Source organism: Rutidosis leptorrhynchoides, chromosome 6 (genome assembly GCF_046630445.1).
Source record: "Rutidosis leptorrhynchoides isolate AG116_Rl617_1_P2 chromosome 6, CSIRO_AGI_Rlap_v1, whole genome shotgun sequence".
In the NCBI taxonomy this organism is placed as follows: Eukaryota; Viridiplantae; Streptophyta; class Magnoliopsida; order Asterales; family Asteraceae; genus Rutidosis; species Rutidosis leptorrhynchoides.
This window is the reverse complement of record NC_092338.1, coordinates 170,688,271-170,760,359: the sequence shown is the minus strand read 5'-3', so window position 1 is coordinate 170,760,359 and position 72,089 is coordinate 170,688,271. Positions and strand designations below refer to the sequence as shown.

The 72,089-nt window shown below is 32.4% G+C and overlaps 4 protein-coding genes and 3 long non-coding RNA genes across 10 annotated transcripts; 4 read left to right on the top strand and 3 right to left on the bottom strand.

Annotated features, from left to right (window-relative positions):
- Positions 1-27,151: 27,151 nt before the first annotated feature.
- Positions 27,152-28,515, top strand: LOC139852504 (eukaryotic translation initiation factor 1A-like). Its single transcript, XM_071841806.1, has 2 exons — positions 27,152-27,678; positions 28,235-28,515. Exon 1 carries the CDS (start codon positions 27,235-27,237, stop codon positions 27,670-27,672), a length of 438 nt encoding a protein of 145 aa, XP_071697907.1. The 5' UTR covers positions 27,152-27,234; the 3' UTR covers positions 27,673-27,678; positions 28,235-28,515.
- Positions 28,516-33,930: 5,415 nt separating this feature from the next.
- On the bottom strand, positions 33,931-35,271 carry LOC139851508 (uncharacterized). Its single transcript, XR_011760637.1, has 3 exons — positions 35,050-35,271; positions 34,668-34,945; positions 33,931-34,100 (listed from the first exon to the last, which is right to left on the bottom strand). It is a non-coding gene; the product is annotated as an uncharacterized lncRNA (long non-coding RNA).
- A 699-nt stretch (positions 35,272-35,970) lies between these two features.
- Positions 35,971-38,847, bottom strand: LOC139853034 (uncharacterized). The gene is made up of 2 exons (XM_071842401.1): positions 37,999-38,847; positions 35,971-36,211 (listed from the first exon to the last, which is right to left on the bottom strand). Exon 1 carries the CDS (start codon positions 38,758-38,760, stop codon positions 38,002-38,004), a length of 759 nt encoding a protein of 252 aa, XP_071698502.1. The 5' UTR covers positions 38,761-38,847; the 3' UTR covers positions 35,971-36,211; positions 37,999-38,001.
- A 2,215-nt stretch (positions 38,848-41,062) lies between these two features.
- On the top strand, positions 41,063-43,250 carry LOC139852978 (uncharacterized). The gene is made up of 3 exons (XR_011761240.1): positions 41,063-41,273; positions 42,050-42,111; positions 42,973-43,250. It is a non-coding gene; the product is annotated as an uncharacterized lncRNA (long non-coding RNA).
- A 188-nt stretch (positions 43,251-43,438) lies between these two features.
- Positions 43,439-45,768, top strand: LOC139852977 (uncharacterized). Of its 4 annotated transcripts, none has more exons than XR_011761238.1 (5): positions 43,439-43,490; positions 43,584-44,502; positions 44,705-44,832; positions 45,200-45,245; positions 45,424-45,768. It is a non-coding gene; the product is annotated as an uncharacterized lncRNA (long non-coding RNA). The 4 variants fall into 4 exon arrangements; XR_011761239.1 differs by having other exon boundaries at positions 43,445-43,658; positions 44,204-44,502; XR_011761237.1 differs by having other exon boundaries at positions 43,445-44,302; positions 44,389-44,502.
- A 9,888-nt stretch (positions 45,769-55,656) lies between these two features.
- On the bottom strand, positions 55,657-58,012 carry LOC139852269 (protein CURVATURE THYLAKOID 1A, chloroplastic-like). The gene is made up of 5 exons (XM_071841520.1): positions 57,823-58,012; positions 56,886-56,977; positions 56,687-56,794; positions 55,960-56,031; positions 55,657-55,854 (listed from the first exon to the last, which is right to left on the bottom strand). The coding sequence occupies exons 1-5, from the start codon at positions 57,956-57,958 to the stop codon at positions 55,789-55,791; spliced, it is 474 nt and encodes a 157-aa protein (XP_071697621.1). The 5' UTR covers positions 57,959-58,012; the 3' UTR covers positions 55,657-55,788.
- A 970-nt stretch (positions 58,013-58,982) lies between these two features.
- LOC139854252 (uncharacterized) lies at positions 58,983-59,864 on the top strand. Its single transcript, XM_071843568.1, has one exon. It carries the CDS (start codon positions 58,983-58,985, stop codon positions 59,862-59,864), a length of 882 nt encoding a protein of 293 aa, XP_071699669.1.
- Positions 59,865-72,089: the final 12,225 nt, after the last annotated feature.

Here is a 72,089-nt window from a genome sequence, read left to right as displayed (position 1 = left end):
AATGTAAGTTAATTTTGTTACAAATTAATCGCGATAAAAAAAACCCTAAAAATTACGATTATGTTTTAATACGATTCATTTTTTCCAGTTATTTTGTCATATAACATGATTACATCTACTGATACTCTTTTAGCCTCTGATTAAATCTATTGATTTTTAGAATTGATATGCATAATTGATTTTTTTATGTCTGTATAACTGCTAAGTTTGAATTAATACTAAGCGTTGTCAACAATTTACTGCTAACTTCATAAGTTAATATACTGATTACTTTATTTAAGTGCCTTTCTTTGGTACTACGGTATTAATTTTTCTCATTGATATGCATAATTGAATTTTTATGTCTGTTATGACGACCCGGAAATTTCCGACCAAATTTAAACTTAATCTTTAAATGATTTAATGTTTCCGACACGATAAGCAAAGTCTGTAATATTGAAGTCTCAGAAATTTTGAACTGTGTTCATGTATTCAATTACCCTTTGACTGTTCTCGACGATTCGCGAACAATTATGTGTAAATAGATATGTATGTATGTATATATTTATGTGTGTATATTAAATTGAGAAATGTTAATAAAACATTAAACTATTTGTTTGATATGAAAATAATTTATTTAGTAATAAATCTATTATAAGTATATGACTTGGAAACGTTAAGCGAATGATATTTATCTGTTTTGATATTCAAAATTAAGATAATTATCTTTGTAATAAAACGTGATAGTTTACACGTATATATATATATATATATATATATATATATATATATATATATATATATATATATATATATATATATATATATATATATATATATATATTGTTTCAAAAATATAAAACGTTTTAAAAATATAAAAGAAAACGATATTACTTTACTTGTAATTTATATATAAATAAGGATATATATATATATATATATATATATATATATATATATATATATATATATATATATATATATATATATATGTTTCAAAAATATAAAACATTTTAAAAATATAAAAGAAAACGATATTACTTTACTTGTAATTTATATATAAATAAGGATTTAAAATAAATAATACAAATGTCAAGAAGTAGAAATATATTATAAAAATTTAAGATTATTAGAGTTATTATCATTATCTTTTATAAATTTCAGAAATTATATAAAACGTTTGGAGTGTCACGTCTTCTTTAAAACAAATATAACTTTATAAATATCTAAAACCACTTTTGAAAAATTGTTAAAGAGCCATTTTGATAAGAATAAAGGTTTTAATGTTATCTTAAACTTTAGAATCTTTCTAGAAACCTTTTGACAAGTTATACCTAATAATGGTCTTTGATTCAATAAAAAATAAATAAATATAACAAGGAATAAAAACGTGTTTTAAAACTTATAAGATGTTAAAAATAAACGTTGGCGCATAGATGAATTATATCAAATTAAGTTTTAAAGTGTAAACATTAATTGATATAATATTTTCTAAACGATTTTAAAATGATCTTTGAAATATAATTAGTTTTGAAAATAAATATAATATTATTAAATAAATATTTCAAATTTATATTTCTAAAGGAAATTATATATATATATATATATATATATATATATATATATATATATATATATATATATATATTACAATATGATAAAATATAATATTAATTTAGATATAAAACGTTTCGATAACAATATATATATATTAATAAACAATGAGAAGTTGGTTTAAAGAAGCAAATGTCCATAACACTCGAACGTTTATGTTACAGTTAGAGTGATATAGTTTATTGTCAATTTAAGTCTAATTATTAATAAAGGTACACGTCACGAAACATAAAATGCAATTTATTAAAGCGTATGAAGTAACGTTCAAAAAACTGGAAACGAAACATAAGTCGGGAGTAAACGTACAAGTCATCGGAACTAATTTTACACTATGCACATGAATATTATATATTATATAAATAATTATATAGATTATTAATTATTAATATATATATATATATATATATATATATATATATATATATATATATATATATATATATATTATTTAAATGGTGTCGGCAGCCCTCAAATAAGTGGGAAGTGAGCTGGCAGAGGAGGTCATGCGATCGCATGGCCATATAGCCTAAATCCCATGCCATCGCATGGGAGGCTGGTGGCAAAAATGTCTATAAAGCTCGCTCGTTTTCTGATTCCAATTCATTCAATCTATCTCGCATTCTCTCTACTCTCTCTCTCTATATATTAAAATTATTATTGTTATTATTATTATTATTATTATTATTATTATTATTATTATTATTATTATTAAGATTAATATAATTATTATTAATCGTATTATTATTATTAGTATTATTAAGTATTTACATAAAATACTACGACGAGGTTATGGGCAAGTTATTTCAAACGAGTTTTTTGAGCGGGATAGAGCTAAGGAAATTATAGGTTATAGCTATGGAGGTTATGTGTATTGTTCGGGGGTATTGTTCGGGGGTATTGTTCGTGAGGTCAAACTAGTGTTTATCATCTCCGTTGCGTCTACGTACTTTTCCTACAATATTGAATCACAATATTCATACATGAGCATTCATATCCTATCTTTTATATATTAATAGTGTATCCCTGACCAGTGCTCGAGTATATATGATTTGTCATGCTTGTATGCTTAATTTCGTCGTTAGATAGTGTAACACCCCATTTTCCTCGTATATGATATATAGGTGTATCGAGTATGTGTATACATGTTACATGTATGTAAATAGGGTACGCGAGTGATCGAAGGATTTATTTAAGCGTTTTAATGGGCATTTTATACGGATGTTGGTAGCTTGGGTAAAAGGCACCAGGCCACGGCCAAGGTCGCGGCGCGACAAGGCTCGTCGCGGCGCTGCGTTCAACTGGTTTCAATTTCAGGAAGCTCGACAAACAGGCATTAAAACACGCGTATTCTCGCGGCGCGAGAATATGGGGCCGCGGCTCGGCGTTCTGGGCAAACTGGTACCAGATTTGCAATTTTAAAGGATATTCGAGGGCATTTTGGTCATTTCGCGTATGTGCCAGATTGGGATCTTAAATCCCATCCACCCATTTCATTTCCTTTATTTCTTTTTCCTTTTCTTTCTATTTTTCCTCTCAAACTTCAAAATCCCATTTGATTCAAAGTGAGATTTGGAAAGGAAGGAGCGGGATTCGATCTTAAGCGTAAGAGGCAACCTTGTTCTCCTCGTTCTTGGCTTCAAGGTGATACTAGCAGTAAGCTCTAACTTCGAATTTCGTTTTTGTGTTCATGTTCATATTTCAAGGGTTTTGATTGTGAGTTCATAAAGGAAACCCCATTAGTTATTAATTGAAGAAATTGTTTAAGAAATTTTTCAACTAAAACGTCCCATGTATCGATCGCCCCTTCAGGTAATGATTCCAACCAATCTTTGGCTTCTCCCTTTAAAGTCCAGGGAAATAACATGAGATATATCTGTTCATCCTCAACTTCTCTTATTTTAAATAGTGTGCAGATCCTATTAAAGGTACGAAGATGTTCATTTGGATCTTCCTTCGGCGCACCACTAAATTGGCATTGATTAGTCACCATATGTAGAATTTGTCCTTTGATTTTATAATCTGGCGCATTAATGTCTGGATGAGTAATTGCGTGACCTTGGCCAGTGCGTTTAGATCTCATTCGGTCTTCCATACTTAAAGGTTCCAGATTTTCCATGATTGAATTTGTTGAATCCGAATCACTAGAGGATTCTGATTTAATGGTTCGTTCCTCAACGATCTCTGTTTGAATGATTGGTGGTTCCGGAGGAAAATTTAATGGTTCAGGATCTATGAATTGTCCCTGAATATTATCCGGATTCTCAATTGTGAGGTCGGGTTCAAAAAATGGATTATCGGAAATTTGAATTGGAGTACTTGGTCGACTGGATGATGATTCTAAAGGAAAATCAACGGCGATAATATTTGCTAGATGTCTTGATCTAGTTACAGGTGGTGAACGTACAAAAGGTGGTGAACGTCTTGCTCGGTGCATTCACTGAATATCCTATTAGTTTTTAAAAGGAAAGAAAAAATTATATAAGTTATCCAATTAATAGACTTTTCTGATTTTGCCCACGTTTCGAATAGCCAAAAGATGCAGCAGAGGGGCAGGATTCGTTTGGTCTCAATATAATTGAGGATTGTTTGGCTCCAATAACCCGGTCCACGTACAAATCCAACTATTACTACGAACCATAAAATTTTGATGTCTATCAATTTAACCACTTAAAATAAATTTTCGTAATTTTAAGAAGTATAGATAAGAAGTAGAAAAAATTCTAAGTCCTAAAAACTAGAATGACGAGAAATAAGAAAGAAAAAGAGCGCGTCGAAAAAGGTCGAAAAAGAAAAGATCGAAAAATAAAAGGCGTCGAAAAATAAGAAAGAAAAAAATGACTATAAAACTTAAAAAAAACTCGACTAACCCAACCTTATTACTATCACTAACTTAAAATTATAATCGCAAATTGAGATTACTAATTGGAATGATAATTGATACATAGGTAAAAGGTGTCTAAAAATATTAAAGCTTACAGGAAAAACTATATCCCAAATGGCAATATCTCAAAAAGGTATTAAAACTTAAAAAAAAAAGGTCGCGGAATTCTAAAGCACTTAAATCTTAGTCTAAAGAAAAAGCACTTAAGGGATTTTACTGCAAAGCCTAAAAATCTAGAAATAAAAATAACTATGGCAAAAACTATGAATTAAAAATAAATACGAGCAAAAATTACAAAAGTTACGCTAAAACAATTAAAAAGGGATAAAATATAAAAATATACTAAAAGTTGTAAAAAGTACAATTTTTATAAAAATATTATTTTTATATTATTTATTTTATAAAACTATTAATTTTATATTTTATAAAACTAATTAAACTTAAAAATACAAATTAAATAAATAACTAAATTAAATATTTAACTAATCTAACCTAATTAGGGTTTAAATATAATAATAATAATTATAAACCGTAATTAATGCAGTACTCAGTCAACTGTGGCGTGTCAGACAGGCTCATGCGATCGCATGAGTCCTAAGTTATCCAGCCATGCGATCGCATGGGCTAGGGTTTCGGGCCACAGAGTGGGCTGCTACAGTACCGGACTCGAGTGTTTTTATTTATTTATTTTTTTTGCTGTGTTGAATTTTGTGTTTTATATATTTATGTAATATATTTATATAAATTAAATAAAACTTATATTTTTATAAAATAAAGATAAATAAACTTTTATAGAACTTAAATATTTAACAAACTCTTAAAAATATTTATATTTTTGTTTTCTTTTTATATTTTTGAATATATTAAAACGTATTTTTACAAAAGCGTAAATTTTTTTTTTTTTTATATTAGCGTTGCGCTTCCGGCTTTTAAGCTAGATCGATCCCCGGCAGCGGCGCCAAAAATACTTGATGTTCTTCGAGGTGTATATAAAATAGCTTATATTTTACAAGGAAATACTATTAAATACGATACAATTTTACTCAAGATATTTATTTATTTATTGAATGGATATACTTAAACCTTGCTACAACACTTATAGGCAGTGTACCTAATCGTACAGTAGTGTAGTTTTTAGTAAGTCCGGTTCGTTCCACAGGGAAAATCTTTTAATCGAAGCTTAACGCTATATTAGTTTTATTTTATAAAAATACAAATATATATATAAGTAATATTATTATTATAAAGGGGGTTTTTACCGTTTAATGACCGGTTTGTCGATTTTAAAACTTTAGTCCAGTTAAAACAAAATGTAAAATATTAAATAAATAAAAGACTTAATTTAAAGCGTAAAGTAAATAACGATAATGAAATTGCGATAAATAAAAGTGCGATAAAATAAACTTGCGATAATTAAAAAGTACGATAATTAAAAGTGCAATTAAATACAATAACAATAAATAAAAGTGCTATAATTAGAAGTACAATTAAATATAAAATAAAGGAAATTAAATATGAAATAAAAGAATTATGCTTATTTAAACTTCCGTAATCATGATGTTTGACGTGTTGATTTTAGTTTTATGCCCATGGGTTAATTGTCCTTTGTCCTGGATTATTTAATATGTCCGTCTGGTTTTTGTCCATAACAGTCCATCAGTCATAAATATAAAGTGCGAGTATCCTCGTCAAATTATTCTTATACCCGAAGTTAAATATTTCAACTAATTGGGGACTTAAACTATAACAAGATTTTAATACTTTGTTTAATAATTACACCAGGATGTCGACTGAATGTAACCCAAGGTTTTAATACTTTATTATCAATTATGCCAAGTGTCCTTGTACATAATTTCACCCCTGTTTTAATAATTCTAGTTGCTATTAATCCATTCCAGTGTCCGGTTAAATGAACGATTATTCGTACACATAAATACCCCGCCCATCGTGTCCGATCGAGTGTATATGGTTATTTATAGGGACGTTCAATTGTAAATCTTTATATTAACATTAACAAATTATCATTTAGTTAAACAAATATAAAGCCCATTAATAGCCCATAGTCTAATTTTCACAAGTGTCGTTTTTTTGTCCAAACCCTAATTATGGTACAAAGCCCAATTACCCAATTTTAATAATTAGCCCAACATCATGATTACTTCGGATTAAATAAGCATAATAATAACTTAGCTACGAGACATTAATGTAAAAAGGTTGAACATAACTTACAATGATTAAAAATAGCGTAGCGTTACACGGACAGAATTTCGACTTACACCCTTACAACATTCGCTAACATACCCTTATTATTAGAATTAAAATTAAAATTAAAATTAAAATATAAATATAAATATATACTACGTATATAAATAGAGAGATTGATATTATGGATGGAAAAATGGTGCACCAAAGCTCGATTTTTATAGGCCTGTGATCTGAAAAAGGGGCTCATGCGATCGCATGGATTTATGCCTTCCAGGCCATGCGATCGCATGGCCAGCTGGGGAGAGCCACTTTTGGTTGTTTTCTTCTGCCGACGTTTATTTAAATATAATATAATATATATATATTAATTTTAAGAATTAATTATATATTATATTATATTCATATGCATAGTTAACTTGTAATTTTTAGTCCGTTGCGTCGAGCGTTGAGAGTTGACTCTGGTCCCGGTTCCGGATTTTCAAACGTCCTTGCGTACAATTTAATATCTTGTACTTTTCGTTTTGAATGTTGTACTCTTGTAATTTTGAGATGTTTCTTATCAATAATTGGAACCTCATTGATTGTATTTTGTACTTTTGAGCTTTTTTGTCGTTTGCATCTTCAATTCGTCAAATCTGTCTTTTGTCTTCACCTTTTATTATTTAAACGAATATTACTTGTAAATAGGACAATTGCAACTAAAAGCTTGTCTTTTTTGAGGAATAATGCTATGAAATATATATTCGTTTTTAGCATTATCAAATATTCCCACACTTGAGCGTTGCTTGTCCTCAAGCAATATAGTCTTGAAATACTAGAATCACTTCTTTATTCTTCACACTTTGTACATCAGTGTTTTCTTTACGGCGGTATAAACAATGGTAGTAACGATGTGGTTTACAGTCCCACATGACTATAAAATTTAGATCCATTAAGGAAATTGGATCTTTATGAAAACATTTGATCTTTTGAAAATTAAATCTAGTTTTTACCCTAGATAAGTTTTCCGGAATAACCCTTCACCGGTATTTGCAAAATATTTTTGTGGGCTTGGTGGGTTTCAGATTTGAAAATTTTAGCTCAAAACTTGTGGTTTTGTGTCACCCACTTGCTAACCTTGTATTAGGAAAGCAACACATCCAGTATACTTGCTCCGTATATTACCTTTCGGTAAACTACCGTCCGGTTATAAAGGAAAGTGTTGAACAAGCAACTGTTAAGGCAATGTCCCCTGACATGCTTTTAATTATGGTCTATAACGTGTCGGACGCAATTACTATCCTTTGTAGGAGCAATAGTAAAGCTCACCCTTATGATTTTTCGGTCTGGCACAAGGTCCTATCTTCGACCATGCTATGCAACCACCGTTCTTACGGTTGACACCCGATTTGGTTCAGATGACCTAATGAATTCCAGGTGAATTCCTAGGATTTTACGTTCAATGGTAATGAACGCATTGAAAATGAGTTTTCAGAAAACAAATCGGTTTATAATTTGATCAAAATATTTTCTCGTTCAAGCTCGAGTTTAGATATCAATGAATTACATGAGTTTGAATTCTCAATCTTTAAGGTCAATCTCTAGGATTGAGTAATATCAGGCTTAAAAGCTGATTTTTGATCTTTTAAGGAGATTATCCTTTCTGGGGATCTGATTTATTAGTCTTATCAAGCTAATTTGCACGGTGTCCCCCATTGTACGAGATAAATCCTTCTCATGGTAAGGATAAATCTGACCACTTGGCGACCCTGTTTTATGCTGAGGTCCGTGGATTTCCTGCTGATTTTAGAGATGACTTTTCTAGATTTTTCATCAACCTACAGCTGGTCTGGACGACAACTTCATGACCTAAATCAAGAAGCGCGTGTCTTTTTAGAAAGACTTTACTTCCTTTTAACGATGGAATTGATTCATCGTGTAGATCCATCTCTTCTTTTCTTTCATCGGGTAAAACAGTTAATTATCGTCCAAAACAAAAGTATTTTCAATTATTTGTACAAAAATATGTGATATGTATTTTGAATAACTCGGTGAAAATTTCCCACACTTGGCTTTTATTTTCCTTTTTATTGTCCTCTATTCCATTTTAAATGAATTTTAACATTTTGGTTTGTTTCTCAATTTATGTCCTTTCCGAGGTAATAATAATTTCGGTGTTAACACCTAGTTTTATCGTTCATAAATATGTATAAACATGATTTTGAGTTCATTTAATTGAAAATTTTGAAAAATTTTACTAGAATTGGGTAGTCAGTATATAAGACTAGGGCTGTTCTTTATTATCAGAGAGCACTAGATTCTAATACAACTACTACTTTACTAGTATTTCTAATGGTAACCAAGTGTTTAAAGTAAAAAAATTTAAAAAATTCGAAAGAATTTAACCCCTTCCCACACTTAAGATCTTGCAATGCCCTCATTTGCAAGAAATCAGTAACAATTTAAATTATTGAGGGTGATTAGCGTAGAAATGATTAAATTTTACCAAAGTTTCCAAACATATTGGCGTTTGTTTGCTGAATGATAAATGGTACATATCATTTGTCCATTCCGTCTGTTGTTACAGCACATTTATCTTGTCGTCAAAATTAGTAGCTTTTGCTGAACTTAATGCCAGTCTTTGAAAATGCGCTGTTTTACCCTGTTTTGTACAATTTACCATATACATACATACAAATATAAACATGCATGGCAATTTGAAATGGGACTTAATATCCCACTTTCAAATTCTAAATGTGAAATATTAGTACACAATAATAATAAAAATGATAAAGATTACATAAGTATATTCAATAACATAAGTTTAAACATGAATAAGTAAAAAGATAAAAACATAAAAATCATATAAATAACCAAATGGAACTAAATCAGTCTGGATATGGGTTCCAGTTCATCTCATCAGGTGGGTTCCATTGTTGGTTATAGGTGTTCTGATAGGCTTGATTATAGTCATACCGGTTAAAGGGTGGTCGGATATCGGAGCTGTGTGGCGGAAAATGAGCAGGTCGAGTAGGTACGTAATTATTTGGTACCTGATATGATAGATGGCTCATGATTTGGTGCTGATGAACTAACCAGCTATCGTGTTGGCGTTTTCTATAATCCTTGTATACTCGCTCGAAGTTCCACTGCTCATACATACTATGTCTGGCCGCGTTCATCATTGCTTCCTCATCTATACGAACGTGGACGTCAAGAATAGCATCTCGAAAGACATCCCTAATGTCTTCCGCCTCCTCCATTTCCTCGTCTGAGCCTCTCTCTACCTGAGGATGAGATCCCTCATAGGGTACTGCCTGGTTACGTCTACTTTTCAATACCTTAGCACCCACATAAACTTTCAATCCTAAGGGCTCAACCTGTTCTCTACAAAGCTGTAATGGACCCCCTTGGTTCCTATCAACACCTAAATACTCTCCAATGAGAGTAACAAAAATACCTCCTCCTATTATACTCCCATCCTGCATTCCCTCTACCATTTTAGATAAATAAAAGCAACACAGTAAGGGATATTGATAAAGCTTCTAGGATCCCGAATACACTTTAGGTAGAATAAATCATGTAAGGTAATTTTTTCTTTATTATGACCTCTCTGTGTAATCGAGTTAGCCAAAAATCTATGAATAATATGAAGCTCGGCTCTGTCAATATGTGTATAGGAGTGTCCTCCTGCTCGTGTAAAAACATCAAAATGTGACATACGCCTCCAAATGGCGTCAGCGTCAAAGTTACTATCTACCCTTTCACCATAATGAATCAAATTTGTACAATCGGGTAATAGCAACTCACCAGGAGTATATATCTGTAAGGCCCTGGACATGTCCAGCATGGACATTCTGTACATCCTACCGCCAAGGATAAATCTAAGAAATCTTCTATCATCTATTCTAACTATATTTGTATCAAGTGATACAGTACTCATCAACTCAACACACCATTCCTTATATACAGGTCTACGAATGGTGAAAAGACGTTCCCAATCTGTAAAAGAAGAACTGTCATACCTTTGAACTAAAAGCTGTCTAACACGGTCAGCTAGATGGACCGTTTCCAAAGGGGCCCAATCGATTACCCTTGGCACCTCTACATTTTTTGTTACCAATTTGAATTTGTTCCTTTGATATGTCTCGTAATCTCTCCATCTCCTATCAAATCTCAGATTAGGATGCAGAGTGTGCTCAGGAATCGTTGGAAATTCTACTGGCAGCCTCATTGGGAATACTATGAATTCATCAACAAACTGTACCGGATCATAATAAGGTACGTGCTGATCAGGCTGTTGTTGTTGTTCCTGTTGTGGTTGTTGTTCGTGTTGCATTTCTGGTTCTGGTTCTGGTGATGGTGTTGGTCGTCTAGATGATGATGCTCCTGAACCTCCAGTATCGGCTTTCTGCAAAACACATTAAACACAAAATTTGTGCATCCAAATATGCATTAGTGTTAGCAAAATAACAATTTAAAACAATCACTATAACATGTTAAATCAAAATTAAACTTATACACATTTTCACAATTTTTTACAATTCTACACTTTTCAAATAAGCAAATATGAGAATGTATACAAAGTTCATAAGCTTTTAACTCAAATAACATGTCAAAATATTCATTACTAATAATTAAACAAGTCTCAAATGGCAAATATATCAAATTAATCAAGTTCATGAATTTTGGACTTAAAAAGTCCACTTTAATCTCTAAAAATCATGTTTAGGATTAATGTTTGGATCATTTAACTATCTAAACATGTTACACTACTCAATTTAGCAATAATTCATGACAAAAATTGGCCATAACCAGTTTATATCAAAAAGCCCCAAATTGCTCAAGAACACAAACCCTAGATTTCTAAAAATTTTGAAGTTTTTGGCTTCAAATCATGTTAAATAGCATCAATCTTGGTTATACATGCATAAAATACTAACAATTTAACACTAATTACACTAGAAATTAACAAAATTGCATTAGGTAAAAAATTGGAATTTATCACAAAAACTAGCAAATTTATGAGTTTAGGAGTGTAATTTTTACCATTTTGCTGAAGAATGAGAATCTAGGCATGATTAGAGCAAGAAAAATGACGAATTACGGTGGAAAATTGCGAATTTTAGAGGTGATTTTGGGGTTGGTTCGTGTTTGTGTGTGTGTTTTTTGTGCAGAACAGCGAGCTGTTCTTTTTATCAAACTGGCCTGGAATCCAGCCTCATGCGATCGCATGAGGTTGAAGAGTAAACCCCATGTGATCGCATGGGGTTCCGGGTACAGTACTTTTAGGGTTTTTTTTTTATATAAAACCTTATTCTTAATAAAACCTAAAATTAATAAAATTTTAAAAATTTGTTTCTTTTTAGGATGAGAGCGTTTCGGATCGATGTCCTAGTCTGTCCCTCGACAAAATTTTTAAAATTTGTCAAATCAAAGCACGGTTTTAAAAGTAAAGATTTTTGGATTTTTTTAATGTTTTTGGCATACTTTAATTCAATAAGATTAAAAATAATGATAATAAAAGTTCTCGTCCCTCCCTCGGGTAAAGCAATTTCGATTCAACGACCTAGTCTTCAACTCACGACGAATTTTAAAAATCATATTTTTAACTTAGCGAAATAAAGTAAATTTTTGTTTTTAAATTCACACAACTTAAATTTAAAATATGCATAAAATTAAAAATTCACATTTTTTAAAAATTAAAAATTCACACCAAACTTATATTATATTTTTGTTTTTATACATACAAACTTAAAAATATCAATTATTCAAATATTTACAATTTTAAATATATTAATTTAAAAAGTTTACAATATTAATTTAAGATTTATATATTAATTTTAAAAACATGGTAAAAATAAAATTAAAAATCTTTTTGGTCTTTTATCCCACTTTAATCAATCAAATATTATCAAAAATATGCGCCCCTCTTTTCGGTAAAGTAATTTCGGTTCCATGACCTAATTTAACTCATGACAAATTTTTGAAATATTTTGGGTTGATTGATTAAAGATATTTATACCTTAAGAATAAACGTTAAATTTCGCAGTGATGTAATAAATTTTTGTATGATATCAATAATTTCGGTCGCCAAATCTAATTTTATTCAATACCAATTTAATACTTTATAGCGAACAAATTAGCGTTTATTATCAAAAGGTTAAAAATAAAAAAATAAAAAAAATAAAAACTGTACAGACTTACCTGTGAGATAGTATTCTTAGTTATATGATCTATCCCATTCATAAGATAGTCGGTTTAATTGGTTTTCCATAGCTACATAGGCGTAACCTCGAACATTCAGTGTTTTTTCTTCTAAACATATGAACGGTCCGTCTCTGCATAAAGTAACAAATTCGGTATTTGAATAGGTTTGATTATTTGAACATTTACCTCCATGTGACCATTTTCCGCATTTGTGACATCTTTCAAGGTGTCGTGCTCTTCTTTTCGCTGCGGATTTTGATTTTCCTTTACCAAATTGTAACTTATTATCTTCGCATCTGGATTCTTTTCTTACTCCGTCCAATCTTTCTCTGATTACTGATACTATTTCACTCGGAAGTGTGTCATTATTACGTTTAGTGATCAAAGCGTGTAGCATTAGACCATGGTTTAGTTCACAAGCAGTCTTCATTTCCTAAAAAAAATAAAAATTCAGAATGGGGGGAGAAGACTAGTTCTTTAGGGTCTGCTAGGGAAAGACCATTCGGGTTCCATTTTCGAGAACTACACGAAAACAGACAATCTAACTCTAACAGAAATACATAAAATCCTTAAAAGACTTGATTCACCTCACACTTAGTTAGCTGTGGTATCGAAATTGTGATTAACTTCGTTGTCGACTTCCATCGGACTATCTATGTAATGTTTAACTCTGTGACCATTAACTTTAAATTCAATTCCATTTGAATTTATTAATTCTATCGTTCCGTATGGGAAAACTCTTTTGACTATGAATGGTCCAGACCATCTTGATTTCAATTTTCCAGGAAATAGCTTGAATCGTGAATTGAAAAGAAGAACTCTGTCTCCTTCTTTAAATTCTTTTGAACTTCTGATTCTTTTATCATTCCATTTCTTCGTTCTTTCTTTATAGATTAACGAATTTTCGTATGCTTCATGTCTTAATTCTTCTAATTCGTTTAGTTGACTTAATCGTAGACGTCCAGCTTCATGTAAATCAAGATTACATGTCTTCAAAGCCCAAAATGCTTTGTGTTCAATTTCTACTGGAAGATGACATGCTTTTCCGTAAACGAGTCTAAAAGGTGTGGTTCCAATTGGAGTTTTGTAGGCTGTTCTAAAAGCCCAGAGTGCATCCTCCAACTTAATGGACCATTCCTTCGGATTTGATCCTACGGTTTTCTCTAGAATACGTTTTAAAGCTCGGTTGGTATTTTCAACTTGTCCACTTGTTTGTGGATGATAAGAAGTGGAGATTTTATGAGTTACTCCATATCTTTTAAGAACTTTCTCAAGTTGATTATTACATAAATGAGTTCCCCGATCACTTATTAAAGCTTTCGGTGTTCCAAACCTTGCAAAAAGATGTTTTAAAAAGTTGACTACAACTCGTGCATCGTTAGTTGGGAGAGCTTGTGCTTCCGCCCATTTAGATACATAATCAATGGCTACGAGAATATAGAGATTATTATGAGATTTTGGAAATGGACCCATAAAGTCAATACCCCAAATGTCAAATACTTCACATACTTGGATGACATTTTGTGGCATTTCATCACGTTGACTTATTTTTCCGGCCCTTTGACAAGCATCACAGGATTTGCAAAGAAGGTGTGCGTCTTTGTAAATTGTAGGCTAATAGAATCCAGCATCATAAACTTTTCTTGCTGTTAGTTGAGGCCCATAGTGCCCTCCTATTGGTCCTGTGTGACAATGGTTTAAAATTTTACTAGCTTCATCTCCGAATACACATCGGCGTATTATTCCATCGGGACAGCTTTTAAACAGATGTGGATCTTCCCAAAAATAGTGTTTTATATCACTGAAGAATTTCTTTCGTTTTTGGTACGATAATCCTTTTTCAAGGAATCCACATACTAAGTAGTTTGCATAGTCTGCAAACCATGGTATTTCATTATAATCTATCTTCAATAGATATTCATCAGAAAAGTTGTCTTGTATGGCCGATTCATTTAGAACTTCTAATTCAGGATTTTCAAGACGAGAAAGATGATCAGCGGCGAGATTTTCTGCTCCTCTTTTATCTCGGATTTCAATATCGAATTCTTGTAAGAGTAAGATCCAACGGATTAATCTTGGTTTGGCATCTTGTTTCGAAAATAGGTATCTAAGAGCAGAATGGTCGGTATAGACCACCGTTTTTGCTAGAACGAGATATGAACGAAATTTGTCAAAAGCAAAGACAATAGCAAGGAGTTCTTTTTCAGTAGTTGTATAATTTGTTTGTGCTCCTTGTAACGTCTTATTAGCATAATATATAGGTTGAAATCGTTTTTCAATCCTTTGTCTTAAAACGGCTCCCATTGCAAAATCACTTGCATCGCACATTAGTTCAAACGGTAGATTCCAATTTGGTGTTATCATGATCGGCGCATTAGTGAGTTTCTCTTTAAGAATATTAAAAGATTTGATACATTCATCTGAAAAGATGAATGGAGCATCCTTTTCTAGGAGTTTATTCATAGGAGTGGCAATTTTAGAAAAGTCTTTTATGAAACGTCGGTAAAAACTGGCATGCCCTAGAAAACTCCTAACTCCTTTAACATTGGTGGGATGTGGAAGTTTAGCAATTACATCTACTTTAGCTCTATCCACTTCAATTCCTTCTTTTGAAATTTTATGTCCAAGAACGATGCCTTCTTTAACCATGAAATGGCATTTCTCCCAATTAAGTACTAGATTTGATTGTTCGTATCTAATAAGCATTCGTTCCAGATTAACTAGACATGATTCAAATGTATCACCGAAGACTGAAAAGTCATCCATGATAACTTCCATGCATTCTTCTATCATGTCGTGAAAAATCGCCATCATGCACCTTTGAAAGGTTGCAGGGGCGTTGCAAAGTCCAAATGGCATGCGTTTGTAAGCAAAAGTACCATAAGAGCACGTGAATGTGGTTTTCTCTTGATCTTCGGGTACTATTGGAATTTGAAAGTATCCGGAAAATCCATCAAGAAAACAATAATAACTATTTTCGGCTAATCTTTCCAACATTTGATCAATGAAAGGTAAGGGAAAGTGATCTTTTCTGGTGGCGTCATTTAATTTTCTATAATCAATACATACACGCCATCCTGTTACAGTCCTTGTAGGAATAAGCTCATTTTTTCATTTGTAATGACAGTCATGCCACCCTTCTTAGGCACGCATTGAACTGGGCTTACCCATGGACTATCAGAAATTGGATAAATTAGACCTGCGTCTAGCAGTTTAATAATTTCTTTTTTAACTACATCTTGCGTATTCGGATTTAGTCTTCGTTGGCGTTGCACATACGTTTTATGACCTTCTTCCATAAGGATTTTATGTGTAAAATACGAAGGACTTATTCTTTTAATATCATGAATCTTCCATGCAATGGCTGGTTTATGAGCTTTCAACACAGAAATGAGTTGAGATTTTTCATTTTCAGTAAGAGAAGACGATATTATTACAGGTAATTCAGATTCACCATGTAAATAAGCGTATTCCAAATGGTTTGGAAGTGGCTTTAACTCTAATTTCGGAGGTTCTTCTATCGATGATTTATATCGATATCTGTCTTCTTCTTTTAGCATTTGAATTTCTTCTGTTGTTGGTTCATATCCATTAGCTATAAGTGTAGCTAACATTTCAGCTTCATCAATTTGTTCAGTTCCTTCTCCTAAAGAACATTCTCCTGTTCCTTGTAATTCTGGAAATTCTTCTAACAATTCTGCATGTGAATCTATAATTTAAATATAATAACATGTATCATCTGCAGATTGCGGTTGTTGCATTGCTCTATCAACTGAAAAGGTAACACTCTCGTCCTCTATACTGAGGGTCAATTTCTTACCGAACACGTCTATCATTGCTTTAGCCGTGTTTGAGAATGATCTTCCTAATATGAGAGGAACTTGAGAATCTTCTTCCATGTCCAGAACAACAAAATCTACTGGAAATACTAAAGTACCAACTTTAACTAGCATATTCTCTATTATCCCACTAGGATATTTTATTGATCGATCGGCTAGTTGTATGTTTATTCTTGTTGGTTTCAATTCTCCAAGGTCTAGTTTAGTGTATAGTGAAAACGACATTAAATTTATACTAGCACCTAAGTCTGCCAATGCTTCTATTGAACTAAGACTACCCAGAAAATATGGAATTGTGAAACTTCCTGGATCAGATAGTTTTTCTGGTATCTTATTCAACATCACTGCTGAACAATTAGCATTCATAGTAACAGCCGAGAGTTCTTCCATTTTCTTTCTATTCGAGATTAGATCTTTCAGAAATTTAGCATATCTAGGCATTCCTGAAATCACATCAATGAAAGGAAGATTTACATTTATCTGTTTAAACATATCCAAGAATTTGGATTGCTCGGCTTCAAGTTTCTCTTTTTTCATTTTACTTGGGTAAGGAAGTGGTGGTTGGTATGGTTTAACATAAGGTTTATCCTTAGCTGTGTTATCTTCATTAACCTTTTCAACTACCGGTTCTTTTTCCTTATCTTGTTCAGGTTGTGGTTCTTGTGAAGTAGGAATAGCTTCATCAGAAGTTACAGGTATTTCAGGTAGTTTAAGTGTTGTACCACTTCTTGTGGTAATGGCTTTAGCTGTTTCATTTCGGGGGTTAGCATTTGTATCACTAGGTAAACTTCCCGGTTTTCTTTCACCTATTAACCTTGCTAGGTTACTTACTTCTTGTTCCAAATTTTGAATAGAAGCTTGTTGATTTCTAAATGCTTGAGCATTTTGTTCATTAGTTTGTTTCTGAGATGTGAAAAACTGCGTTTGAGTTTCAACTAGCTTCGTCATCATATCTTCTAAATTCGACTTTTTATCATCGGTTTGTGGTGGTTTGTTTTGAAAATTAGGTGTTTGCTGGTTGTAAGTATTATTGGATACTTGTTGATTGCTAGGACCTTGTTGGTTGTTGTATGGAATATTTCGGTTATAATTCTGATTTTGATTGTAAATCGGTCTTGGCGGTTGATAATTATTCTGATAATTATTTCCAGGCCTTTGGTTTATGTATGAAATATTCTCTCTTTGTTCCATTGTTAATTCAATACTAAGACAATCTTTTGTCAAATGTGGTCCTCCACGCTGCTCACAACTAATTCGTATTGAGTGGATATCTTTAGTCATCTTTTCCATTCGTCTCTCGACAGCATCTATCTTTGCAGAAATGGAATCTAAGTCATGGCTAGAATCGGATCTAGCTGCTTTAGATGATCTAACGATATCTTTTTCTTGGTGCCACTCATGTGAGTGGGAAGCAGTGTTATCAATAATTTTGTAAGCATCAGTTTCGGTTTTCTTCATAATGGAACCACCAGCTACAATATCTATGTCTTTCCTTGTAGTGATGTCGCATCCTTGGTAGAATATTTGTGCTATTTGACAGGTATCTAAACCATGTTGCGGACATCCTCTTAATCACTTTCCAAATCTTGTCTACGCCTCAAATAGAGTTTCATTTGGCTTCTGTGTGAACGTAACAATTTTTCCTTGAAGTCTTACGGCTTTAGATGCCGGAAAGAATTGTTTAAGAAAATTTTCAACTAAAACGTCCCATGTATCGATCGCCCTTTCAGGTAACGATTCCAACCAATCTTTGGCTTCTCCCTTTAAAGTCCAGGGAAATAACATGAGATATATCTGTTCATCCTCAACTTCTCTAATTTTAAATAGTGTGCAGATCCTATTAAAGGTACGAAGATGTTCATTTGGATCTTCCTTCGGCGCACCACTAAATTGGCATTGATTAGTCACCATATGTAGAATTTGTCCTTTGATTTCATAATCTGGCGCATTAATGTCTGGATGAGTAATTGCGTGACCTTGGCCAGTACGTTTAGCTCTCATTCGGTCTTCCGTACTTAAAGGTTCCAGATTTTCCATGATTGAATTTGCTGAATCCGAATCACTAGAGGATTCTGATTTAATGGTTCGTTCCTCAACGATCTCTGTTTGAATGATTGGTGGTTCCGGAGGAAAATTTAATGGTTCAGGATCTATGAATTGTCCCTGAATATTATCCGGATTCTCAATTGTGAGGTCGGGTTCAAAAAATGGATTATCGGAAATTTGAATTGGAGTACTTGGTCGACTGGATGATGATTCTAAAGGAAAATCAACGGCGATAATATTTGCTAGATATCTTGATCTAGTTACAGGTGGTGAACGTACAAAAGGTGGTGAACGTCTTGCTCGGTGCATTCACTGAATATCCTATTAGTTTTTAAAAGGAAAGAAAAAATTATATAAGTTATCCAATTAATAGACTTTTCTGATTTTGCCCACGTTTCGAATAGCCAAAAGATGCAGCAGAGGGGCAGGATTCGTTTGGTCTCAATATAATTGAGGACTGTTTGGCTCCAATAACCCGGTCCACGTACAAATCCAACTATTACTACGAACCAGAAAATTTTGATGTCTATCAATTTAACCACTTAAAATAAATTTTCGTAATTTTAAGAAGTATAGATAAGAAGTAGAAAAAATTCTAAGTCCTAAAAACTAGAATGAAGAGAAATAAGAAAGAAAAAGAGCGCGTCGAAAAAGGTCGAAAAAGAAAAGATCGAAAAATAAAAGGCGTCGAAAAATAAGAAAGAAAAAAAATGACTATAAAAATTAAAAAAAACTTGACTAACCCAACCTTATTACTATCACTAACTTAAAATTATAATCGCAAATTGAGATTACTAATTGGAATGATAATTGATACATAGGTAAAAGGTGTCTAAAAATATTAAAGCTTACAGGAAAAACTATATCCCAAATGGCAATATCTCAAAAAGGTATTAAAACTAAAAAAAAAAAACGTCGCAGAATTCTAAAGCACTTAAATCTTAGTCTAAAGAAAAAGCACTTAAGGGATTTTACGGAAAAGCCTAAAAATCTAGAAATAAAAATAACTATGGCAAAAACTATGAATTAAAAATAAATACGAGCAAAAATTACAAAAGTTACGCTAAAACAATTAAAAAGGGATAAAATATAAAAATATACTAAAAGTTGTAAAAAGTACAATTTTTATAAAAATATTATTTTTATATTATTTATTTTATTTATAAAACTATTAATTTTATATTTTATAAAACTAATTAAACTTAAAAATACAAATTAAATAAATAACTAAATTAAATATTTAACTAATCTAACCTAATTAGGGTTTAAATATAATAATAATAATTATAATTATAAACCGTAATTAATGCAGTACTCAGTCAACTGTGGCGTGTCAGACGGGCTCATGCGATCGCATGAGCCCTAAGTTATCCAGCCATGCGATCGCATGGGCTAGGGTTTCGGGCCACAGAGTGGGCTGCTACAGTACCGGACTCGAGTGTTTTTATTTATTTATTTTTTTTTGATGTGTTGAATTTTCTGTTTTATATATTTATGTAATATATTTATATAAATTAAATAAAACTTATATTTTTATAAAATAAAGATAAATAAACTTTTATAGAACTTAAATATTTAACAAACTCTTAAAAATATTTATATTTTTGTTTTCTTTTTATATTTTCGAATATATTAAAACGTATTTTTACAAAAGCGTAAATTTTTTTTTATATTAGCGTTGCGCTTCCGGCTTTTAAGCTAGATCGATCTCCGGCAGCGGCGCCAAAAATACTTGATGTTCTGCGAGGTGTATATAAAATAGCTTATATTTTACAAGGAAATACTATTAAATACGATACAATTTTACTCAAGATATTTATTTATTTATTGAATGGATATACTTAAACCTTGCTACAACACTTATAGACAGTGTACCTAATCGTACAGTAGTGTAGTTTTGAGTAAGTCCGGTTCGTTCCACAGGGAAAATCTTTTAATCGAAGCTTAACGCTATATTAGTTTTATTTTATAAAAATACAATATATATATAAGTAATATTATTATTATAAAGGGAGGTTTTTACCGTTTAATGACCGGTTTGTCGATTTTAAAACTTTAGTCGCAGTTAAAACAAAATGTAAAATATTAAATAAATAAAAGACTTAATTTAAAGCGTAAAGTAAATAACGATAATGAAATTGCGATAAATAAAAGTGCGATAAAATAAACTTGCGATAATTAAAAAATATGATAATTAAAAGTGCAATTAAATACAATAATAATAAATAAAAGTGCTATAATTAGAAGTGCAATTAAATATAAAATAAAGGAAATTAAATATGAAATAAAAGAATTATGCTTATTTAAACTTCCGTAATCATGATGTTTGACGTGTTGATTTTAGTTTTATGCACATGGGTTAATTGTCCTTTGTCCTGGATTATTTAATATGTCCGTCTGGTTTTTGTCCATAACAGTCCATCAGTCATAAATATAAAGTGCGAGTATCCTCGTCAAATTATCCTTATACCCGAAGTTAAATATTCCAACTAATTAGGGACTTAAACTGTAACAAGATTTTAATACTTTGTTTAATAATTACACCAGGATGTCGACTGAATGTAACCCAAGGTTTTAATACTTTGTTATCAATTATGCCAAGTGTCCTTGTACATAATTTCACCCCTGTTTTAATAATTCTAGTGGCTATTAATCCATTCCCGTGTCCGGTTAAATGAACGATTATTCGTACATATAAATACCCCGCCCATCGTGTCCGATCGAGTGTATATGGTTATTTATAGGGACGTCCAATTGTAAATCTTTATATTAACATTAACAAATTATCATTTAGTTAAACAAATATAAAGCCCATTAATAGCCCATAGTCTAATTTTCACAAGTGTCGTTCTTTTGTCCAAACCCTAATTATGGTACAAAGCCCAATTACCCAATTTTAATAATTAGCCCAACATCATGATTACTTCGGATTAAATAAGCATAATAATAACTTAGCTACGAGACATTAATGTAAAAAGGTTGAACATAACTTACAATGATTAAAAATAGCGTAGCGTTACACGGACAGAATTTCGACTTACACCCTTACAACATTCGCTAACATACCCTTATTATTAGAATTAAAATTAAAATTAAAATTAAAATTAAAATTAAAATTAAAATATAAATATAAATATAAATATATACTACGTATATAGATAGAGAGATTGATATTATGGATGGAAAAATGGTGCACCAAAGCTCGATTTTTATAGGCCTGTGATCTGGAAAAGGGGCTCATGCGATCGCATGGATTTATGCCTTCCAGGCCATGCGATCGCATGGCCAGCTGGGGAGAGCCACTTTTGGTTGTTTTCTTCTGCCGACGTTTATTTAAATATAATATAATATATATATTAATTTTAAGAATTAATTATATATTATATTATATTCATATGCATAGTTGACTTGTAATTTTTAGTCCGTTGCGTCGAGCGTTGAGAGTTGACTCTGGTCCCGGTTCCGGATTTTCGAACGTCCTTGCGTACAATTTAATATCTTGTACTTTTCGTTTTGAATCTTGTACTCTTGTAATTTTGAGACGTTTCTTATCAATAATTGGAACCTCATTGATTGTATTTTGTACTTTTGAGCTTTTTGGTCGTTTGCGTCTTCAATTCGTCGAATCTGTCTTTTGTCTTCACCTTTTATTATTTAAAAGAATATCACTTGTAAATAGGACAATTGCAACTAAAAGCTTGTCTTTCTTGAGGAATAATGCTATGAAATATATGTTCGTTTTTAGCATTATCATATATTCTCACTCACTAAGCGTTAGCTTACCCTCTCGTTGTTTACATTTTTATAGATTTACATGGAGGCGGTGGCACGGGTAAGCGTGGAAACTAGTGGACTCGCGTAAATTGCTTTAGAAGACGTGCTTTTGTATTGATTAGGATTGGGTAGCGTATCCCTAATCACCATGCTCAGTTTTGTTGGAAATTAATATAGTCGGGTCGTGTTTGCCCATTCGGATATTTAAACTATGTATTAAATGTTTTAAAGCCTATTGAACTTATTATTGTGTTAAAGATGTTTTTAGAAACATAAATGGGACCTAAATATTAATGTATTAAAGAAAAAAATTTACGGACTGGTTTAAATACAGGTTGGGTTGTTTCAGATAGTTTATGATGAATCACGAATTTGATACATATGCTACTGATATAAAGTATATAATATGCATGTCGTTGGAAAGCTGACGAAAAATTAATAACTTTTCATTTAGGAATCGTGTGGTTTCGATGAACGGATTAAAAATACGGTCAACTGAATTATCATTAATTCTAATATTATTATTATTATTATTACTATCGTCATTATTATTATTATCTAATAATAATTATTATTATTATCATTATCGTTATCAATATAAGTATTATCATTAATAAAATTGTTATTGTAATTATTAATACTATCGTTATTATCACTAAGGTTATTATTAATATTATTATTATTAATATTATTATTATTATTATTATTATTATTATTATTATTATTATTATCATTATAATAATTATTATTATAATTATTATTATTAGTATCATCTAATTATTATGATTACTATTATTATCATTATTATGAATACGATATAAAAGAGGACTAAAAGCTATTAAACAAATCGATTAGGAAATAATGAGTATAAGTATCATAATGAAATTAAAATATTGTAAGATATTGATTTAGATAAAAATATTGTTTTCATTATTTTTATCATTATCATTATTATTATTATTATTATTATTATTAAAAGTATCATTAATATTAAAACTATCATTTTTATTAAAATTATCATTTTTAATAGAAATATCATTGTTATTATAAAATATCATTATTATTATCATTTTAGTATTATTATTATTAAAAATTATCATTTTAAATAGAATTATTATTTTTATATAAAATATTATTATTATTACAGTTAATATTAAAAGTATCATTATTATTAAAATTATCATGATTAGAATTAACATTTTATTATAATTAATATCATCATTAGTAAATAAATATTATTATTATTATTATTAGTTGAATAATAATAATAATTATTATTATTACAAAATAATGCAACTTTTACTCATTATTATTATTAATATTATTTTATCAAATAAATATGTAATACAAAGATATTTTATCACACGTAATATAATTACATTAATAATATATATCACTATATTTTTATAATATTGAGTGAACTTTATAAATTTTATTACTTGAGATATATAAAACTATATTTTTATCATATATAAATTTTAATGTAAATTTTTATTTATTAATAAATGACTTGTATTATTTACTCTAATAAAATCTGATAAATATATTTAAATATAGAAAACGATTATATTTAAATTATATAATAAACATGTATAGATTTTGGAAGTCATTTTGGGTCAAGTTGACTTTTGTTAACTTTTGCATGTCGGACTCGAGCATTAGGATTGTGATACACTACGACTTGACCTAAATTGTTAGACAGATATTGACCAACATATAAATATATATACTTAATATAGGTTCGTGAATCCGAGGCTAACCCTGCACTTGTTCAGTGCCGTCATTTGCATTATTGCTACGAAATACAGTATCGTGAGTTTCATTTGCTCCCTTTTTAAATTCTTTTGCAATATATATTTTTGGGACTGAGAATACATGCGCTGCTTTTATAACTGTTTTACGAAATAGACACAAGTACTTAAAACTACATTTTATGGTTGGATTATTATATCGGATATCACCCTTTTTAGTCTGGTAATCTAAGAATTAGGGAACAGAAACCCTAATTGACGTGAATCCTAAAGATAGATCTATTGGGCCTAACAAACTCCATCCGGGTTACGGATGCTTTAGTACTTCGATTTTATCATGTCCGATGAGAGTCCCGGAATGATGGGGATATTCTAGATGCATTTTGTTAATGTCGGTTACCAGTGTGTTCACAATATGAATGCTTTTTATACACAAGTTATGTGTATCATGTTTTGTACACGGATTACGTGTGCGGTTAAATATTTGAAATCTTGTGGTCTATTAAAATGATGGAAATGAATGTTTACGATAAACTAATGAACTCACCAACCTTTTGGTTGACACTTTTAAGCATGTTTATTCTCAGGTATTAAAGAAATCTTCCGCTGTGCATTTGCTCATTTTAAAGATATTACTTGGAGTTATTCATGACATATTTCAAAAGACGTTGCATTCAAATCATTTGAGTTCAAAAAGATTGTTAATAGATGAATGACAGACTAGTCAGTTATATTTGAGAAACACGATAATATCATTGGTATGCATATTTGTAAACTTTCGTTGAAACGAAAGTTTGTCTTTTAAAAAGAATACAATGTTTGTAAAATGTAACATATAGAGGTCAGTACCTCACAATGTAATCAACTATTGTGAATCGTTTATAATCGATATGAACGGGTCCTTTCATTGCTTGCTTCTATTCATGCTCGTAACCTTTGATTTTACTTCATGCTCGTAATCCACTTCAACTTGAATTGACATTTTTTAGGTTTTTTGTTTTTGGATTTCATGAATCTCATGGTTAGCAACTGTTGTTTAGGGTTTTGTCATGGTTAACAAGTGATATGGTTTTTCATTTGAGTTAATCGATACAGAATGTTGATGTGACAATTGATTAGGGTTTTTGATGTTAAGGTCATAAAAGATGAGAAATGGGAAAGAGACATGAAATAGGAAAAGATAAAAGATAAAAGAAGACTAAATGAATAATTAAAAGACGAAAATACCCATCATGTTTTAGGCAGTGGCGGAACTAGGATTTTTTTCATCGGGGGCAAAAAATAATTTTAACTGTAGCAATTTTTTTGGACAAAATTTGAAAGTTTCGGGGCAATATTTGAAGGTTTTTGGATAAAATTTGAAGGTTTTGGGGCAAAAGTCGGAGATTTTTGGGCAAAATTTGAAGGTTTTGGGGCAAAATATGTAGGTTTTGGGGTAAAAAAAAAATCCACTAAGAGCAAAGTCGAAAAACCCAAAAATTTTACACTGAAAAAAAAAATCCACAGGAGGCGGGCGCCCCCTGCCCCCACATAGTTTCGCTTCTGATTTCAGGCACGTTATGACACTTAACGTCCAATTTAAACGGATGGACTTGGTATGTTTACAACAACAACAATACCCAATTCCACTAAAGTGGAGTATGGGGGAAGTTAGATGTAGACAGTCTTTCCTCTACCCTAGAGTAAAAGGGAAGTCATTCCTCCCCCCACGGATACCTATCGGTCCGCGGGTAGAGGAAGTCGTCCCTCCCTATACTATAGGGCAGAGAGGCTGCTTCCCAAGGACCTCCGGCCAGAAGAAACCATGAAATCCGTTAAGTGGAGTAACTAAAAAGCAAGTAAAGTAGATAAAAAAGAAACCTTAGCATGGAAAATGTAAAGATAAATATGGCATGTAACAAAGTAAAGTAAAAGAACATATAAGTGAAAAATGTAAGTGTCAAATATGCAAGTATAACAAGTCGTGTAAGTATAATATGTGTTAGTAAGCATGTAGGTATAAAGCATGTAGTTATAATATGCAGTATAAAACATATAAGTAAACTATGTAAGCATAAAGACATGTAGCATGTAAATACGTGTAATTTAATGCGATATAATGTAATGCAACATGTAACGGTATAGTGCAATAACACATGTAAATAAGTATAATGTAATGCACACAACAAATTGCGAGAATGCTACAATAAGTATAAGTATAGTATGTGAAAAAAAAAAAAAAAAAAAAAAAAAAAACATGGAAATACAAAGCATATATGAAGCACAAAAGCAAGTAGGCAAAAAGACATACGATAAAAATATATAAAACTAATTAGAAAATTAAAAATAGGGAAATAAAATAAATATACAACCTAGTCATCAATCCTAATTCTACTCCTCCACAAATTTCTATCAGAAGTCATGTCCTCGGTCAATAAAAGCTCCTTCATGTCAAGCTTCAGTCTATCCTCCAACCTACGTGTAGGTCTACTTCTTCTCCTTACGCCGCCAACCGTGAGGACTTGGTATGTTTAATTGAGATAATTGAAGGATGCTGTTAGCCAAAAAAATTAAAGGAACGCTATTAGCTATTCGGTGTATAATAGGGAACAACGACACCTAAAAGTTTTTACAACCAAAAACAACTCTAAAATAAAAATGCATAGTATCAATATCAATATCAATATATAAGTTTGAAATTTTATCTTAAATTTCTACAACATTTAAAACATAAACCGACAATTATTTACGGAGTAATTTTATTTTTCTTGTTAAAAAATTATTCCGTAGAACCGTACAAGAGTTAATTATCACGTATGCTTTACTTGCACGCCACGTATACTAATCCCCCAATCACCGCTATATAAATAACAAAAAACAGACACCACACCCCACACTTCATCTTTAGAAGATCAAAAACCTAGGGTTTCAGTTTCTTACAAACACACAAAAAAATCAATTAAAATCAACCGCCATCATGCCGAAAAACAAAGGAAAGGGAGGAAAAAACCGAAAAAGAGGGAAGAACGAAGCCGACGATGAAAAGCGTGAACTCGTATTCAAAGAAGACGGTCAAGAATACGCTCAAGTTCTTCGTATGCTTGGTAACGGCCGTTGTGAATCCATGTGTATTGACGGCACGAAACGGCTTAGTCATATTCGTGGTAAGATGCATAAAAAGGTTTGGATTGCAGCTGGTGACATCATCTTAGTCGGTTTACGTGATTATCAGGATGACAAGGCTGACGTCATCCTCAAATACATGCCTGATGAAGCTAGGTTATTGAAAGCTTATGGTGAGTTACCGGAGAATATTAGGTTGAATGAAGGTATTGCTGGTGGACTTGATGAAGAAGATGATACCGCTGGTGATGATTATATTGAGTTTGAAGATGAAGATATTGACAAAATCTAATCTAGGGTTTGTACTTTAATCTCTTTTGTTTTGTTTTTACTGATTAATTATATTAAATATATTAATATTAATAGTATGAACAATTCAAAACTCAATAGTCCAAATCATACAAGACTATTTATATTTCTGTTCTGTTTGTGTAGATTCGTTAATGTGTACAAGTGTATTTATAGATTAGTAAACAATTAAGAATTTCAATATAACCATTTGGATCTTGTGGATTAGTGGGCAAAAGGTAAGATACCATAATTATTAAAAATTGAAATCAAATACTCTTATTAATAAAAATTTCTGTGAACTATATATTCATAATTTGAATGGTACAGTTTTTACTTGCAACAAGGTTTTATTTATGCTAACTATATATGTAAGTTTATTGATTACAATTTCAGTTTTAGGAGGGTTATCATTATTTTATACTGAGCAACTATACTCTTAAAGAAAGTGTGAACTATGTTATATGAGTTTAAAATCCATATGTGTTGTATGCATATTTAAATTAGAATTAGTGGTAGTTTGTGATATAGTAACTTATTAATTTGTGGATTGTTGTCTTATGCAGTTTCCAGATTTTGTAATGGAATGAATGAAATCGAGCTTGAAGGGGATGCAGATGAATGGATGGTTTATATAATTTCTTGCTTATTTTAATTTTAATGCGATTTGTGTCTGAGATTTTAGTCCTTTTAAGGATTGTATGAACAGATGTTTTTTTATATGTTTTAGAGGATTTGTATGAACAGATATTATCTGTAACACACTTCCTAACACACTTCCTAGTTGCTATGGATGTTATTTATGCCTTTTTGTATTATGAAATGGTTCAAGTTATTATAGTTCTCTCTATGTTTGGTGTTTTGTGTATTTGTTTTGCATGATTAGAGTTTTATGTTTAATATAACTGGTGGTAATGGCTAATTTGAGGTCTCTGGTTTCGGATGAATGTTCAGCGTATTAAGAGATTTTGTTTGTATATATTGATCCAATGCAATGACTTATCGTAGAGACATGCTGCTAGATATGGCATCTGCGTAACTGGATAAAGTGTAGATTGAACAAGTTGACAGATAAGTAAATGAGGTGGCAGATGACTTCGAGAACAGGGGAACAACATTTTTATGTGGTCATATTGGTGCTTGTTAAGACTTGGCAAATCTTTGGCATGATTGTGTTTAGTTCAAGGGGAGTTGTATAATCAGGTTTGTTCCGAAAATCAAAGTTGGATCAAGTAGGGTTTACTATAGGCCCAAGTACAGGTTATCTATTGATAGTCAAACTTATAGCTCTATATATGATTTAGGGATGTGGAGTTTGAGATCTAATTGGGCAGGGCAGGGCAGGGCAGGGCAGGGCAGGGCAGGGCACGGTACCGCTTAACTCTGGTTAAACTTAAGTTCTTATCAAGTTTTTTCTACCTCTTTTCAGTTAATAGCCCGTGCGTTGCATAGTGTTTTAAAAATTTGGTATAGTATTATGTACTCAATTTAACGTCTTTTATTATAGTTGTAACATATGGTATATAAGCTACCTGCAATTTAAGTATATTTAAGTACTATAACGTCTTTTGTTATAGTTGTACATTAAGTACTCAATTCAATAGTGTGATATTTGCATAATACTATAACGTCTTTTGTTATAGTTGTACATTAAGTACTCAATAGTGTGATATTTGCATAATAATTCGAACATAATACATTGTGTAAGGCAGGGAGATCAAGTGCATGCATCAAATTCCAACTCCATCAAAGCATACCAAATTCTCTTGACTACACAAAAGTTTCACGAAACGTTTCACCATCGGATCAAGCTTACAATGAGCTGTAGTTCGTTGGACATTAGCATATAAACAGTTATAAATCTGTGATACACACAACACAAACTATTTAAAGACATGGGTAGGACTTTGCATATTAGCAACGACTACTGTTATAAGTTGTAACTAAATCATCCGCCAAAACTACAAAGAGAAATATGTCACGAATATTTTTGTGCTTGAACAACTTATCCAACAATATGTGAAAGTAATGCCTAAATGGTCCATGATACGCACACCCAATAAGTTGCGTTGTTTCCGACGTTGATCAACCGTAAACTTATATAGCCAGACATAAATCTGCCCATATATATACTGCCAAAAAAGAGGGATTATATAGGGAATATCTTTTGATCTATGAGTTTTGTACTAAAACTTTCATATATTGTGTAAACAGTGAACCTAATCCGTATTTACATATCAGTGATTAATCCCAATATTATTATTATTATTTATATTTATCAAGCAAATGCATACTTAAAGACATAAAAGTCAAAAAGCTGACTTCAGAAATTGAACAAAATCTAGATCAAAAAGGGGTTAGTTAAATCACAAATAACTCAACTTAGCTCAAAGATGAAAGACACTCGGGTCATACGAATTTGAGAAGAATCCGATAGATTTGTAGTTTTTGGATACCCGAAAGCTTTTAAGACACAATATCCATAACCGCGGACAATACACCAGCAGTCAAAGCCTTTAATATGCAAGAAAACTGATCGAGTAGTCAATTCTAATGAAAATAATTTATATTTGATGGTACAAATAGAAATAATGAATACAAAGATAGTTTGAAGTTCATCAAATAAAACAACTCTAGTTCATGATTAATTAAAAGGAAAGAATAACGAAAACCTTCCAACAAACTTCCCCACTATCTACCAGAGAGGTGCCCGCAGCTACAAACAAAGCCAAAAAAACAATAACGAAAACCTCTATATAATATAATATACATAAAGGTAGAACGAACAATAGATATAGAATTTGCCACTACTAAAGCTAAATAGAACCTATAATTTGTTTAATCAAATAAGTTCTCAAGATCATCCTACTGAAACAACCCATTGGAGCATAACACTGGTCAATTAGATTAGATATATTTTTTTTTTTTTGGCAAAAAAAGGAAAACTCATGAAAACGCCCTCAACGGAAAATACAAAAGGACAAGGGAAAACGGGGAAGCTCGAGCATATAAAGCAACCAAACAAACAAAAACTATCTATAACGAGACACCCTAACATACCGATAAAAACTTTACAAACATATAAACCAAACAAAAACGAAAAATACCCGAAACTACTAGGAATGAAATCAACCGAAAGAACAAGACGGACCATAACAATCAACCTCTAGGACCCGCCCTTTTCAATTTTCCGTTAACCATCTCTTTCAAAGAACTCTTCCCGGGATAATACATTAGCGGATCCATCACCCGGTGTACCCTCTCCGGCCAACTGTGTCATCAAAACATCGAAAGCTGCGAAAGCCTCCTTGGACATATATCCTCTCCTAAATGCCGATGAACCGCCATCTCTTCCATCTTGAGGACCCATTAACAAGTTTTGAATTGCGTTCCCGTAATCCAAGTTGTCAATGTTATCTTTAAGTTTATAATCATCTGAAGTGGAAGCCTTGTTCGCTTTCTTTCTTGACTTAGGGTTAACATCACTAAATAAACATCTTGAAACATCCTTATTCAATACATACCACGCTTTGCAAAAACTGTCACACGAGGGAACCTCACAATCACAATAACATCTTCCACTACGACCAATCAAAATCGGTTTAGGCCTTTCAACATTCGATTCAACCTTTCTATTTGCCAACAATTCTTCCTTCTTTTTCTTTTTCTCCTTCTTCAATCGATCCAATCTAACCGCAAACGTAATGTTGTCATTATTCAGCTCCTTGAAATCGTTAAAATTAGCTTCTTTACTAACAGAACCCGTAATCCCAATGATTTTAGAGACACTACCATGGAACAAATCGGGCCCTTCTTGGGCCGAACTGGGCACATCCTTATCATGATCAACTTTGTTGCACAATTTCTTTTTAATAACATCAAATGACACCAAACCATTTGTTGATCCAGTAGCTAAACTAGTTGGGTCCTCATGACAACCAACCTGAGATGGTTCATTATACACTCTACAACACCAACTTTGGACTTTGTCTTTGGTGCAACACACTCCAAATCAACATGATTACTTGCATTAAAATCCAACAACCCAAACTGCAACCAGGAATAATTAGACTTTGTGGCAATCTCGTTACTCTTATTCTGTGTATCCGAAGAGAGAACATCCTGACGACCCAATGCATTATCTACCATCACATCACTTGAAAAAATAAACCGGTTAGTAGACTCCAACAAAGAAATATCAAATCCGTCGAACAGAACCCGTTCTAAACTATTGATATCCGATATTTCCGACACCCAAACAATGCATCTTGAGCATACCGAGCCCTTCAAATCCACTTCACAAATAACCCAGTTTCACAAATAACTAATGAATTGTTTATGTAACTACCAGCATGTATCTAAATAGCAAAAGAACTAAACCATATAATTTAGAGTTGGAAGTAGTTTCTCTTTTGTTCATATCAATATAATTGTACAAACATCATCTAATTTTTGTAAATGTGATAAACATCACATTTATAGTTTTGTTGGTGTAAGTGGCTCAAGAATTGTAGTACCTTAAGTTTTAAATGAAAAAAAGTATGTGCAGGTACTTATTACCTCTTTTCTACATAAAGACAACATTGTAAACACTCTCGTTGGTAACATAACAGACTATGTTGATCATCCTGCTTTTTATTATCATTGTCATTTTATTTAAACAAAAATGGATGAACAAACAGAAACAGATAACACAAATCAGTAAACAACAAAAAATAGTCTTCAAAATTAGTAAGTTTACAAAAAAGTTGTTACTCTGTCAATTAAAGAAACTCGGTGATTAAAAAGGTAAAAAGGGCAAAATCAGAACGACGAAATAAGGGAAGGGAAAACCAGAAGTTGTGTGGTACATCGGTTGGTGGCCTGCCTCCTTTAGGGGAGGTCAGGAGTTCAACCCCCGTTGGCTACATATTAAAAACACAATTTCATCCCTGCCATGAAGTATCCACCCATGGCACCTTTCCAATATCGTTTGGGGGGTAAAGGGGAGGGGGGGTTTTACTTGGCCGTGCCCTTGGATCGGTGTCAAGGTTTCCTCCCGGGCAGCGATGGGGGCAGGGTTTATCGCTGCGTCGGCATAGTCGAAACGGGAGATGATCGCAACGGGTGGTTTAGTCCCCCTCGGGTGATCCCATTCGCTGTTCAAAAAAAGGGAAGGGAAAACCATGCGATGAATGTCGAAAACACAGGAAAACAATTTAAGAAACGGGAGAACCAGCGGTGGTACCTGTAGCAGCACCAGTTGTGGAGGATGGCGGCAGAGGCTGTAACATCAACGGTTGTGGAGGATGGTACCTGAATCAACGATGCTAATGATAAATTGAAATCGGTAGTTGATGATATCGATTTTTATGCCAGGATTTGAATTGATAAATTGATTTGAGGAGGTTGAATTGAACGGATTTTGTGGTGGATTTTAGATGCGATTTTTGAACCCTGATTAAGAGTGTGGAAAACCCAAAAACTGATTCAATCGACTTTGCGTTTCAATTCCGAGATTTAACAGGTTAACAATTGAATCAGTTTCGATTTAGTTTTATTTATTCGATTGGAAATTCGTAACCGTAATTGAGCTTTAGAGGACGAAAAAGAAAGAAAAAGAAAGAAAAAGAAAGAAAGAAAGAAAGAAAGAAAAAAAAAAAAAAAAAAAAAAGGAGTTGTTTTCTATTCAGCCAGTTATAAAAGGATAGATGTCAAGTTTTTGGCAGGTATTTCACTGAAGCATTGACTAGATGACATGTGACAAACTCAAATGCTTTATAATAAGTTATTATAGATAGATTATATATAGATTTGTTTTGAATTTACAGTGGTATAATTGAATAAATCCAACCTGGATTCTTAGAATCAAGTCAAAGCAAACTTCATAATAACCACATTATCATAACACATGTACGTTCTTTATGTCTATCTATCAGATCGTTTTTCTTTATCTAGATTTCATTAGTTCGTTCAAGCAACAAAAATCAATGAATAAAGTTGAATCGATATGTACGACATGTTCAAGTCACCCATGATAGCAGGTCAACAAAATACACATAATTGTACACGAATTCAAGCTTTGAAGTGTGGGAGTTGCAGACTTGCAGTCCAATGATAGCATATGCAACTGTCTAAATATGATTATGACAAAAACAAATAATCATAATAATACCATATAATTCGAAGCGACAATCAACCAAATTTTCATTTAAAAGGCTGAACAAGGTCATTTATTGAACAGATATTCAGTAAGAATCCTAATCAAATCAAAGTATAAGATATAAAAAACTAGAAGTAAATCAGTTAATACTGCACCGACAGGAAAACAGACTTGTAAGTGGCTTATATGCCTCAATATGACAGACATACACACACACACTTGACACTTCTAATTTATTCATACGGTCGCCACAGGGCCAAAAATCGGTCGGCATTGAAGACATGGTCAATCTGCATCAATTAGGCAAAAGGAGTCAGAACAAAAGAAATGCTTGTAGGCTGCTATAAGTAAATATATATATCAAATGATTAAGAAGAATGTTATAAACAAGTTACCTACGATATGATTCATAGACAATGATGATTATGGATTAATATCCATCACATAACCATAGTCAAAATATATATGATGACTGTATGTTAGTTCCATACAATACTTGAATTTAGATTTCCAGTTTTATACCTTAAATTATTCACAATCAGTTGATTATCAACACATATAAGTCTAGTAATGTAGGAGGAAAAGGTTCTCTCCCAACAAGGTCAAGACATCTAAAGTTATCGGTAACCACCAACACTACTAAAATATGGCTAATAACTTGATTCAACATGTTAAATTCCTAATACAGAAGGTGTATCAGTTTATGGTCTAACAAACCTATCCTAAGTTTCTTAATCCACCTTACGCATTTCGATCGACAATCATACTAAATGCATATAATTCAAACAAACAACATTCAACACAAAGCATATATCAATAACTTAACAATATTATCAAACCAAAAACTGTAATCTTACCCCTCATCTGAGCTTCCCCTTAACAGCACTCTGCCTCTTGGTAGCCTCAGTAATCTTCTCATGATACCCTTCAATCGGCGGTGTCAATGTAGCCATAAACCTATTGTTCGGAAACGGGGTCAAATCAGGAACCAACGCAGCCGCCCTCAACCCTTCCGGCAACGCCTCTATAGCCTCTTTCTTACATTTCAACAATCCAGTTTCAGCAGCCTGTCATGCCCTATGTTTCCTCATTAAAATCCTACTATACTCCTTAGCTAACTTCATCCCATCCTCAACTGTCAATTCATATAGAAACAACTAAATAAAGATTACTCGGTCACATAGAACTGTTTTAATTTAAAGTTATTTTTGATAAGAAAGTTGGGCAAGTTTAACGAACCATTTATGGGTTTGGACTTGGAGGCTGAAACCAAAGTTATAAGGGGAGTTGTATAATAAGGTTTGTTCCGAAAATCAAAGTTGGATCAAGTAGGGTTAATGTAGCCCCAAGTACAGGTTATCCATTGATACTCGAGTCAAACTTATAGCTCTATATATGATTTAGGGATGTGGAGTTTGAGATCTAAGAGCCCTGTGTCATCCCCATTTTCCACCGTTTTTGTTCAACGACACCGGGACGGGAGTTTGGACGACACCGACCCACCGGTCACCACCGCCGGTGAGCCAGTGTCGGCTATCCGACCGTCGGTGAGCCAGTGTCGGCTATCCAATGTTGATTGTTCGATTTTTTTGAAAATTTTGAATTTTTATCCATTATTTCTTTACTTTTTTTTTTTTTTTTCATTTATTCCTTTTTACTCGGTATTTTTACACCTATATATATATATATATATATATATATATATATATATATATATATATATATATATATATATACTACGTTAACCATTTCTTATCAGTCACATATTTCACTCTCTAATTTTATATTCACCTCAAAATCATAATGTTCACCAACATTCTTACTTTCAACGTTCATGACAGTGGATATTTTACCGACTATATGAACACCACGGTGGTACGAAACATACGTTATTTAAGGCAAAACGTTAATTGCGAGACAGGTTGGTTTGCGCTTTGGGATGAAAAATCGGAGAAATTCGAGTGGCTTAATGACGATGATCAATGAGCCAAAATACTCGGAAATGCAATTATACACTCGAGAGATATCGAGTTGTACACTAAGCATAGTTGGGACCGCATTCCTTCCGAGAGTGAAGTGTGACACTCCCAGTCCAATAATAGAACATGTAACTGTCTAAATATGATTTTGACATAAACAAATAACCATAATACCATATAATTCGAGGCGACAATCAACCAAGATTTCATGTAAAAGGCTGAACAAGGTCATTTATTTAATGGATGAGTCGGTAAGAATAAGAATCCTAATGAAATTAAGATATAAAAGCTAGATTAAATCAGTTGATACTGCACCGATCAGAAAACAGACTTGTAAGTGACAGACACACACACTTGACACTTCTAATTTATTCATACGGTCGCCACGGACAAAATCGGTCGCCATTGAAGACATGGTCAATCTGCAACAATTAAGCACATGGAGTCAGAACAAAAGAAATGCTTGTAGGCTGCTAAAAGTAAATATATCAAATGATTAATAAGAATGTTATAAACAAATTACCTACCATATGATTCATGGACAATGATGATTATGGATTAATATCCATCACATAGCTGTAGGCAGAATATAAATGATGACTGTATGTTACTTCAAGACAATACTTGAATTTAGATTTCCAGTTTTATATCTTAAATTATATCACAATCAGCTAATAATCAACACATATACGTCTTGTAATGTAGGAGAAAAAGAGTTCTCTCCCAACTTTGTAGGGAAATATTTGCTAGCTAGGACTCTTTCGGGATGGAAAACAAGCTTGTGGACACTTGGCAATCTCAAAAAGTGCATCATAATCATGCAATCTCACAGTTTAGTGTTGTCATGGAATCATTCTTTTCAAATGGATCCATGAATTCACCAGCTCTAAATTTTGTTTTGTTAACACGAGTGGACGTTTTTGTTCTTTTACATAAATGTCCACTCGCGTTAATAAATTTGAATCTGGAGCAAGCAAAGAAGACACTAGATATTTGGAAACTTTTATGCTTTAGCAAACTTGAGGGGGTTGAATGACCTGAGAAAACGAATTATCAAGTATGGTATAAACTTGCCACTAACGCACTAGATTAAGGCTACTTGGATCATTCGACGTGTTCAATGTTGGCTACCTTTGTGCCAACATTCAACCAGTCTGTAATGTTGGATTTAATGTTGACTCTTTTGGGATGGAAATCAAGCTCGTGGACTCTTAGCAATCTCTAATTGTGCATCATTATTAATGTAAATGAAAGAATACAGTTCAGCGTTGTCATGAAATCATTCTCTTCAAATGGATCTATGAATTTGCTTATTTGCTAAAAGTCTAAAACCACCAATGTATTATAATAATCTACATGGAATGATGGACATAGTTTCTTTGATTACACACTATAAAATGAATTATATGCTTAAGTTGTCACGTTCATATCATTTATATTCTTTGTGTCCAACTGAGTTCAAATGTCATATTCACATATCCAAGTGTCAAATGGTTAATGAACTATATTTATTAGCTCACAAACAGTGATACTCTTCTAATTTACTGCCTAATTTAAAACACACTATTTTAAATTTAACTCAAATTTGTATAAAGATGTTTATTATTTAATGTGGCGGCCAAAACTCAGAAGCCAAAACTTTAGTATAAACAAAACAAATCGAAAAAATATAATTAAAAAGTATGTATCATCAAAATCGAATGAATCAAGTTACTCGATTAACCACAACTGAAATCATAAACAACAATTAGCAACTAACTGAAACAAAGCCACCTTGCCGCCCACCGGGGAAAGGCATTATGAATATAACTCATCGAAGTACATACACTAGTCTACAACCACTATCAAAGCAACACTACACATAAAAGCCTAATACAAAATACCAACCCTTGCAATCAATATAACATAAACCTACGAAAACTACACATCATGTAGATCAAGACACTTATAAGTTATCGATAACCACCAACATTACTAAAAGTATGGCTAATAACTTGATTCAACATGTTAAATTCCAACATACAGAATCTGGGTCAACTCGTGCATCAGTTTATGGTCTAACAAACCTATCCTAAGTTTCTTAATCCACCTTAGGCATTTCCATCGACAATCATATTAAATGAAAATCAATTCAAACAAACAACATTCAACACAAATCATATATCAATATCAATAACTAACAACATCAAACCAAAAACTATAATCTTACCCCTCATCTGAGCTTCCCCTTAACAGCACTCTGTCTCTTGGTAGCCTCAGTAATCTTCTCATGATACCCTTCAATCGGCGGTGTCAACGTAGCCATAAACCTATTGTTCGGAAACGGGGTCAAATCTGGAACCAACGCAGCCGCCCTCAACCCTTCCGGCAACGCCTCAATCGCCTCTTTCTTACATTTCAACAATCCAGTTTCAGCAGCCTGTCTAGCCCTATGTTTCCTCATTAAAATCCTACTATATTCCTTAGCTAACTTCATCCCATCCTCAACTGTCAACTCATATTTCGGAATCTTATCACCATCCACAACACCTAATGTTACAAGATCCAAACCTTCAGGTCCAATATACCTTGCATCTTTATTATTACTTTCATTATCATCTTTAGGCGAATATTTAACACTTTTTTTAAAATTAGCAATTTCTAATTTCCTTTCTTCAGATATCAATCCCATTTTCTCTCGTGCAGCTTCTCTTTCACGTTCCTTTTTTTTAAGAAATCTAACAGGTGCCTTGGCCTGCAAACAACCGTCAATCATTTGTTCAAGTTGACTTTTTCGATGACCTTTTGATTCTGATGGATCTGATGCTTTTTGACCTTTGTTTATTGTGATTTTTGATCGTTTTAATGCTTGACCTTCTTTAATTTTGCCTTTTCCTTTTGCTGTACCGCTGACGGAACATTGTTGTTGATATCGGTGACTTAGGGTTTCGATTGATGACGTAAGTCGTTTGATAGATGTGATTCGTAACATTTTGTGGAGGAGATTGACGTCACAGGCGGTGGTGTTGGTGGCGGTGGTGATGTAATTGAATAGGAGGGACTGGATCTAGGGTTTTAGAGCGGGCAAAGATGGAATGGTAACTTTTACAATATGGAGGAAAATGGGATATTATGTGAGAAGATGAAAACTTCAGGGACTAGAATAGGACATTTTGCAAGTGAAAATAACAGTATTAACATTATCGTAACTAAATTATTCATCCTCTTAACCTTCCACATCAGCGCCACATCAACACCAATATCCTATAACTAACTCATAATTAAACACTCTCTATCATGGCTAAAACAATACTCCTCTTAATATACAAAGTCCAACAATAAAAAGCACTGGGACCCGCAATTCATATAACTCTTTCGTTAAATCTATGGTGAAAGCGGGTAACTAACGCGAGTAACTAAGTGGTGCCTATGATTAGTTACGGGTAATGAGCGGGTAATGAGCGGGTAACTAACCATAGGGGTGGTCTAAAAGCAATTAAAGTAGTTTTTTTTTTCAATTATTAAAGAAGGTAATAATAATAATATTAAACTGATCCAAAATCAACAAATATTATAATAATAATTATAATTATAATTATTGTTATAAAAGAAAATTCAAAAATAACCAACCAAACAGCATACCTACAACTCTAAAATAAATGGTCCCAACAAGTAAGTGTAACACAGATGACTAGAGAAGTAACAAAAACATGGTTAATATGCTAATAAAGAATAACCTAAATAATATAATTACATTAAAGCAGAAAAAAATAAAATAATAACAACAATGGTCTGCAGAATACCGACCGCCACCACAACAGAACAGCACCAGTAGACACGATGCATCAGGAATCGTCACAAAAAAATCTGAACCCACAAAAAACTGATACCAACCCCGGATCTGAAACTAGAACTCCAACTGAAAAATCGACGCCTGAATCAAACTAGAAGACGCCACCGAAAAGGAAAGGACTCGATACACACAAGGTATCGAGCACAAACTTTCCGTGAAAAAAGCACATCGGGCACCACCTCCTCATGCCCATCAACAGTGACCAACCACCACCAACAGGATGGTAGACCACCCAATAAGCCGACGAAGACAAAACCAACACCACAACAACCAGCCACCACCAGAGGTCACCACCAACTAGGTGGTGAACCTCCGATGACCACAACACAGACGACGACGAGGATAAAGCAATTTGATAGTAGTATCTCTACCCTTTACAAACCGTGTGGCATATTGCCACGTGTCCCCCATCCCATCAATCAATCTCCAACTAGCCATTTGCCATATTTTTATTGGTCATTTTAATAACACCTGTCCCACACCAACCAATTGACACGTGTCCAAATTAAAAGGAAAAAAAACCATCGCTGATAGGAAGAAAAAAAACCATTCAACTGCCGCAGATAAAAAAAAAGCACCACACACATACTCCGTCGTTTGCCGTTTTACCGGCATCACCGCCTCCTTCCATCATATGCGATTACATACTGGTGTGGTAGATTCGTTTGTCCATCGCCTTTCTCCGTTATACCGGCATCACCATCGTTTGATTTCATATGCGATTAACACAGGTTCGATTCTTTCGTTTTTTCATAGATTAGGGTTTGTTAACGATTATGGTTTATTTAAAATCAACCAACTCCAAATTCTTATTAATTTTCAATTTTATCATCATCTCGATTCATGTTTGTTCTGCATCGCATCGTTTAATATCAGATTTTCAATCCGTTTTTTGATTTTTTTTTAACTGATTTATGTTACAAATTTTCATGGAATTATGTTAAAAAGCTAATTTAGGTTACAATATTTGATAACGTCTTCGGATGTTGTTAACGTCCATCAATTTTTATCATCATCTCGATTCATGTTTGTTCTGCATTGCATCGTTTAATGTCAAATTTTCAATCCGTATTTTCATTTTTTTAAACTAATTTATGTTACAAATTTTCATGGATTTGTGTTAAAAAACTAATTTAGGTTACAATATTTGATAACGTTTCGGATGTTGTTAACGTCCATCAATTTCAGAACACTTGGGGTTTAATGTCTTCAATTTTGTTTACAATAAACAACTGTGCTACGTATTCTTACCGTCCTCTAATTTTAAATTGATTTTATATTAACCATTCATAATATAATATTTATTTACTTCATTAATATTTTTTTCTTATTATTATTAAATAATGAATAAATGATATACTGATGCTTTTAATTGTTGATGGTGTCGCTAATTTTGCGTGATTGCTTGTGTGTTGTTGCAGCGTTCTTCGGTTACTATCATCTCCTTCGTTTATCGTTGATGGTTTATAACTATTCATCATTTCTATTGTTTGCTCAATCTAACATAATATATTTATATTCATTTTTCTGTTATTATGTTTTTTTCTCTTTAGGTTTTGAATTTTTATTTTTTTATTGCAGGTATTATGATTAATTGAATTGCAGGTGCAATATTATTTGATCAACAAATCTGACTGTTCGCAATTTTATTTGTGAGTTATCATTTTGGGTTTTTTTATGCGATTCTATTTAGAGATTTTATGTTTATGTACTGATGATGTTATGTGAATCTTCTTCACACAATGACATGGTAAGTGAAGTTTACTGATCACGTTAGTTTTTCGTTTACATGTTATATGCCCTGATAAGTTAAACTAGCTGGACTTCCTTTTTTTACTTTTTTATTATAAGATCAATAAGTTATCCGAACATATGAAAGTTAGAATATTAATGAAGTATAAACAAGGATTATAGTTTTGCATAGCATGAAGACCGAGTGAATTGAAAATTCAAATGTGATGCAATACATAGGTTTAAGATTTATGAATCTTGCAATGTTTGTTACTGTCTCATTATTTTAACATGGTCTAATTTGCATTGTGTTATGTTATTGAACTTTTTGTGCAATTGGAGTTTCAGATGTGGAATATGATAAACTTCATGATATTAAAATTGCAGAAAAACATACAGCTCTTTTATAATTAACCATGCTGAAATAGAGTACTTTTCATTACGTAATAAGCAATATTCACATATATGAGTTGATGATGCTACTATATGGGTTTGTCATGACTGTTTTGAAGGTATGGATATACTCTATGTTTTTAATTATTTCAAGAGAAAGTATAATTTGGTATTGATGGGTATTGCTTTAGAATACATTAAATTGCATATCACTTAGTCTGTTTTTGTGTGTGTGTGTGTGTGTTCCTATGCCATAAACTTGACTGATATTTTGATTTGTGTCATTTATTTTTGTGTTTTGTAGGAACATCATGGTGATTGTACATTTGGGGTCTTTGTTACCTTTGGGGTAATTATATGGGTCAGGTATGCATATAAGACATCCCAGTTTGTATATCGATTGTTTAATTTGTACATATTTTTTTAGTTTTGTGAAAGTTTGCTTATATATAAATTCCTATATAATTGCATTTAAGATATATAGAACTTCAGCTATATAAATTATATCTTTTACTGGCTCTTGAATTGACGAATATATACAGTGAGGCAATGTGGGTCACTATAACCTTAAGCGACCCATTTCGTCTAAAACAATAGTCAAACCTGACATTAGTGTAAACCTGACAGTATGATTAACCCATTTTGTTTAATGATTTTTTTCTGAAAGTCAGCTGTTATAATAGGTCTGTTTATAATAATATGTTATAGTTAATGAAAGTGCAAGTGGGTCACTTTAACCTACTTAAAAGCATATTAGTATTTGATAGTTGTAAATGGATCACGTAATGTAAAAGGTGATTATGTTCTGCTTTGTGTTGCGGTGTGTTTTCGTAAGATATCACCTAGCTGTTGTTTGTTTATTTAATAGCAACATGGTCATAAAAATGGGTCACTTGAACATCACAATTATTAATGCTATAATGAAAGTGTAATGGGTCACTTAAGGCTATAATGGGTCACTGTTACCTTTGATTACTGTTGTTTGTAATGGGTCACATCTTTAATAGTTTATTCGAGGCCGAATCCGAGCCAAATAATTAGTAAACAAGTAGAGATCATATTATGATTTTTTTTGTTCGATGGGTATAGGAATGAGGGAAATTGTTGCATCCTTAATAATTTGTTTGATTATAATAAATAGATCCATGTACATCTAAATGCATTTGAGTTGCTTTTATGTTATGTATTTGAGGACGACTTTACTGACCCATTTTGGTTTGGTTGCAGATGTATGTGATACGATCTGATATCATCACAAATGAGTCAACATCATGAGCATGATAGCAACCAAATGGCAATGTGTTGGGGCAGTTGACATTTGTAATGGGTCACAAATATCATTACAAATGGGTCACATATATCTGGCTCGATGCCATTCTTTAGGTTACAGTTTTAAGGCTCATTATACAATGCTAAGTTGTTGATGCAGGTATAGTGTTGATGCAACATGAGTATAATAGCATCAATATCTATTCAAATACATCAAACACATCAACATATTAACATTAGCATAATAGCACCAACATCAATTAAATACATCAAACATAACATATTTCACTAAATGCGAGTTTATTTTCCCTTCTCCATTTCTCTGTGTTTCTCAGAATTTTGAATGTTCAATCCATCAGACAGTTAGCTCATACATGATATATCATTCGTAACAATTGATAATTTTCTTGAATTCTACATAAGCCAGGAAAAGGTTGAGAGTTTTGGTTAGACCTAACGAGCTAATAATATAAATGGTCCTGTTATTTTATGTTTTGTTATTCATCTTTATATGCTTTCTTTGTTATTTATGGAATATTCAAAAAAGTTATGTTATGGACGTTTTTCAGGTTGGAGTTTACCATCTAAGTCTTGTGAAGTTGAGGATGCAATCGTGCTCCAACATTTGAGTAACAGATTTTGAAGTAATATCCCCCTTTGCTAAACTTGACTTGATTTTTTATTTTTTGGGATTAAATGAGAACGGGTCAAATGAGTCTGTAGCTACCTAATGCATACATCTAAAATGTGTCAATAGTTGCCCAATGCGTATTATCTAAAATGGGGCAATAATTATGTTTGCACCAATATACTTTGCTTTCTATGTACAAATATACTGCATTTGATTGGTTTGTTGCTAATATTATATGTTAGATAGTAAGTGAGAATTCTACTCAAAATATGCAATTGCTTCATCTTTATGCTTCAGAGTCGTGCTATAAATCAGAATGTCAAATGTCAATGTTTATGCTTTAGAGTGGTGCTATAAATCAACATTTATTTATGTGGTTTGGGTTCTAGACGATTATTGTGGGCATAGGTTGCTACTGGTACAATATAGGTTGGTGCTGCTACAATATGGGTCATAAGTGCTATGTTGCTACTGGTACAATATGGGTCATAAGTGCTATGTTCTGGAAGATTTGTGCTATGTTACAACCCGATACTAAGCTATTTGTGTTGTTTAAAGCTATTGCTTCAGGTGTGATTCTTGCAACGGGATACATGCATGTATTACCGGATTTATTTAAATGTTTGACATCCAAATGTTTGCCTGATAAACCATGAAGTAAGTTCCCATTAACAACGTTTATCGCCATGTTATCCGTTGTAATGACACTAATGATTGATTAGTATGCGATGAGCGGGTACAAGAAATGCTGTAAACCTGATCAAGAATTGAAAATTTCGGGTCATTGCCATGATGATGGTTCGTCTGGGCCAGAGGACACAGCGTCACAATTGAGACGCTACCGTGTGGTTGCTCAGGTACCTAATTAAATTAAATTTACTTATAATTTTAATATTTAATTTATATTTATATTTATTTATGGCTAAAATGTTACTCCGTATATTTATCTGTAAGTGTCCTGTATGGTTGTATGTATATGTAAATTATCTAATGATTTTTGTAAATGGTTACTTTTGAATATTACTTATCTTATATTGATATAACATTTTACGTTTTCAGTTTGTTTGATTAAGAGTCGCTGTGCAACGCACGAGCTCTGAAAAACGAACCGATGGGGATTCGGTTTCGATTTCGGTTTTTGATTTGGGACGAGTTTGGTTTCGTTACCGGTTCGGTACCGTTTACAGGTAATGATGTATTCCTTCTTCCTCATTCCCATATAATAGATATTGATAGACTATTGGGTGTTTAGATATGTTTTCAAAGTGATTATTGCCATTGGGGAACTTTTACATATATAGAGTTTTCCATCTAGCAACTTCGACATACTTATTTAGATATTTTTGTTAATTATTTGAAAATAATAATTACTTGGACAAACATGTTAAACCCACAGTTGCTGACTTGAAATGCATACAAGCTCAAAAGTATGTTATGTTTGTGCAGCTGCTTTTTGTATAAATGGACTTACAAAAAGAAGGGCTAATTAATATTATGTTCTTGGATTATACAAAATATCAATTAATGTTGATAATAATCACTGTGTTGAACAAGATGATGCAATCTCATAAAATATGGTCTCCTAACTTTGCTCGAATAGGTATGATTATATAGTTTCCATACCAGTATTGTTTTCTTCTCGATGATATATGTGTATATGTTAACAAATATTTTGCTTCTTAACGATGTTAAAAATACACAATACAAGAGTTTTATTGAATGGACCATAGACTCTTGGTCAATATAGTTGAAGGTGTTAATTGAATTGGTGTTGGCAGGTGCTCCTGAGATAGAGAGGAAATCTTTTGCTACATGTCTACACTACATCAGTTGATCCCAAGGCAAGGGTTTCTTATGGTCGTGGATACTGTCACATTTTAGGTAATTAGGACACATCTTTAAACATCATCTCTAAATATCAGTAACAATACCTTTCAATCTCCATTAGCCGAATGTTCATCAATGTAGTCATACCGAAATGGTATTAGGTAGGACACATTTTGGGTAATTAGGACACATTTTTATATTACGTAGTCGATTTTGCTCATTGATGTTTTATTGCGATTTTTATATTACGTAGTCGATTCTGCATGGTGGGCGATATTCCATTAGTCCTAATTGATTAATGTACACATAATGATAACTACAACGGTTTTGCTTAATTGAATATGAATTCTGATTCATTTACCTTAATTTGTACAATATTTGGTGTGAACATAATATTGTGTAATGTGCATCATACAAGTAATTGTAAATTTGGTTTTAATACAAATACTATCAACAACGATTGGATAAGTAATTATAAATATATTATACAAGTAATCGGTATCAATATTGTCTTTATCATACCATATTGATTAAGAGTTTCCGTGCAACGCACGGGCTCTTAAAGGCTAGTAATATTTATAATTTCTCAAATTCTTATGTTAAGCTTAAATTACAAGACAATTTTAGAATTTGAGAATTTAGAACTTCTTCTGAGGTTGTCATCACCCAGTCACTAGGATGTGTGTATCACTACTTCAAGCCAATTGTTCTTGTGGTTTTGCTGATCGAAAAGGGTTTCTCGGAACCCCTAATCTAATTGATGAAATGTACTCAAGTTTTATTTGAAGCGAAGCAAGTAGTAGGGCTAAACACAATACACAAGATCAAGATCTATACTACATTACAAGACCATATATAACTTAACTCTTGTACTTAAAATTTGAAGAATAAAAAAACATTGATTCATATTCGACAAACAATTAGTATTATAGTATATTCAAACCACAACCATCTATTCGGTCCCTGCAATCTTATTCATTATAGACTCAATGTCTGTAGCCAGCTCTTTTCTGCTCGACTAGAATACAAATAACAAGAAATCATAAGTGATTTCACAAATATCGATTACTATCTTGCAAAATGCTTTGTTTGTTTGAAATAAAAGTTATTTGGTCCAAGAATGAAGGTTCTGTAGGATTTGTGTGCAAGATACAACATATAACTATATGGCTAAATTTATTTGAGCCTTCGGGGTCACACACATATACACCTAGACGTCAAATTAAATCTATATACATATGATGTATATTTACTACTTGAGTAACGGAACAAATTGAATGCTTGTTTTGATTTGAATTAATTAATTAATTGTGGATTAATTAATTTCTCAATGATTATAACTTTAATAGTTGATCAACTAATACATGATCATTTTGTTGTCAAATAAATGGGATTAGTTGGTGTCCACTTAAAAAAAACTAAAGTTAAAGCAAAAGCAAAAGCTAAATAATTGATGAGCATTTTTTTTATGATGGAATTTGAGAATTGGTGATATGCCAACAAATTATATATGTGTTGTTTTTGGTGGTGTTACGGACTGCACAAAAACAAATCAAAAGAAAACCTCAATATTACTTCTTATTATTTGCTTTATAAAACAAAACACATACAAGCTTATATTTTTGGGTGACATTCTAAACACAATCATACGGAGTACTACTTGTTATAATTATTATTACAATAATTTGATTATTGGTAATACGTTACTTGGAGTTTGGACTAGCATCCATTGGCGTCGTTTGAAGTGTAGTGTGGACTATCCAAAGAGACGGTCATACTATTGATCGTAAGTTTCTCTCCTACAATCCATTTCTTCAGGAAAGGTATATCGTTTAACTCCTCTTGTGAATTTATATATTATGACAATTACTAGTGGTGTAATTGGATCTTGTTGGAACCGTCAATCGTGTGCATGTTTTGTAATAATAAGTTTATTTTAACTATCCGCTGCGTTAATCTGAATGAAAAGTATACACGATTTTCCATCAGTGGTATCCGAGCCGCTTTTACACCATTTTAATTGTCACGTGATTTTCTCAGATCTAGTTTTGTGAGATGGTAAAAAGTAAAACTTTTTTTTTACAATTTCAACATGTTTGTTTTAAATTAAATCTCATGACGCACAAATAAGATCTGAAAAATATCACTGTTATAAATTTTGAATTTATTTATTATGGCTTGAATAATTGTTGTTTATTTCATTCCATGGTTGTACACATGCATTGTAACCATGGACAAGCCATATGTAGTTTTTAATAATGTAGTTATTAGAATTGTGATTGCACACATAGCCCATAATGCCCCGGCCTATGTATGATTGTTGTGATTGTTGATTACAGCAATATTGTGTCATGTTGATTATTTGTATTATAAGGCCATTTTGAAGCCAAAATTGTATTATATTTATTTTCCATTTTCATAGTATTGTATTTAAGTTTATTTCAATTTGTAAAAGTACTAGTTTAGTTGTATTTTCAAATTTAAATAAATGTAACAAGATGAAGATTGAAGATAAAATACAACATGCTTTTGGCTTAGAAGATGGCGAACAGGTCAAGTTGACAACAATGGCGTTTGTCAAGTTTTCACTTGATTCTTGAATCAAGTGGGAGCTACGATATTACCCTTAGTTTGACCTCTTGATCCCATGTCGGCTCATGGGATCAAGCATAGGATTTTTGGGCTAGGCTATGTGTGTGTGATGCATGGTATGGTTGTGTTTTATTTTTACGCATTTATATTTAATTGTTGATTATAATATATGCTAAATGTTTTTTGATGAAAACATCAAATAAAACTAGTAACGAGTTTCAAAGGTTAAAATTGATGATTTTAAAAAGTTAAACTCTAACGAGTTTAAAGTTAAATATTTTTTTAAACTCAAATAATATATATGAGCAACATCTTTTAAAAATGTTTTAAAATGATACACAGTGTGTATTTGTTATTTTTTTTATATAAAATAAAATAACAAACTTGACGCATAAACACGATCGACATATATAAAATTGGTTAAAATGTTTTTTAACAAATTGTAGCGAATCTTGTGTGCATGCATTATTCGTTAACACAAACATTTTTAAAATACCCGTCAAATTTAAGTCATGCCATCCAATGAGCTTGCAAACACTCCTCGTTATTTTTTGATTACGGTGAGACCTAATCGAATTATAGCCACGAGGTGAATTTTCAGTTACGAGTGAGACTAGGCTGAATTTCCACTGTTTCCAAATTGGACGACTTAATCGTATTCACGGTGAGACCTGAGATCGAGGCAAGGATGGGACAAACATGCCAATAGATAATAGTGGTTTGTTAGACTACACATATCTTAGGGTCCCATAAAGATCTAAGAGTTGCATCTGTGATGCAATTGGTACTCGCTACCTACCAGTAGACTCTATAACTGCTAGCTGATCAACAGATGTAGTTATGGAACCTCTATGTGGATCTTAGGCTTTCGTAAATTAATTGTTTTTAAATATATTAAAACTTGGGTAATTAATTTATTAAAGTACAATATCGAAAATACTAAAATTGAATCTTGTTCTCTTGTAGATGTCAAACAATCAAAACGTAAACCAAATCAACCTCCGTTCTTTGTTGGAGAAGGAGAAACTTAATGGTTCAAACTTTCTCGATTGGCACCGCAACCTGAGAATTGTTCTCAAATTTGAAGGGAAGTTGAACAAAATTGAAGAACCCTTACCCGAAGCTCCTCCTGAGACAGCTACTGCTGCTCAAAAGAATGCTTATCAGAAGTTGTTTGATGAGCAAGAGAAGATAGCTTTAATCATGCTTGCTAGTATGACTTCTGACCTCCAAAAGGAAATGGAAGATCGTACAGCATATGATATGATGACTGAGCTGAAAAATATGTTTCAGAAACAGGCTAGTCAAGAGTTATATGAAACTTATAAGCTTCTTCAAACATGCAAAATGGAGGAGGGTCAATCAGTGAGTTCTCATGTCTTAAAAATGAAAAGCTACATTGACCGATTGGAAAAACTTGGAACTACCTTGCCGCCTAACTTGGCCGTGAACACGGTTTTAGTTTCACTACCAAAATCGTATCACCAATTTGTGATGAATTACAATATGCAAGGTTGGGAGAAATCTCTGGCAGAGGTGCACTCGATGCTCAAAACTGCTGAACAGGATATTCCATATAAGGTTTCCAATCCAGGTGTCCTTATGATTAGGGAAGGTAGAGTGAGAAAGAATAAGCCAAAAACTTGGGGAAAAGGAAAAGGCAAGTCAATTGCTAAGAAAAAGATTCCACCACCTCCCAAGAAAGAAAACCCAGCGAAAGACGCCGAATGTTTCCACTGTGGAAAAGTTGGCCACTGGAGGAGGAACTGTCCTTCCTACCTATCTGAGTTGAGAAAAGGCAAAGCTGGCCAAACTAGCAAATCAGGTATATTTCATATACAGTTATATACTTTTTCTAGTGATTCCTGGATTTTTGATACTGGTTGTGGTACTCACATCTGTAACAATATGCAGGGAATGAGAAGAAGTAAGAGACTGAAGAACAACACACTAGACTTAAGAGTGGGCAATGGGGCTCGAGCTGCAGTCGAAGCTATTGGCACCTATGAGCTTACTCTACCTAGTGGTCTTATTGTTTTGTTGGAACAATGTCATTATGCTCCTAGTATTACGAGCAATGTAATTTCAGTTTCTCTTTTGAAAAATGTTGGTTTTGAACTTACATTTACGCACTTTGGTATTTCAGTTTCTAAGAATAATGTATTTTATTTTAATGCTATTCCACGTGATGGCATTTTTGAAATTGATATGCATGGTGTAATTTCAAATAATAATTCTGTATATACATGTACTGCCAAACGAGTCAAGAAAGACTTGAATAATACCTATCTATGGCATTGTCGTCTTGGTCATATAAACAAACAACGCATTTCAAAACTCCAATCTGATGGGATTTTGGAATCAACTGACTCTGAGTCATTTGATGTATGCGAGTCATGTTTATGTGGAAAGATGACAAAGGCTCCTTTCTCCGGTTTAGGTGAAAGAGCTAAAGATCTTTTAGGACTAATACATACTGATGTATGTGGCCCTTTTAGAACTATGTCTAGAAATGGTGAAACATACTTCGTTACATTTACTGATGATTATAGTAGATATGGTTATGTTTACTTGCTGAAACATAAACATGAAGTTTTTGAAACGTTCAAAATCTTCCAAAATGAAGTAGAGAATCAACTTGGAAAGACCATTAAAGCCCTTCGTTCTGATCGGGGAGGAGAATATATGAGTCAAGAGTTTTTGGACCACCTGAAGAATTGTGGGATTGTCTCACAATTCACTCCACCTTATACACCACAGCACAATGGTGTGTCGGAGCGGAGGAATCGAACTTTACTTGATATGGTTCGATCTATGATGAGTCTAACTACTCTACCGATGTCTTTTTGGGGTTATGCATTAGAGTCTACTGCACGCATACTCAATATGGTTCCAACCAAGAAGGTAGATAAGACACCATATGAGTTATGGCATGGAAAGAGTCCTAAGTTGTCTTATTTGAAAGTCTGGGGTTGTGAAGCGTATGTGAAACGTGACACTTCAAACAAGTTAGAACCCAGAGGTATCAAATGTCACTTTGTGGGATACCCAAAGGAAACAATGGGTTACTACTTTTACTACCAAGCTGAAAACAAAGTGTTTACTGCTCGGTTTGCTGAATTCTTTGAAAGAGATCTTCTCTTACAAAAAGTCAGTGGGAGTAAAGTAGATCTTGAAGAAATTCAAGAATCACAAGGTAACATACCTTTTGAAGGCACTAGTTATCCACACGTTGAAGCTGAGCACATTGTTGATGAGCCAGAACGTGTTGCACCTATAATTCGTAGATCTAGTAGAACTCCTCATCGACCTGAGAAGTTAAATCTTCTGATTAATTCAGATGAATCTCATCTAGGGGATTATGATGAACCCTCTAGCTACCGTGAGGCCATATCAGGTTTAGAATCTGAAAAATGGGGAGATGCTATGAATACAGAGATGCAGTCCATGAAAGAAAATCAAGTATGGGACTTGATTGATCTTCCACCCAATTGTAAACCAGTTGGGTGTAAATGGGTCTACAAGAAGAAGGCTGACATGGACGGTAATGTAAACACTTTTAAGGCTCGATTGGTGGCAAAAGGTTATACTCAAACTCAAGGAATTGATTATGAGGAAACTTATTCACCAGTCGCGAGCATTAAGTCAATTAGGATACTTATTGCCATAGCAGCTTTTCATAATTATGAAATATGGCAAATGGATGTGAAAACCGCTTTCCTAAATGGCGACCTAAGTGAGGACGTATATATGGTTCAGCCGGAAGGGTTTGTAAATCCAAAGCATCCTAATAAAGTATGCAAGCTTCTAAAATCCATTTATGGATTAAAGCAAGCATCCAGGAGCTGGAATCTTAAGTTTGATCAGAAAATCAAAGAGTTTGGTTTTTCTCAAAACCAAGATGAGCCCTGTGTTTACATTAGAGCTAGTGGGAGCAAAGTTGTCTTCTTGATCTTGTATGTTGATGACATACTACTTATTGGAAATGACATTCCAACTTTGCAAGATGTCAAATCTTGGCTTGGAAAATGTTTTGCCATGAAAGATCTTGGAGAAGCTAAGTATATTTTAGGAATCAGGATCTATAGAAATAGATCCAAAAGGCTTATTGGTTTAAGTCAAAGTACATACATTGACAAAATCTTACGAAGATTTAACATGCAAAACTCCAAGCGCGGAGCATTGCCCATGCAAAAGGGCATAACCTTGAGCAAGTCTCAAAGTCCTATCACACCTGATGAGATAAGACGAATGAAATGTGTTCCTTATGCTTCGGCTATAGGATCCATTATGTATGCTATGTTATGTACTAGACCTGATGTCTCGTTAGCTTTGAGTTTGACGAGTCGTTATCAACAGAATCCAGGTGAAGAACATTGGATTGCTGTTAAGAGCATTCTTAAGTATTTGCGGAGAACTAAAGATATGTTCTTGGTTTACGGTGGTTTGGAAGAAGAGTTGAGTATTAGATGTTATACAGATGCTAGCTTCCAAACTGATCGAGATGATTCCCGATCCCAGTCAGGGTATGTCTTTGTCATGAATGGCGGGGCAGTTGATTGGAGAAGCTCAAAGCAGACCACAGTTGCACAGTCTACAACGGAAGCAGAATACATTGCTGCTTCAGAAGCTGCTCAAGAAGCTGTCTGGATTAGGAAGTTTATTGCTGAACTCGGAGTAGTTCCCAGCATTGAATCCCCTATGGAAATGTACTGTGATAATTCAAGTGCTATTATACTTGCGAAAGAATCACGTGTACGTAAAGGTAGCAGACACATTCTTCGAAAGTTTGACTACATTCAAGAAGTCGTTGAGAGGAATGATATTAGTATTCTTAAGGTTCATACAGATGATAATGTGGCTGACCCGTTCACGAAGCCCATGACACACAACAAGCATGATGATCATGCTAGTAGTATTGGACTTCGTTATGCTGCTGATCTTTTTAATTTGTAATTTAGTATTTGGATATTTTTGGAACATTAAACAGTTTTATCATAATGAATTGATATATTGACGGTATGATCATTTTCATTTATATCACTATGTTCTATATTAGCATGTTTAATCCATGAGTAATTGTTGATTATTCAAAATCCCCATAATCGATCATGTTATGGGAATAACATGAATTAAGATTAATATGAAGTTTTGGTTTATATTTATTGATGATAAATAGTTAACTTGTAGAGACCAAAATTCATATGTATTCATTGATGATGAATATTGGAATGACCCAACCGAGATATCACTACATGGATGGTTGTCAGTAGTGAATCTTTTAGTGATTATGTTTTTATGTCCTTAGACTTGAGATGCACGCCGGTTTTGATGTGTGAAATATTGTACTTTGATATGGTTAAATGATGTCCTGAATAAGGCTGTAATAAAGGCCATTATTGGGTATAATGTAAAGCTCGTGAGAGACACGTGTATGCAATATAGGATTTGTTCCTCCAAAATGTTTGGAGTTAGATACTTTTGAGCTCCTCGATGAATGAATAAGATATTTGTGTGGCCGCACTCAGATGTAATTAAGATGATACTTAATTAATTTGGTGATCTAATTCAGTTCTAAGATCGAGAAATAAAATTGTTAAACAAATGAGAATGACCGATGATCCATATCTCAAGCTTAACTCAAGTATCTGAAACAAAAGGAGGAATGACATTTAACACTTACTATAAGCAGTTATGAGAAACTATCCTCACGTGAATTTAGGGACAATGGCGTGTTGCTAGACGCTATCCATTGTTTGTATAGTTACATAGGGTTGTACCATGCACAAGTGGGAGTCTGTAGGATTTGTGTGCAAGATACAACATATAACTATATGGCTAAATTTATTTGAGCCTTCGGGGTCACACACATATACACCTAGACGTCAAATTAAATCTATATACATATGATGTATATTTACTACTTGAGTAACGGAACAAATTGAATGCTTGTTTTGATTTGAATTAATTAATTAATTGTGGATTAATTAATTTCTCAATGATTATAACTTTAATAGTTGATCAACTAATACATGATCATTTTGTTGTCAAATAAATGGGATTAGTTGGTGTCCACTTAAAAAAAAGCTAAAGTTAAAGCAAAAGCAAAAGCTAAATAATTGATGAGCATTTTTTTTATGATGGAATTTGAGAATTGGTGATATGCCAACAAATTATATATGTGTTGTTTTTGGTGGTGTTACGGACTGCACAAAAACAAATCAAAAGAAAACCTCAATATTACTTCTTATTATTTGCTTTATAAAACAAAACACATACAAGCTTATATTTTTGGGTGACATTCTAAACACAATCATACGGAGTACTACTTGTTATAATTATTATTACAATAATTTGATTATTGGTAATACGTTACTTGGGGTTTGGACTAGCATCCATTGGCGTCGTTTGAAGTGTAGTGTGGACTATCCAAAGAGACGGTCATACTATTGATCGTAAGTTTCTCTCCTACAATCCATTTCTTCAGGAAAGGTATATCGTTTAACTCCTCTTGTGAATTTATATATTATGACAATTACTAGTGGTGTAATTGGATCTTGTTGGAACCGTCAATCGTGTGCATGTTTTGTAATAATAAGTTTATTTTAACTATCCGCTGCGTTAATCTGAATGAAAAGTATACACGATTTTCCATCAGGTTCTTACCTTTAAAAGCAGGTATCGGTATACAAACCATCCAGTATATCCAAGTCCTACCAACTCCATGATCTTTGGAAGCTGATAATGTTACAAAACCATGAAAACAAAATCGGAAAAGAAATACCACTCTAATTTCTCAAATAAATAACTTATGATGCAAGACAGCAAAAGCACAATTTTGTTATAAAAAAAGAAAGCCTCATGAGTCGTGAGTCATGACTCAATGCAAAGACCAGCTAGTAATCAGATTCCATTTAGTTATTTTTGACTGTCAAAAAGGTAATAGTGTAAATTAGCTGCAATGGAAAAAGGTCAAATGGGTCGAACGCTACACACATTGTTTTCTATGCATAAAACCATTTAATTCATCATGCTAACGAAAATGAATTACTACAGAAGTAATACAATCTCTCTATACTATCAGATATCATATCTGGCACTCTAATCATCTAAAGAAAGTTGGAACTTAAATATTCATGTTTTGTGTTTTGACCCATACAAATGTATTTCTTTTAACTGCAACCTTTTTTACCCGTTATCCAACCTGCCTCAGCACTTTGCTACCTCTACCTAGATCACAAATACACAAACTAATGTATAAAAATGGATTTGGGATATGTATTTGAGAATTTAAAACTTCTTCTGAGGTTATCATTACCTAGTCACTACTCACTAGGTTGTGTATCTGATCCGTTACCAGATTATAACCCGACGACCTCGTAAGGATGAACGTGATTATAATTGTATGGTTTTGTTTTTGTAAGTAATAGAATGAATTAGAAGAATTAGTATCACTATTTCAAGCCAATTGTTCTTGTGGTTTTGTTGATCGGAAAGGGTTTCCCGGAACCCCTAATCAAATTGATGAAATGTACTCGAGTTTTATTAGAAGGTAGAAGGGAAACAAGTAGTAGGGCTAAACACAATACACAAGATCAAGATCTATACTACATTACAAGACCATATATAACTCTTGTACATAAAATTGAAGAACAAAAAAACATTGATTCATATTCGACAAACAGAGTAAATGTAGTATTATACTATATTCAAACCACAACCATCTATTCAGTCCCTGCAATCTTCTTCTTTATGGACTCAATGTCTGTAGCCAGCTCTTTTCTGCTCGACTGGAATACAAAAAACAAGAAATCATCAGTCATTTCACAGATATATTTCTACTTAGTTATATGTAATAAATAAAAGTTGGTTGGTCCAAAAGTGAAGTTTCATACTTTGAAAAGCAGGTATCTGTAGACAAACCATCCAGTATATCCAAGTCCTACCAACTCCATGATCTTTGGAAGCTGATAATGTTACAAAACCATGAAAACAAAATTAGTAAATGCTACAAAAATGCCAATATCGATATGCATTTGTGCTGTTTGTTGTTTCCTTATTTTCCAGGGTAAGAAATACCACTATAATCGCCCAAATAAATAACTTATGATACAAGACAGCAAAAGCACAATTTATTTATTTATTTATTTATTTATTTTTTTTTTTTGAAAAGAAGGCTTCATGACTCAAAGTAAAAGACCAAATAGTAATCAAATTCCATTTAGATATTTTTGACTGAAAAAAAGGTAATATTATAAATTAGCTCCAAAGAAAAAAGGTCAAATGGGTCGTACGCCGCACACATTGTTTTATAATGCATAAACCCTTTTAATTTATTGTACTAACGAAAATTGGACTACTATAGAAATAATACAATCTCTATATACTATTAGAGCATATCTGGCACGCTAATTATCTAATGAAAAATATAATTTTAATCAAAAACTGTTTCGTGTCAATATGTTTTGACCCATACAAAAAGTATTTCTTTTTACTGCAACATTTTTTACTCGTTATCCAACCTGCCTGATCCAGCACTTCGCCACCTCTACGCAGATCACAAATACACATAGACAAATGTATAAAAATGCATTTGGGATAGACATTTAGGCTACTTCTTACCAACGGCACGGAGTTAATAGCGCCAATAAGGATCGAGGATAGCCAAATTGCAACAACTCCACCTCCTCCATAGATTATAACTGTGGACTTGTTTTCAACTGCATCCCACTACAGACAAGAAATATTAAGCAACACACAAATGTAAAAGAAATATTACAAGGAAATATGCAACAATTAGGGGTGAATAACTCATATATACCTTTTCCTTTAGGTCTGTGAACAACTCATTAGTGTCTAGTGGAGATGCTTCTTCTGAGGCCTTGATGCGGAACAGGGTTGACCTCTTTGACTCTGATAGACAAAGGAGCATGAAACACAATTTCAATCAATTATGTAATAGTTAACCAAATGTTTTATGTTTTCAATACGAGTATATTTAAATTTTATGGATCCTAATCAATATTACGAGTTAATTGTTAATTATACCAAGGAGAACAGTCAGCCAAGTAAGTTTACATCAAGCATTTATTGAAAAACATACCAACAATTGCTTTGATACATCTATAGTTCATCAAGGGTTTTCAAACGTCGAGTAACACTTATTTAGAAAGCCAGAATGTAATCTTTACAATGGAAAACATACCATCAATTACGTCTCAAGGTAGTGCAGTCGCAACTATAATTTATCTTGCAACTAACAGTTATTTTTTTTTTTTGAAAGGCAAGTTGTTGGCATCGAATACTCTCATTTGCCACGCACGCACGCGCTTTCGGACAGGAAACCCGAACCGCATTACAGGGATCCGAATACTCTCATTTGCAACTAACAGTTATAACTTTTGAGTAAATAAGTGTCTTTGTAAAGAATATATAGTTCATAATCCAACTGATGTAAACTACTACAAAACATCAAACAAGTTCTCCAATTAAACACTTCAAATTTCAACATTTAAGCATTCACCAAAGTGTTCGAAAAAATGTTCGACACAAGGAACCAACCAAATTGATAACATCAAACAAATGCTTAAACACTTGAATAATTGATTACTCTGATAAAAAAACGATTTATATCCACCATTTCATACACTATCTAAGCATTTACAACATCAGGGATTTCAAATTCACCAAAGTGTTCGACGAAATGTCTGAATGAAAACAACTCTAAAGGAATATACAAACGGATAATGTTTTAATACCTGAAACCTGTTTGATGGAAGTAGAAAAGGAACGGGCAGGGAGGTTAGGTAAGGCGGAGCAACGGGAACCGGTGGTTATTGTTGGAAGACGTGGTAACAGGACGCCGGTGGCCGCCATAGAGGTGGAAGTTGCCATCTCAATTGTTGTCCGCACAAAGTTATGTTCGTCCTATCTATTCAGTAGCTATTTTTTTTTTAAGTCTTTATTGTTAGAAAACTAAATGTGATGATTTTGTTGTGACACGTGGAGGAATGAAGATTTCTTATTGGTTGTTTGTTTATCTTCACAATCCACGTTTAAAGGATCATACAACATACTTGGTTTGGGGCTAAACTTATTGGTGTTTTTATTTTATATTTGTGCAATGTAATTAGAGGGTGGTGTTTCTTCCCTTAAATTTATTTTACAATTTTGTCATAAAGATAACTCGAGTTTAACCACGCAGATTTGTCTGAGTGGCTACCGAGTTGCCCAATGAAGCACATTACGCGCATTCAAATTCTGGCTATGTCAAATTGTTCAAAAAATGAGTGTGACCAGAGGGTGCGCATAATGCGCAATTAACCCGGTACCAGGTCTCGCGCTCGGGGGCTTGATTACCTAGGTTTTAACTTCTATGAGGGAGTCAATGTGCTCATTTATAGAAGAGTTTCCTCGATTACTTAAAAAGATAACGCAAGTTTTTTATTATATAAATCGAATCGAAATTGCATGTTCAACATTACTGTTTAAAATTGTATTGAAAGTCCGAAAATTTGTTAATGTGTAGGAAGCAGTCAAAATAATGGTTACATTGTGTCTTATTTAAGGTGTCAAAAAGAGCTAGAAATTAGCAAAAGACTCGGTCGGACTAAACTACACCCTCTCAAACTTTACCAATAATTTCATTCCTATTTTTCCACATCATCGGAACAAGTGAAAACATCCACACCATTTTGTCAAATACTTAGCAAAACATCAATACATCCATCTTTAACATACTGATAATCATTCAATTTTAATGTTTATAAGGTTTGGTTTCGGAACTAGGCAGATTTATACCATACCTATTAACAAGATTTTGATCTAGGCTTTTTTCTTGTCCCATTAAAGATTTTTGCCAATATAAGGATGTTGGCGTGAGGGACTTCACCGAAAACATTGTTTCGTGTTCATGTTGATGGAGTCCAAAACAACATTTATCATCAAACTAGTGACTTTTTATTGTTTATGTACGTTAAATTTATTTAATGCCATTGACATTTACCACAACGATTCGTTGGATGATTTTCTTCAGGATCATGCTAAGAAATCGATACCAAAAGATCCAAAAGCTGGTAAATTATATGATGTATCTCTACCATCGAATTTTACAGGAATGGAAGTTTCGGTTGTTCAGTTACAAAGCTCGAGTGTTTGGGCTCAAGGAGCTAACTTGAGTTATTTTCGTGTTCCTCCAAGGATATATCCTAACCCTAATGTTACATGGTTAGATTTAGTCTTTTCAAATTTAGGTAACTGGTCATCTTATTACTATAATATGCCAAATTACACTTTTGTCACCCCGATTCTCGGTATTAGTGCATACGGTGTAAGACACGCGAAAGGGCAAAATGGTCAATTTACTTCTACGACCACCAAACTTGATTTACCTCTCATTCGACACCCAATTATGGTTCGATTCCCTTCTGTGTGGCTTCCTCGAGGAAAATGTGTCAAGTTTTACTCAAATGGGAGGACTACAATAACCAACATGTCGTTGTCTCACACGTGTGAAGTGTGGGGCCAAGGGTACTTTGCGATTGTGGCGCGGGTCCCAAGCACGCATCATGTATGGAAACTGTGGGTGATTGGATTTGGCGTTGGATGCGTTGGATTCTTGTTGTGTGGATTTGTTTTATTTAAGATAATTAGATTCGTCGAAAAGAGAAAAATTCAAAAAATGGAAACAGAATCCGAAAAAAGTGAGGTTTTGGATACCAAATATGTTGGACATAGTAAAATGCCTTGTGCTTTTGGCATAAGGACGCAACCTGTTCTTGAGACTGATTATTTTCCTTGAACTAATTGCATGACTTTGTACTTGTTCATATTGTAACATTCGTGTTATATATATTTCACATTACACAACTTTGAGTGACTATGATACTGTTTAATTTACTCTCTTGTGCCAATTCATTCAATTTATCCAATTTTCATATTAGTTTTTCAGCCTCAGAAATGTTGCTTTTCAATTTACTTATTTGTGTTACTACTTGTTGGGAACACTCATCTAATGTACAATGAAACAATCTACTAGCCCAAATGAACTTAGAAGCAATGGATCTTGAAAGGTGGATCCGTAAAGCCATTACTAAAAATGAAATCGACTACAATCTTGTTCGTAGCCTCGGTTACATGAACTCCATCCCAACTCACAGAGTGAACTAGTTGTACAATGACATGAGAAGTGAGATGTTGAAAAAGCTGTCATGCTTTGTGAGAATTGGCATAGAGAACATATTAACATTTGCATATGGTAGTTGTTGTCTCCTTTGTTTATAGTCACTAGTGGAACTGGAATGAGATTTTTGAAGGGTGAAATTATTTAAGTGTAAACTGGTAATGAGTAAATGAATAAAGTTTTCTTTTTGTTCCGGTTGCTCGGAGAAGGGGAATTATCTTTATTCAAATGTATGTGGCCTAACTGGATTATTTCATGACCGTTTTTTTTTTCTTGACACGTCAAGATATGTTGCTAGCGAGGTTTGAACCTGAAACTCTTGTAAAGTGAATCGTCGATGACGTAAATTTTGCAAGGCTAGCCTTCACCATTTTGACTATATCTTTTTAATAGACTCCGACTTTGTTAATTCAAAACTCCAAACTCTGGTAACCCTAATGGATAGCTTGATAGTTGGATGCTTGAGTATATTTAGGATAGAACCAAGTTCAATCCTCATAAATTATATCTTAGGGCTTTGAGATTCCTAAAAAGGTAAATAATAATGAAACTTTGATATTTGTAACTCAACAAACTACAAATTTTAGGAGGGGTCAATACCCCTCCAGCACGCCTTAGTTATAGCAACTCATGAAGCAATTAATTATATTCAACTACAATATTGTTGTGTGATACATCAACATTTTTGCTTATAGTCATGAGGAGTTGCATCATAATTGTTGGATAACATCTTATTGTTGCAATGTCGATTCTAAGATCAAATCTCAAGATTTCTAACTAAACTAATTATATTTAGTGACTATTTAATTCTAAAAAAATAATAAATATTAAAAATATATGGGGTCCTATAGTATAATTTAGTGATGACTTACATAATTTGATGACCTATATAATTTGAATGTTACTCTGTAAAAAAATCAAAGTAGTGGTGTTACTAACCCCACCACATAGAGTCACCATTGTATTGGTGCTACATTTTACATTTATAGTTTACGTTTTATGTTTACGATTTATGTTTCACGTTTACGCTTAAAATTACGTTTTATGTATTCATTATGCATTTACATTTTACGTTTACCGTTCACATATTACGTTTTGCGTGTACGTTTTACCTTTGTGTTTTACTACGTTTTGTATTTTTCATTTACTTTTACGTTTACGTTTATGTTTCACATTTCATGTTTTAAGTTCACGTGATACCTTTACGTTTTACATTGTACGTTTATGTTTTACCTTTTACTTTTACGTTTACATTATATGTTTACTGGAATGCAGAACTAAAAATGAAATGCAAAACTGAACAATTGAAATGAAATGCAAAACATAAAACTATAACTGAAACTCGAAACTGAACAACTGAAATGCGAAATGCAAAACACGAATCCAAAAACTGAAACGTGAAACTGAAACTAAGATTGAAACGTGAAATAGAAAAGTAAAACTGAAAATTTAAACACAAAATGCGAAACTAAATGCTAAAACATGAAACGCAAAATGAGACATGCGAAAGTGAATTGCGAAACTCTAAAAAAAATATGAAACTAAAAACTTAAATGTGAAAATGAAACGTGAAACAGAAAGGTGAAATTGAAAATTTAAACACATAACGTGAAACTGAAAAGTGAAACACGTAACGCGAAACATTAAACTGAAATCTGAAACGTAAAACACAAAAGTGAGGAATGAAGCGCGAAATGCAAAACTGAAATCTAAACATGAAATTGAAAACCTGAAAACCGAAACGTGAAACTAAATACGAAAAGCAAAAATGAAAACTAAAACTTAAGGGTGTGTTTGAAAAAACTGAATGGTTAAACGCTTAATGCTACATAATCTGAATGATTCAAAGGTTCTGAATGGGTTTGGTTCTGAATTATTGATAATCACTTAAAGTGAGCAAAGTTAATGATGTAAAATTACCGTATTAACCTTTATATGAATAGAAACTTGAATATAGTTGTTTAATATTTGTTCTTGATATAATTTTAAAGAGGATATTACATTAAATTTATGTGCTTATTAGTTAAGAGAGTGATATTGCTCAAATCGTAAACATTTTCAATCACAATATCCATCTCGTTATCATTAGTTTCGCACATTATTTGAAAATTTATTGATGATTAATGGTTAAATATTTCACCTCTTGTATATAGAGGTGATTTGAAGTGTTTTTGGTGATTTATGTGTGTTTTGAAGCTTCAATATCAGTATGGTTGGTTCCGATTCGAGTCAGGGATTGAAACACGCATTTCAGACATTTTCCATACCAAAATGAGATGTAACGGACATTACAAATGCTAGGTTGACCTCACGAACAATACCCATAATCTCCATAGCTATAACCCATACTTTCCTTAGCTCTATCCCGCTCATAAAACCCGTTTTGAAATGACCCGCTCATGACTTCGTCGTAGTATTTTATGTATAAATAATAATATGTTATAATTCAGTAGGCTTATAACTACCTTTAGTGGTGTGATTATGTTATAATTCAGTAGGCTTATAACTACCTTTAGTGGTTTGATTCTTGATTAAGAATACTAATAATGAAGTGTAAGAACAAAGATGATAATGGAGAGAAAGAAAGAAACACTTTGTAAGTGTGAGAAATGGTGCAAGGTTAATGCTTGCATTCATGAGTATTTATAGCCTAAAATTTCAATATAAAAATACATACTTTATGTACCAAAATTGACTATATGTATACTAGTTTAAAATTTTATTTTTAGTCAACATAAGGATGTACTAGTTTATACACTTTTATTTATTTTTAGTCAACATAAGGATGTATTTGTTTGGGATTCTTTTTAGTCTCATTATTATTATTATTGTTATTACATTTAATACATGATAAGTATTATTTTCTTTTTACTAATTCATTACATTGAAATATATATATATATATATATATATATATATATATATATATATATATATATATATATATATATATATATATATATATATATATATATATATATATATATATATATATTCATTTTGAAATATATATTTGAAATATTTATTTAATATTTAGTTTTTCAAAATCAATTATATTTTAAAGTTTATTTTAAAATCGTTTAAATAATAGAAATTATTATAACACATAACGTTTTTAATTAATATATATATATTTACATAAAATTGTTCGTGAATCGTCGGAATCATATAAAAGTTAGGTTTAAATTTAGTCGGAAATTTCAGGGTTGTCATATTGTTGGTACTTCTTCTGGTAATATGGTGGAATATAAACGGTTCCCTGGTAACGATGATGAAGGGGTAATCTTTATAATAAGGTTTATTCAAATGAAAAGTTGAAGCTAATTTGTTGGAGCTGTGACAAAATTGGCTAATTTGAAAAAGAATTGCAATGTTATTTTCGGTAACAACAATGCCAAAAGAGCTAGCACAGCTATGTGTTAAATGTTTACTCAGTTTTCGAGAGTTTTTCAGGTGCATAACTATATGCATAAATCTTTCCTTCCGTAGATGAAGTGCGGTTGGTTCATCCTCTCGATTGTGGTGTTTTCAAGAATCATGAAAGGTTTGAACGCAGATTGTAATCGTCCAGATACAAATGAGGTTTAAGATGAAGTCAAGTGGCAAACTTGAAGAAATGTTTAGTTTCATATGTTATAATCAATATTTTAATTCATTTTAATTGTCCAATGTTGGTAGTCCACAATTTGTAGTCCACAGTTAGTAGTTCAATAATTCATATATAGTTTAATATATAATATTCAAATTAATTAATACGTGTCGTGACCCATTATATACATGTCTCAGACTCGATCACAACTCAAGGTGTATATATTATTTGAGAATCAACCTCAACCCTGTATAGCTAACTCGAACATTACCGCATATAGAGTGTCTATGGTTATTCCAAATAATATATATAGATGACGTCAATGTGATATGTCAAAACATTGTATACGTGTCCCGATATTTAAAGTGCGTAAAATAAATAACAGAAATTAAATGATGATAAATAAAATTGCGAGAATTAAAATTGCGATAATTAAATGTAATAAGGAATTAACAGTTAGCTAGGAACAGTTAGCTAGGATTTTGTTAGCGTGAATTCTTAACAGAATATCTCATAATTAATTTGTTAGTTTCTAACAAATTTTATTTTGTCGAATATTTTCTTCATTATGCCACTTGTCAGATTCTGATAGGTCAAAATCCAGATATGAAATTGAATGAAAATGGTTATTCTGCGGTGAACGGATACATATATCTGTGGATGTAAGTAGGATAGTAAATGACTGTTGAATCAGATTCGAAGAATGTACAGTGTAGCTTATTAATGTGAAATTTAAATATTCCTCGGGTATTACCTACTCGTTAAAATATTTTCACCATTAACAGTTTGTAAAAAAGAACTTTTAATTACCTTCTTTATGAAAATATACTTATATATACATTTTCTTCAGATGTTACCATGAATTTAATGAGTTAATATGATATTAAACTCATATGATTTACCGTAAAAATATATATTTAATCTCTAAAACATTAGAGATTACATATTTGCCATGTCGAACGAAGATAAATGATGTAGAACGTCATGTAGAACGAAGATAATCGATGTAGGACATCATGTAGTATGATGATTATGCTGGAGGTACAGACTGTGAGTTTGAGGCGTGTAGTGTTGAGGCTTGTGTTGTCGGTGGTACTGGTGCTGTCGGTGCTGATGTTGTTGGTACTGTTGATGCCGGTGATGCTTGCAAATTGTGCATCATATTCTCCAAAGCTATTAGTCGGGCGCGAAGCTCGTTGACTTCTTCTATTACTCCAGAATGATTGTCGGTCGGAACGAATGGATGAATGAGATCTAGAATCGTAGATATTATGTAATCGTTACAAGCTATTCTGGAAATGAGGGTGAAAATGGTGTTTCGGACTGGTTCTCCGGTACGTGCTTCAGGTTCTTCGCTAAAAGGTGAATTCGGTTGGTGGGAGGGATCGCTTCCTTCGCGTCTCCATTGATTAAGTCGACTACGAACCCATCCCCAATTCATCCAGAATTGATGATGGCTGATTGGTTGATTCATTCCGGTGACGCTGCTTTTGGAGCTTAGGTGAACATCTATGTCGGAATAGCCGTCGGATTCCGAAGAACTTGAACTAGTGGCGAGTTTCATTTCGTACGATTGAGTAAAGGGTTTTTCGATATGAAATGATTTTCGACTATCAGACGGTATTCTATTTACATAGAATATCTATATATATAGAACAAAAGATTTCGTAGATTACGGAGGAATTTACAGAATATGTCAGGTAAAGTTTATAGTAACAGATACGCTAAGATATGAATTTTTGTCTGTACACTATTCATGCAATCCAGGCAGTAATATATGTCTAGATTAAGAATGATAAGCAAGTGATTCCCTAAGAATGATAAGTAGGAAATTTTCGACACGAAATGATAAGCAAAACTTTTGACATGCAGACATGGTCGAAGTCCAGACTCACTAATGCATCTAAACATCTATCAGTTAGACACATTAATGCAAGACCTGGTTCGCTAAGACCACCGCTCTGATACCACCTGTAGAGACCCGTCCTAATCCTCCTGGACGAATTCATCAACATTTGGTCCCATTGCGATGATCGACTCCAAGTAATATCTTTAAAATGAGCAAATGCACAGCGGAAGATTTCCTTAATAACTGAGAATAAACATGTTTTCAAGTGTCAACCAAAAGGTTGGTGAGTGCATTAGTTTATCGTAATCAATCATTTTCATAATTTTAATAGACCACAAGATTTAATTTTTATTTTTAACTGTAGGAACACTTATCTGCAAAAATTATAATACAGGAACACTCATCTGTATAAAAATTCATTCATATGGTGAACACCTGGTAACTGACATTAACAAATGCATATAGAATATCCCCAAGTATACAGGTACACTCATCTGTATATAAAATCGAAGTACTAAAGCATCCATAACCTGGATGGGGTTTGTTAGGCCCATAGATCTATCTTCAGGATTCGTGTCAATTAGGGGGTCTGTTTCCTAATTCTTAGGCTACCAAGCTAAAAGGGTGATATTCAATTTCGATAATCTAACCATAGAATGTTGTTTCGATTACTTTTATCTATTTAGTAAAACATTTATAAAAGCAGCGCATGTATTCTCAGTCCCAAAATTATATATTGCGAAAGCATTTAAAAAGGGAGCAAATAAACTCATGATACGATATGCTGTAGTAAAAATATGCATACGACGGTACTGAATAATGCAAGGTTGGCCTCGGATTCGCGAACCTATATCATTTGTATATTTATTAAAACATATAATCGTAATCAAACAAGTTTATATATTATATCTTAAATTATATACTATACTTATTTAGTTTGTGTATATATTCAAAATGTTTAATCTTTATATAGTTATATTAATATATATTTGATTGGTATTTTAATAAAAATACCTAACATGTTATATATGAATATTTATATAAATTTTGTTAATATGATTAAAACATATTTATAACCTTAATAATATTCTTAAAACTTTTATTTTCATAAACGTAATTATTTTTAATAATAATGATATAGATAATACTAATAATAATAATAATAATAATAATAATGATAGTTTTAATAATAATCTCATAATAGTGATAATATCAGTAGTTTTTAATAAATTAAATAATTTAATAATAATGATAATGAAAATTATACTTTGTGATATTAATACTTAGTACTTAGTAATAATAATTGTAACAACCTTATTACTTATGATAATCTTAATAATAATACTTTTATTAAAATAATAATAATTCTAAAATTGATCATACTTAATAATAGTACTAGCAAATATTAATTATAATATCAATAATAACAATAATAAAAATAATATTAACAATTAATAATAATAATAGTAATAATAATAATTTTTAAAATGGAGAACTACCTCAAAAACTCATTTAAAAAGAAAACGCTCAGAACCGGGCTCGAACCCGTGACCTCTCGCTACCCGTCACATTGCCTAACCATTCCTCTAATTAAATATTTCTGTTTAAATCGTAGATTAAAAACCATATAACCTATCTGACTGTTTCACCTCTTCTCCAACACAAAAAAATAATCGGCCAAAGCCCAATGATCATAACAGGAACTCGGCCCAAGAATGCAACCAAACTTTACGGCCCAATCTTTAATTTAAATGGCCCAATACTTTGTCTGATCCAATAGTGTGCATAAGACCCATTAAATAAAAGGGTTCGATTGTATCTTAACAACACAGGATTCGCACAGTAACTTCGATGATATAAAATAAAACATATCCTTCATAGCAGCTACAGATTGTTAATCATCATTATCTTAATCGATTATAATCTTAATCATTTTAGAGTTTAGATGCTATTTTTCATCTTCACACCTTGTTAACATCGTATAGTTTTCATCATTATCATCTTTATTACTTCGCCATCTTTTACCACTGTTGTCATCATCATCGCGATCACCTTCATCGTGACCCATCATCATCAAATTCATATATGGGTTTGTAACAGTCTTCGGTGGTGGTGATAACAGTGAAGATGGTGAGTGTTTGTTTCGATCTAGTGCAATAACATGATCATTATCATAATTCACATAATCTTCATCATCATCTTCTTGGTTTCATTGTGATCGTACATCAACATCATCAGCAATTAATCTTTCGTTATCATCATCATGATCTTATCTTCTTTATCATAATCATCAACATAAAATCATCGCTATAAATCGTTCACTGTTTCCTCGTCTTGTGGGTTTTGATAATCAGGACAAAGGCATAAGTTATGATCAACTTTAAATGGTAGTCGATGGATTTTTGTTGGAGTGTGATTCAAATAATAGAGAAGTATAATGCATATGACAGCGTAGCAGCATGAGGAAACGCTGTAGCAGTTTTGATTAACAGAATGGCAGCGGTGGTGGTTTTCACGTTTGATGGTGGTGGTGTTAATGTGATGGGTGGAGGTGTTGTGGTGGTGAAAGATGGTTAACCGAGTGGTGACCGTTAATGGTTGTGTATGGTGACTCCGGTGATGTGGGTTTGATGGTTGATTGAAACATAGAAGTCGATACCGCAACAAAAAATTAGTTTGAAGGTGATGGGTTTAAATGGGTTTACAATGGTTATGGTGGTGTGTTCAAGTAGTGCAGGAAACAAAACACAAAAATAAACAGCAGTAGTAGTGGTACTCGATAAGTTGGAGTGGTTGTTCGTTGGTAGTTCACAAAGAAAAGAAACAAGAAATAAAAATATAATGATGGTGGTTATTTAGTGTTGTAGTGGTGGTGTAGGGTGGCGATGGTGGTGAGCCGTAGGTGGTGATGATTATGTTGGTCGATCATGGTGGCTGTGAAACTTAGGTGGTGAAGAGAGATTGATCATATGTTAGTGCATGTGTGTATGTAAATGTATGTATATGCATATGTTAATAATAGATATAAATCAGTGAATGGACAAAAGAAAAACAGTGGCTTACTTTCATAATTCACGGGCATATTACTGTCACTCTGCCGACAGTCTATCACGAATTAGATTTCGTACTCCATTGGTAATTAGTGGCAAAGAAAAGTCTTCAGAAAATTTCATATTTTTAAATTAAATACCTTTAATTATTTTGATCATTATGGTATAAATTTTGGTCATTAATTTATTAAATAAAAATTACATCAACTGTCCCTCTCATTTTTGGGTAAAGTATAAAAAAGTGTTAAAACTTAACAAATAGTTCCTAAATACATTTTTAATAAGCCTAAAATTTATAGAACTCATTTTCGTATCACCGTTTATTTTAAAATTACATAAGTTTGAATTTAACTTGCTTAATATCAATCGAAACATCAAACGAGTATTACAATCATTTAATTTTTATTTTTAATATACTTTATTTATATATAGAGATATATTTTAAATAATAATTATTATAATATCCTATTTTTATTTTATTAATTTTTAATAATAACAACATATAATACTTCAAATTAAATTTTGAATTATTATTTATATATACATACACACATATCTATATACAATTAATTGTTCATGAATCGTCGAGAGCAGTCGAAGGTCAATTGAATATATGAACATCATTCTAAAATTTTCTAGACTCCACATTACATACTTTACTTATCGTATCGAAATCATATAAAGATTAAGATTAAATTTGGTCGGAAATTTCCGGGTCGTCACATAAAACATAAAAAGCGCATGTATTCTCAGTCTCAAAAATAGTTAAAGTAAAAAGGGAGCTATAACTCACAGTGAATGTGTGGTAAAATCGATACGAAAATGTAAGCAAGTAGTAAGTCGGTCCAAACAAGTAAGTTGGTCGATCCAAAAGGTCCTCAACCTATGTCAATGGTTACTAAATCAGTAAATCGTCCCCAAAAGCTTACAAGAAAATAAGTTAAGTCTTAAGTATCATCATCATCATACGTAAAAGATAAAGTAAGGTTTTCAACAAGAATAGAGATTGAAACAAAGGGCTGAATTTGGACAGCTTCTACGACCTCTATACAAACTGAAATGATGCGCGGCCAGTTGCCAAGGCTCCGTTTCTGAGTTCTCTTACCGCTCTCCAATTTTAAGATCCTAACTCGATGTCGTTTGACCGTGGCGACGGTTCAAGCGCGAGTAGGTCAGAAATTTCAGCACGTCATTACGAAGGCGTAGTGATTTTCGGAAGGCTATAAATCCCAAACCGTATATCGGATTTAGGCGAGTCTTGAACGAAAACTCATCTATTCAAACCGAACTATCTGAAAATCATCTTTTCAGAAGTCCCAGGAGTCTGATCAGACCCCCAAAAACAGAAATAAGTGCTCCGGTGGGTTTTTTAGTGCATGATGCTTATCATGGTTCTCATCCTTGATGCGTATAAGCCTCAAGTGTACAACTCTTTGATGTTTTAGCATCATTATGACCAAGTTTTAACCATCAACACATAACTAAAAATAAAAGCTAACTTTCTATAAGTTTTGAACATCAAAGTTGTCTCTTTATTGTATAAACACAATAAAGCTTCAACCTTTGTCCTTTTGACACAAGTTTATGCATCTTCATCATATGAGATGATGAAGACTTGATTTTGATCACCAATAAACTCATAGAAAGGTTCCAAGTAAGTGAGATCTACAATAATAACTTAGATCTCAAGTGTTAAGAAACCCTAAGCTAGAAAGCTTGGATTTTTACAAGATTAATGAGACCATAAGTGTGACGACCCGGGAATTTCTGACCAAATTTAAACTTTATCTTTATATTATTCCGACACGATAAGCAAAGTTTGTTAAATTAAATCACAAGAATTTGAAACTGTGTTCATACATTCATTTAACATCGACCAAATTTCAATGATTCACGAACCACTAAATGAGCGTATATGATTAGGTATGTATATGTGTAAATATTATAACTTGAAAATGTCAACAAAGTATTAAACGTATAATACTTTACATAAACGTAATTGTTTTAAAATATATATTCAAATAGTTATTGATGGAATTAGAAGATGTTATCAAATGATTGATTTAACAGTTACATTGAATTATGATTACGAGTCTCTGTTAAGAGGTCCACTTTGATTTAGAAAACCTTTTCTTTTTAACGGCATTCGGAATATTTGGTAAAAGTGATTTACAAAAATGTCATTAACGAGAGTTAGTCAAAAGTTAGTAATCATTTCTGTTGAAATTTCAAAAGTGTACTTACTTTGATTAACTCGTGTCCCTCGATAAACCGACTATTTAGTTTTCATATTAAAAACATTATTGGTAAAATAACTACTATTATATAAAACGAGTTAAATTATATAAAACGAACTTTGAAATATATTTGGTTTTGAAAGACTAAAAATATTATATCATTAGTTAAAATAATTCAAATATATTTATTATGTACAAATTTACTATTCTAAATAAATATATATATATTTTAACTTAGTCATAAAATGTTCCAATTTAAAATAATATATTTTGGTAAACAACGAGTCACTGATTTATAGAAGCAAATGACCACGACGCTTAAATTTTATAAGATACTTTTTCATAAAGTAAATTTTTGATAAATAAGTCAAATTATTATTAAAGGTACACGTCGCGTAACGTAAAAGGCTAGTTTTCTAAACGTACGAAAGTGCGCTCGAAAAACCGAAAGTGGTACATGAGTCGAGTGACAACGTATGAGTCATTTTAGTAAAAATTACATTTTTACTACGCACGTAAATATAATATAATATTTAATTAATTTTAAAGATTAAATATAATATATATTAAATAATATATAATTTTACGTATCATGTAATGTAAGTGAAAAATAAAGTGTCGGCAGACACACTTTGTTGAACGAAAATGAAATGAAAGAGAGGCTCATGCGATCGCATGAGTCCCTCTCACAAACCTCATGCGATCGCATGAGGTGGTAGGTGGGTTTACATCCTTTAAATTTCACGATTTTGGGTTCAGTTTTCATTTCATTTCAATCTCTCGATCTCTCTATACTTATATTTATAATTATTAATATTATTATTATTATTATTATTATTATTATTATTATTATTATTATTATTATTATTATTATTAATATTAAGATTATGAATATTAATCTTATTATTATTAGTATTAGTATAGTATTATTAGGAGGGATATTATTAGTATTTATACCTAAAATACTACGACGGAGTGTTGATTGATTAATTTAAAAATGAGTTTTATGAGTGGGATAGGACTAAGAAAATTATGGGTTATAGCTATGGAGGTGATGGGTATGGTTCATGAGTATGCTCGGGAAGTCAATCTAGTGTTTATCATCTCCGTTGCATCTAC

What these genes read in the sequence shown, in the direction of transcription:
- LOC139853034 (XM_071842401.1), bottom strand. Translation starts at nt 38,760, where the DNA reads ATGTTACGAATCACATCTATCAAACGACTTACGTCATCAATCGAAACC.
- LOC139852504 (XM_071841806.1), top strand. Translation starts at nt 27,235, where the DNA reads ATGCCGAAAAACAAAGGAAAGGGAGGAAAAAACCGAAAAAGAGGGAAG.
- LOC139854252 (XM_071843568.1), top strand. Translation starts at nt 58,983, where the DNA reads ATGGAGTCCAAAACAACATTTATCATCAAACTAGTGACTTTTTATTGT.
- LOC139852269 (XM_071841520.1), bottom strand. Translation starts at nt 57,958, where the DNA reads ATGGCAACTTCCACCTCTATGGCGGCCACCGGCGTCCTGTTACCACGT. An exon ending in TCACAGACCTAAAGGAAAAG is followed by an intron (nt 56,795 to 56,885) that starts GTATATATGAGT and finishes TCTTGTCTGTAG; the next exon opens with TGGGATGCAGTTGAAAACAA. An exon ending in ACAGATACCTGCTTTTCAAA is followed by an intron (nt 55,855 to 55,959) that starts GTATGAAACTTC and finishes TTTGTATTCCAG; the next exon opens with TCGAGCAGAAAAGAGCTGGC.